This window comes from Perna viridis, chromosome 11 (assembly GCF_037379345.1).
Source record: "Perna viridis isolate PV_CMFRI_1.1 ecotype Kerala chromosome 11, ASM3737934v1, whole genome shotgun sequence".
In the NCBI taxonomy this organism is placed as follows: Eukaryota; Metazoa; Mollusca; class Bivalvia; order Mytilida; family Mytilidae; genus Perna; species Perna viridis.
The window spans coordinates 32,161,458-32,213,806 of record NC_142455.1 but is presented as its reverse complement, the minus strand read 5'-3'; the positions used below and the strand labels follow the sequence as shown (position 1 = coordinate 32,213,806).

The 52,349-nt window shown below is 32.1% G+C and overlaps 1 protein-coding gene across 7 annotated transcripts; it reads left to right on the top strand.

The window, feature by feature from the left end:
• Positions 1-8,202: 8,202 nt before the first annotated feature.
• Positions 8,203-41,067, top strand: LOC148603750 (uncharacterized). 7 transcript variants are annotated; one of them, XM_088554091.1, is made up of 10 exons: positions 8,218-8,448; positions 13,053-13,276; positions 13,880-14,011; positions 16,219-16,239; positions 21,349-21,459; positions 22,584-23,374; positions 29,012-29,264; positions 29,540-29,644; positions 33,598-33,612; positions 34,728-41,067. In XM_088554091.1, exons 2-10 carry the CDS (start codon positions 13,075-13,077, stop codon positions 34,760-34,762), a joined length of 1,665 nt encoding a protein of 554 aa, XP_088410217.1. In that variant the 5' UTR covers positions 8,218-8,448; positions 13,053-13,074; the 3' UTR covers positions 34,763-41,067. The 7 variants fall into 7 exon arrangements, with proteins under 7 accessions (XP_088410218.1, XP_088410220.1, XP_088410217.1 ...); XM_088554087.1 differs by having other exon boundaries at positions 16,219-16,269; XM_088554088.1 differs by lacking the exon at positions 8,218-8,448 and adding an exon at positions 8,495-8,631 and having other exon boundaries at positions 16,219-16,269.
• Positions 41,068-52,349: the final 11,282 nt, after the last annotated feature.

Here is a 52,349-nt window from a genome sequence, read left to right as displayed (position 1 = left end):
GAAATGAAGACCAAAGAAGACCTAATATTAAAATTAAAATAATAATACTTATTCTTAACTTTTTGTATTTGGATATTATTATTTCAGTGCATGTAAATACTTTCCAAGATATATACTTGGTTTTTGTGGGCGCAATTTAAGTATTGCAGCATGAAGACCGAAAATGGTAGAAATGAAGATCATAAGGTAAAATTCCTGAAGTATTTGTTTCTAGTATGCAACTAATTAATTTCATCATTGTATTATTCTGTCTGGTAAAAGAATTGAATCAATATCGGAGTATGAAAACAAAATGGGTAGAAACAGAGACCTATAATTTTATTAGGGTCTATGGTAGAAACGAAGATAAGAAAAAATTTCAAGGCCAATTTGAAAAAAAAATAAATAAAAAACATGTTATGGTGTTTTTAAAAATTATTATTTATGTTGTCAAATTAAAAGTATGATTTTAGTTGTGTTATAGAGTATTTTTAGACATTAGAAATTCTTGTTCGTATGTTCATGTGCATTTCATTTCTAAGGACAATAAAAAAACGAAATTTTCTAAACTGTCAGAAGACCTTAGTGGTGGAAATTCAATGTTTAAAGATACAAGTCTTATAAAAATATTCCTTCTAAATATCTTGATTTATTTTTCTAATATGATTAAGGCCAAACGAAATTATACCTCAATTTCCTGTTTCATGTGAGAATAAAAAATGGGTTGGTAGCTAGGTCGGTATTTTATTTTACTTCATTTACTTATTTTTTTCTTAAATTTCATAGAAAATAACTTATTGACCTCCAGACTTTGTGGAAATCGAAAATTGACTACCATCAGTAAAATTGCGGGTTGTTTGGTGGTACTTTTTGTTTGTCAACTTGAAAATAAATCAGTCAAGGGGTGGGTGCGTGAGAAGGTCGGTTAACTGGAAACAGAGGCAGAATTTTATTTGGCCTAAACACTATCTATAATTGTCATTTTGTATTGATAAACATGTATAAAGGTTACACCAATTCAACCAATGAGCATTTGGAACCTACGCAAAAATAGTCCTACGCAGAAATTACCCCTGTTCCTCATAGTGCTGTGAAAAAAGTTCTCATCTTATTTAAATAATTTAAACAGTTTCTGAAAGGAAAAACATTTCTGTACATTTTATAGGTGATTTTGCTTCTTGTGATGTGAAGCCTGATCTCCATAATGCTTTTTAAATATACACCTATCTTGTGAAAACACTGGGATTTCCCATGCTATTTATAGACCCGTCACTTCCGGTGACCAGTACTGTACTGCAAGTCTGCTAACCCCACATGCCATTCTGAGGATTGTGAGCTGACATATGTAGAATCTTGCTGATATATAGTCCTCTGCAGGTTAAAGTTAAGGTAAAGTCCAGAGAAGCCATTGAATATTGTGAAATTAGCATAGAAGCCTATGGGAAGTGGAATTAGTGGTTTTTAGCCTAAATATAAGTATTTTTTCTCTGAATATGAATCCTTTATTAACTACTAAAATGATGGTTTGTAATAGTTTTCCAATGTGGAAAATGTCAGAAAATTACATGTATATGCACACTTGATGCTGGTCTTATTGATTGGAAAAGAATAGCAGCCACCCTTCCCGAAATTCAAATATGCTTTTACTCTCCCCGATAATCAAATATACTTTCGGAAAATGGCACTGGCAGATGATGACCAGACCAACTTATGTTTTCACTCTTGGTTGGATTAACAGATAATATCAACATTATTATATAAAAGCGTTATCTGCCAACTTATGGGCTGTATTCACAGCTGACTATAATGTATAAGCTTCATGATGAATTTAAACCTTCTCTACCGTCTTTTATCCGACCTTGCTATGTATTGAATGTATTATGATGATATGACGTTACTTTGGATTTAATTTAATATGTGTAAACCTTTTCATGTGTAAATATGTTTTGTTTGTTTGCTTCCTTGAATTAGTTTGAGTTGTATATTCTGATGATACTATAATATGCTCTTCGTGTTAATGGGGGAATAAAAATTAACCAAGCAAGCAAGCAAGCACCTGGTCTTGTTTCAAATTCTCCAGTGATAGTCAATACAACTTGTTGAGGAAATTGAATATTAATGAAGTCTTAGTTACTCTTATTTGAACATCCCCTTTGCCGGAAGAAATGAGATTAGTATTCTGTTTATTTTAAACCTGTGCAAACAATTTGTCTTACCTGATAAAAATCCGCCAGTCAAATTCACTCATAAGGTCAGTTTAGATTGTTTGACTACATTATCGATTTTTAATAATTTAGACTGGAAAGTCGTTTTTTCAATCCGTATAGATTAAGAATATGTGTTTTAGAGTCAGGCTGAATAAAGTTGGAAAAAGGGAAACAACCATTATTTCAATGACCGGTATTCATAAATTAGCCCAGTGTGTTTTTCATTGTAATATTTTGATTTATTTAGTATATTAAATAAAAACGCATTTTCCTACTGTAATATTTTTTAGGCCCAACTAAAAAAACAGTTTTAAAATTCAATCACTCAATAGACAGTTGAAGCCATACGTGTCTTAGAATCGACAATTTGAACATATCAAAGGCTAAATAAGCATGTATTACCACTGTACATGTGGTCTATTTTGTTTAATATTGAAAAATAACATAACAAGTTATCTGACAGTTTAGACAAAAATTTATTTCCCTTGAAAAGCAAAAAATGAACCAGGTGAGCGATTCAGGCTCCTGGGAGCCTCTTGTTCAGATAGTGATGTGAATTTCATTTCTGTTCTAATATCATAGGTAGCTTTTTGTCTACCTGCTATACGTGGTATTACCATTTGAACTTCCTCGTATACTTTAGTAACCGTACTCTAAGAGGTCATTATAGGCATCGATGACATTGAAACATAAATATATGAGTGAATTCTATACTTTTTCTAATGAAACTTTGCAATGTATTTCTACATTGTTTTGGTTGAGGTTAGTCATAACGTATTTTTCGGATGATTGAATGTTGTGCACTTCTAGTTATATATATATTACTGCTTAAAGAGACCTGGATATTTACTATTGAAGGGAGCTACTACAGACGAACAGACTGAAACATGTCTACCCTAAAACATCGTTTGTGGGATATTATATTCACTTATGTAATACTAACATCAAATTTCTAATGTTGTATTTATGGGAAATCTTAAGACAAGACAAGAATCATGCATGTAAAAAACCGCCAAAGTCAGTCTTATTTCTAATTCAGTAACGGTAACAAATCACAAAGCATATTTTATTATGTCATTTGGTTCTTGCCCTTTTTGAGATAAAAATTATATTGTGTATGAAAATTGGCAGTTTGACAGAGTGTCCGTTCTTCATTCGATTTGAATTGTTTGATTTTATATAGAATAATGTATGGTTTTCTCCAAAACACAGACAGCATATGATTACTGATAAACTAGTTTGTTCGGAGTCTTTTTTTTCTTCACCATCGGTCACCTTACATTAGCAGTTGGGAATTTTTCAGACCTTTCTATATGTTTACATATCTTCCCTGTATCAATTTGATCCGATGGAGCAGTGTAGCGAATAGAGTCGTCACATTCTGAGACATTATATGTATGTTGTGTGTGTATATATATATATATATATATTAAAACAGTTAAACTGGTGAGTTCCGACAGACGGATTGTCAATACGACAGACGGATTATATGCATCCAGCACGAACTCGCTTGACCGAACATAGTAAACTCACCATGACGTCAAAGGAAAATGCGTCGCGTGGCCAGCACTAAACTTATTTATTTAAATTGCAAACATCTTGAATACTTCGATATATTGATACATCACCATGATCTAAGTCAACATACATCAAAGAAAACAAATCGATTATCATGCAAAATTAGCATTGAGTAACGGGTCGCATTCCGGGTGTTTGTTGGGGGAAAAATCCAGAAAAAAACTTAATAAAAACATTATCTTTCATCATACAAAACATATTTCAATTGGATGTTCAAATGTATATTTTGAGGTACATGTATAATTGGGTATTCTTGGGTATTTCTATGGTCCGCATATAGACTGGTCATTTACTAACCCCTTAAGCTGCAGACACGAGAACCCCACAATCTACGATGTTTGCATTAGAATTTTTAATTAGTGTTGTTGACATCTTATATATCTTATGAATATAACAACGTTTTGTTCTACCGAACTTTGAAGGCTTTTACCGCGGCTCGACTATAGGTATCAGTTGCTCTATTTTTTATCTACAATGTATCGCGTTTCCTGATATTTTTTGTGCTTTCACAATGTTCAGGACTTATGTTATTGTCTTATTTACTTTAAAGCTAGCATTTGGAATATTTTCGTTATCCCCGCAGTATCAGTTGTTACATATATATACTACTAAGGGGGTTTTTAACGTCCTTGACTACCCTGTCAATCTCGCACGGACAGCCCAATTTGGCGGGCTGTATAATACTTTTATGCACAATATATATCCAATGGATGGGGTGAGCTCCGGTAAATTTAGAGTCCACGTCATGAAGCTCATGGCCAAGTGGTAGTCGTTCGTACCTGAACGCCCTCAGGCTATTACACAAGAGTGTCACGTTTGTTAATTGGGAGATGCGCGTATTACTACATGTAAATGTTAAATGTATCTAGGATTTCACCTCTCAAGAACAAAGTAAAATAATTATTACGTGATTTTTGAAAAACTTATTTCTACATTGATGAATGTCTTAGAAGCATAAAAAGAATTAATTGAAGGCTAATTATAAAGTTTTATAATTTCATATAGTTGAAGAATCTTCTATATACGCATATATCATACATGTAGATTAAAATACACCTTCTTTTTTGTGTATACAAACAAAAATAAATAAATAAATAGAATAACAATAATAAAAATAAACTGCCACGCGATCCTACATGTGTCAATATTTATATTTATAGTCTATAAAACTGCAAGCATTCCAGTGGATTGAGATTGTAGGGGATTACAACAACTTTCTGTCAGTACACCACAACATTGGTCCAAACTTTAGATATATATTTGCTAAATGAACTGCTATTCAAAACACGGAGACAGCTCTAAGAATACAGACTAAGCCTGAAACGTTATTTTGTATTAAGGTTGTACGCCAGTGCATTTGATGCATTCCATCACATCTTTTCTTTTTATAGGGAAATCAGATCTACCAAGTTTACTTTGTGTATATAGATCTGGCTGTGATCGACCTACCATCGTCTGAATATAGCTGAAATATTGCTGCTCGGACGTTAAACCCAAACAAACAAACAAACAAACAAACAGTGAGCGACCTACCAGACAGCATGCCTATATTGGGACAACGTTGGCTGATGGTTGGATCGTTGGCTTTTAGTTGGCGTTAGCAAGACAATGTTGGCCCAATGTTGACCTAATGTAGCAGTCCGTAGTTATGGAAATATCTCTTCTTGATTTATTCTTAAACAAAATGGTTTTTACTTGACAACCAAATGATAACACATGACATTTTGAAAATTTAAATACTTCCATACCATAAAAAGTTTCTACGTTGGCCCAACGTTGGCCCTACTATATTTGAACAAGCATTTCATTCTATGTTTCTCTTTATAAACTTGCTTTAGAAGCGAATTCTGCGTGAGAGTATTGTTAAATTTTGATTTTTAAATCAAAACCATGATTACATGATTTGCATTATTCTACATTTGTTCAACACAGAGCCAACAGTGAGCCAACACTGAACCAACATTGAACCAACGTCGAAACGACTTGGGTAAGAAAAATGTTAAAAAAGACTTAATATTATTCTTGATGCAAAAATCTATGTCGGTCTCAAGAATGTAAAACTAGAAAGCAAATCGGATGTATGAAAGCAAATATTGTGTTGGATCTAAACTGCGATACTACGTTTGGCCAACGTTGGTCAAACGTTGAAACACCAATTATATATTTTACTTCTTTCAAAAAAGTGTTGTTGGCTCTTTTCTCGAGTTCTGTTAACTGCATGTTTAATATTCATGCAACAAGTATTCGCATTTAATATTTAGAACTTAATAACACAAAATAATTATTTCTAATCAATGATAACAACAATGTACATGATTATCTCCCCTTATGCAGCTTGGTAACTAAGAGCATAATACACCTTTTACAAAACAAAAGTAGTCTTTCATTTTGAACAAATGTACACATATTTTCAATGTAATTCATTCTAAACACAAAGCAGTGACAGGTATTATCATATGTCTATTCAATGCAAAAACAATTGCAAATTTTCAATAATTAGTATACCAATGCTCGTAGTATCTGCTAATTTTATAATATACTTTCTCCTTTTAATCTTGTAAACTACAATCATCTTGTCATTAGTATATTCTTACTGTAAAGAATGTATATGTTAAACTGAGGGGAAATGTGAGCGCTTACTCTGAAATAGTGCACAGCATCAGCACTCTGCGAAATGACCAGGAAATACACCATGATATTATGTTCTAATATCTTAAGGAATACAATCGTCTGACCATACGGTTCGGTTAACGTCGTGCTTATGTTAGGCCAACATTGGAGATTCGTTGGGTCAATGTTGCCATTACGTTGGGCCAACGTAAATGACTCCGTTGAACCAACGTTGGCCCAACGTAGGAATGTTGTCTGGGCTACAAGCACTTTAAACTACAATATATATTTACTTTAGTTTTGGTTTTAATACTTATTATTTTCCCAATAGATTTCTGTAAACGCAAAGGCAGTCATCATCATCATCATCATCTTCCGATACGGAAGTAGACTCCGCAAGGAGTGCGGAACCTCCCGGAACTTGCCGTGCTATATATATGAAAATGGGGGTCGGAAATTTAACGTTAAAAGACAGGTTCGCAATTCATTACAATTAATGTTAAAATGTATAACATAAAAGTTAAACATATTTACATTGTGTACAGTGGTTGGGGTTGTTTTATTTTATTATTTAGTTAGATAACGTCCACCAAATGTTAAAGTGGAGATACCACTTTTGAAGGACTCTAGGGAAGGTGACATACAGACAGATTCTTGGAGATTGTTCCAATCTGTTATAGCGTTTGGGTAGAAGGAATACTTATAGAATTCTTTGTTTGTATAAACTTGCCTAAATTTATGTTGGCCTCTAGTCGGTCTTATTGATCAATTTTCTCTTAACCCTTCTCATCATGTGATCCAAACCCGAAGTATAAGTTATTGAAAGCACTTCAATGCATCAATACAGAAATAACAATCAAAGGCAGTCAAACGTATTTATAGCCATTTTTAGGTTTGGTCTCTCTTTGGTCTTCATTTCGCAATACGATATTTTCAGCCATAGAAACCCAAAAATCCGAAATATATGTTATGGAAGTAGTTTTAATGCATCACATTATTGATATTCTACATAAAAAAAGTAAAATAATTATATATTTATATAGCAAAATTTAGGTTTGGTCTTCTTTGGTCTTCTTTTCTACCACATTAATTGGTGCTCATTTCGTAATGTGATATTTTCAGCCATAAAAATATATATTGTGGAAACAACTTAAATGCATCATATTATTGATATTTTACACACAAGAAGTAAACTTACTGTACATTTATAGCAACATTTAGGTTTGGTCTTCTTTGGTCTTCATTTCTACCATTTTGGTCTTCATTTCGCGATGATGTTTTAAGCCAAAGTAACCGAAAACCCGAAATAAAAGTTATGGAAGCAGCTTTAATGCATCACATTATTGATATTCTACATAAAAAGTAAAATAACTATATATTTATTGCAAAATTTAGGTTTGGTCTTCTTTGGTCTTCATTTTGCGATATGATGTTTTCACCCATAGAAACCCAAAACCCGAAATATATGTTATTGAAACAACTTAGATGCATCATTTTAATAGTATTTCACACACACATAAAAAAAAACAAAACAAAAACGCGTGTTTTTAGCTTATGTTAGGTTGGACTTCTTTGGGCTTCTTTAGTCTTCTTTGGACGTTATTTCTACCCATCGAGGCATTTCCCTTCATAGTCACTCGGACGCTTCTCCCTTAGATACTTATTCCGGATAACTTTGTTAGTTAATTTTTTACCGTCAAAGGTTATTCATTTAATCATAAAATCAATAATTATGTTAATCCTGTCATGCGTGATTGAACTAAAACAATACCCAACCAATCATTCCTATTGATATTGGTGTGTCAAAAACACTTAAGTGACTAAGAATGACCTACTTCTCCGCGGATATGGGTGTCGCGATGACCAATTTTTGCCTTATATGATACGCCATCTTTTGGTGGATTGATGTAGTTCCTGTTGACAAAAAAGTTTGGAGACTCTCTTCCGGGTTATTTAAAGTATCGTTTATTTGTTTACAATCAATCAGATGATTCCAGGATGAGGGAAACTGCGAATACAGGACCTTAACATCTCGTTTTGCTGTTCAGTGAACTCTATTGACACATTTCCATTGGTATGAAATCATGTACACAACTGCCATTCAATGAGTGTCCATCTTTTCACAGCTTTTGCAAACTTTCAAACTGATTTAAAAAGATCTTGCACAACGGAAACTGTCTGAAAATTGAGTTTCATGCTGACGAATTCCATGCTGTTTCAAAATCGGTTGCATTTCTGTATTCATGGTTATTTCCTGGTTTGTTTACATTTACTAATATATGTTTATTGTCAGTAAATAACTTTTCCCTGCACTTCAGTAATGCAGATGTGAAGCTAATGCAGAGATCAAAACCTGTTAGGTAATCAGACTATCTAAAATAAATTGTTTAATGTTAATTACAAATTCAGACTTCAGTGAGACAGATTACCATGTGTCATAGTTGCAATTTCTCTTAAAATGGTGCATTGAGTGACTTATGTGCTGCGCCATGTGTGTGCATTAAGTTTCCATCATTGATGTTAGAGTGTTATCCGCTACTTGTGGCAGTTAAAAAGGCATGAACACGTCTTTTAACAAGATTTTTATTAGCGATGTGCGGGTGTCTTGAATACCATGTTTCCAAGGGGATTTGAGGACCAGGGAAAGAAATGATTCTTTGTTGTGATTTGTTGAGATTGCTTATTCTTCATCATTCACACCTTTGAACAATTAATATTGTATTTTTAAAAGAACTTTTAAAATAACACAATAATATCAGAAAAGTATGTACTGATAGTCCCAAATGAAATTGAAAATACCAACTAAGTAATTTTTTAAGCTTGACCCAAAACAAAACAAGTTGTCTTTTGCAAACAAAAGAAAATATTAATTTTTGTAACTATAATCAAACTGCAATTGTTGTAGAAACTTACTTGCCAACTGAACATGAGTCTGAACCCTCCTATTGAAAATACTGATGATGGTGGAGTCATGTCATCCGGTCCTAAAGCTGCACCAAAACATTTCCAAAATAAATGGGCAAAATCTAATTGTAACTAAACAAATAAAATGAAATAGGCTCTCACCTAAACAACTTAGGGATCTGTGGACTATGATAAAGCACTAGACTAAACATAAGTATAAAAACTCAAACAACAGAAAAGGAAAGTGATCTGATGTGACAATTAATTGACGTTGACATATGATACAGTTACTTGTACATGTATATACAATACTGAATAACAAACATTTTAACTCTTAATGAACAAATAGTCTGCAGTGTATATTAAAGTTTGTTTATGCTACATTTGGTCTGTAATATTAACGCATAGCTGGCCATAGTTGCTATTTCAAATTTTGTCCCATGGTTTTTTCAGGATGGCCCATTGAAATTGAAAATGTCCTTTTGAAAAGTAGGGTAAGGGGCCATAGTCCCATTGGCAAAATTTTAATCCCAATCACTGCAGTATAATGGTCCTAGCTAAGCATGTTACCGTAACAATTCTTCTGAATATGCTGAAGTTACTGTAAACCAAGAAATTTTCGTGTGACAAACTTTCACGGTTTTTGTGAGGCTTTGAAAAAAGTTTATAACTGCGAACAAGTTGGGGAAATTGGATTGATCAGGTTTGGTGTCTTTTGTACATTTTTTTCCATTGAATTTTTAACTTCTGGTTGATCAAATACAGTTATCTTACTTTGATTTTAATTTTCATCTTAATACCTGAAAAAACATAAGATAGGTATATAAAATATTTGTTTTTAATTCACAATAAAATAATGTTTTGTAGCATTAAAATTATTCACCCATAAATATCGATAGGCATTTGAAAAGACAAAGTCAATAACGTTAACTAACTATACAATAAATGGTGGTCCCCCGTCATATATGAGGGATATCCATATGAAGACATGACAAGACAAAGAAAGACAACTCATTTTTATTTGTATTTTATTTGACAAGATAGTCGTAGATGCGCGAATATTAATTTTCAGTGATGTCAATATTGCGAAAATTAGTATCCGCAAATCAATCCATTGACAAAATTCGCGAAAGTTTACTAACGCGAATATTAGTTTGTTTACAGTACATAAGTCCATACCCCTGATTCCTCTTGGAGCTTCTGCATGTACGTTAGATTAAATCATAGTCATAGTTTCATTGTGAAGTCATGAAATTGGGAATCACATACTTGAAAACCTTTTTTCCAGCTTCTTGCAGAAATTCTTGTAGATCCGTAGCACATTTGTACTTATCAGAAATTCTACCATCTTTTGATCATCTCCAGTCATGGTGAAATTCATCGGACCGTCGGACATGACAGGTACTTTTAGCCGCCGCTCCGATAAAATTTGTGTGATTTCTGGACCAGATGTCTTGTACGTTTTTTTTATTAGACACCCCTCAACCAGAACTTCCGGTTTAAAGATGGCGTCCAAGTCGAGTAAAAAAGCAATGCAAATTTCTTGTTTTTTTTTTTTTTCAGTCCGGCAGATAATTATTCGGTCCAGCAGATTTTGTTACGTTGCCGGACCAAATGTCCGAAAGGTTGAAAAATGATTTTGCCAGGTCTGCATCTCTCCCATTTAGCTGTTTCCCAGAGCATATTAGCAATAAAAATAATGAGATAAATGTATGTAAACATTGTATAAAAACAAACCTCAACTTTAATCCAATAAAACCTTTATGTAATATTTTATTTTTTTGGAACATTGAATGTACATGTTATTATCAGAAACATGTAAATTAACAGAAAAATAAATGAAGAACTTGTTTAGTGAATCAATAAATACATTATAAGCACCATTGGCAAACCAGTTTATGGGTCACTTCATCTACAATGAAATAGGCAAAATAAAATCTAGCTGTATAATGTAAATGTCCTGCTTAATTTAGTAGTTTATAGTTGGATTAGATACATTAAGTATGAAGTTGATTGGACCCCAACATAACACTTTCAACAGATTTTTCTTCATGTATATTCAGTCAATGACTTATATAGAAGATTAGGTAGGAATCATGTGGGACTTACTGATATACAATAGTAAATGTCATGTGGTTACAGACACAATTATATATATATGTACGATGTACATATCATTTTGTACATTATTCGTGTAGGTTGTCCCTGTAACTTCAAAAAATTTTGCAAGGAATACAATAAACGGCCAATATCAAAAGAAAAACATAATGGAAACATTACTGTATCTGTTTAATTTTATGTACGTGCATCTACCGCCAACTAAATTTTAAGCACGCTCTTCACAGTGGGATCACTCATGTCCTTCAATGTAACTCCACCAAAGTAAAAACCAGGATAAAATTGCTCCATTTCAGTAGTTTTTAATATTTTTAAGTCCTTTACTAAAATATTATTAAACTGCTAGAACCATTAAATATTTGTTGTTGTAAAGACAGTGGAAGTTAATTACAGACAAGTTTTGAAATGATGACTCCACTCTGGAGAGTGGAGAAATTAAAATTTGTGTGGAATGTAGTGTATCTTGAGCTTAGTATGTTGCATACTGGAATTAAGAAATATTTAGTATTTGGTTGAAGTTACTGTCACAGAGCAGTTATTACATACTGTAGTCCACAATCTTTAGCTAGCACGAATGGTTTACACTAGTATAGAAACTGGTTATATGCGATTACATGTACAATGTGCATATTAACAGTTTAATAGGTCTCTTAATAGTAAATTTATGTAGAAGCAGCATATTCAAATTATGCTTAGTAAACTTAATTGTGACAAAGCAGCCAAACTTATGCATCACCTTATGTAATGGTATAATTATTCCAAATTAGATAATTTTATCCTGCTATTTACTGAGCTAATTGAATAATTATATAATCTGGGTGTTGTCCTGGAAAATTGTACTTCTGCTTTGTTCCAGTAGTGAGCTCACCTATTCCATTAAGATAAAGAATAAAAATGCATCTATACAGCTTTGTGAACAATTGATGTTCTTCATTTGGCTAGGCTGACCTTTTAAGTTAATCCCTTTAGTCTTCTGACTGTTCATTTTAATTTATAAACATTACATTCATTTTGATATCAGATGCTCATGCATCTTGTGTGTTGTTGGATAATATTAACTATATTAACATTTTTTTATGGTAAGCAATATACAGTTTATTCAGTATTGATAATATCTTTTTATTTTTATAAGATCTGTGTTTAGATGGATCATTTTGACCATTTTTAGCATTTTTCATTGGACAAAAGAAAAAAAAAACAAAGAAAACTTGTAGATTTACATTTATGTACATGTGTCAATTACAACATGCTTGCATAAAAAAGGTTGAGAGACCAGTTATTATTTCTCATACATGTACATATTCAAAATGTCATAATTAGTTTCTGTACTTTATGTTGTGCAAAAGCACTGTACATTGACATGTACATTGAACATGTACATTCATTGCAATGAAAGTAAAAAGGTTGAATTACTCTGCTTCTACATACTTTTTATTGCTTTGAAATGTTGCATCACTTTGTCTTTATGTTTTTTTCTGTAGAAAGGTCTGCTTACATTTACTGGTATTATTTTTTCTGTCAGATCATAAAGATTTTAATGAATTGATAAAGTATAAGTACGTAGCAAATTATCTGTTTTTTGACCAACTGATATTTTCATGTTAATCTTAGTGAAATATATATACATGTTTTATGAATGATTCTTTCTCTTCACAGACTGAAAGACATTTGATACAAGATGCCCCCACCCCCTCCACCTCCCCCAGCACCACCTGCTGCACCGGGACCACCACCACCGCCATCTGGTGGCAGTAAACCCAAGGCCAGTAAATCATCTGGCTCGACTGACCGTAGTGCTTTACTGGGTCAAATTAACAACTTTAAAGGTGCCAAGTTAAAGAAGGTCCAGACAAATGATAGAAGTGCCCCTGCTTTAGGCAGTAAGTAAAGTTAAGACAAATTCTATTCACTTACATGTACAACATTTTTTGTCATTTGAATCCCTTCAAAATGCCTACAGTACTAAAGTCTTGTTTTATCAGATAATGAATGTCTATTCTCATGATGGTATTTTCGTAGAAAAATTTGCCATATACTTTTTCATTACATATGTAAATGTACATTCAACATGTTCAAAGAAATGCATGTACAGTACCCTTCAACTTATCCAGAGACATTTCAATAAGCATTTGTACTTGTATGTACATGTAGTGCTATTCCTCTACATACAGCATTATAGGTACATGTATATTTGTCCAGGCATCATTACTTAGAAAAGCTGTATTAAGGTGTATTTCAATTTTATAGTAACTAATTTAAAAAAAATATAACATGAAAAAACATAAATTCAGTATAATTCAAGTCACTCACATGCAGCAATACAAGAAAGTAATATTTGAAAGATAAACAGATTTTTTAAACTGGAATGGAATATGAATTTCTAGACTGGACAGGCAAACAGCAGATATATGTCGGAATGGAAGTCAATAGTAATTATAATATGAATTAATAAATATGCAGAGTTTGGTTGTTTCTATTTTTAGGTAATAAACCATCAGGTCCTGGTCCTGGTGGTCCTCCAATGCCTGGTCCAGGAAAGTTTGCAACGGTAGCAGCCAGGACAAGTAACAGTCATTCAGACCTTCCTAACCAATGGAAGGGATCCCAGGATGATGGTAGGCTTATATACATCAGAATTTGAAATTGCATCGACGTAGATATATATACAATGTATATATAGTTGTGTTTTCACTAAGAGATGATAAATGGCTTAATTATAAAATAATGTTTGTTTCCCAAAATTCAGGTCCTAAATTTTTATGTGTCAAAATATTTATCTTTTTTTTTCTGCACTGACATGATATTTTCGGCTCAATTTTAAATGATTAAAGACATTCTTTTTTTCGATTGAAAAATGAATTCTGTAATCACATGTTAATCCCCCTCCAAAAAAAATTAAATCAGAGAACAGTATGCAAACAGCTACTTATTTTCTATCTTAATGCTTGTAGTTTATTATGTTTTGACTTAGTCTTACTTTAGTTCTCTTCAACTTGGTTCTGTTATTTTAGAATTTTTACTTTTTCTTTAATATTGATTTAACTTTTATTCTTAGGGAAGACACTATAGTTACCTAAATAGTCATACATATCATAAACATGTATACTACTGTAAAATGGAAAATTTTCGTGTGATCTTTTTTTGGGGGGGATTTCTATGATCTATCTATTTTGCAAGGTTTGAAATTTTCGATCTTTCCTGGAATTATCGTATAATGTTTTTAAGAAAAATATTCACTATAATTTTATTTTCGCGCTACAGCTCTCATCTCGAAAATAGGAAAAATAAAACTGCTGGGAAAATTGAATGGTTTACAGTATTCTTTACATGTATGTGTATGTGTAGCTTGTCTGTACCTTGTATTGATGTTTAGATCTAGTGTACAATATAGTAGATGTATATATTTATAGATGACTTTAACATTCACTTCCATTCTGCAAAAGTTCTTCAATTATATTGAGGTTATCAGGAGTTAACAGGTGTACGATCAGGAGACATTGCAATCAGAGCCAAGGGAACAGAAACTCGATTTGATTTCTGCAAAGAATGATGCATATTCATTGTATTGTAGAAGCAATTCAGATTTTTTCATGCTTGGATGCATATTTCCACATAAATATTATTGTCTTCAATGTAATATCCTTCCTTTGTCTAGTATAGAATTGTAAACCAGTTTTCACCAGATTAAAGGTAAATGGCTAATGTCAAAGTCATGTATTGAAATAGTCTTTTATTCCTTTTTCTGAAGCAGATCCCATTCATCATCTTGCAGTAAAACATGTAGCAGAAAAAAAATCCTAAATGTACATTTATTACTTCGGCAAAATATCAAACCTTTTTTTGTCCTGAATAGAACTGCATTTTATTAAAGTATCAGTCTATATAAGTGGGAGATAAATGTATGATTTTCTCAAAAGTACAGATCTGAATATGGAAAGTAAAAAAAATAGCATACGTAGACTGAAAAAGCATTGAATGTTTGGTGGGTTTCTCTTCGCCATGAATCACTTTAATATGGAGAGTGTCTGAATTTTATATGGACTGGTACTTGAGCACTTTGTTTTTGTTTGTTTTGTTTTTTCGTTTGTTTTTTTTTGTTTGTTTTTTATTATATACAGAATCTGCTTAGTGATTGCTTGCCTCATTCACTTTATTTCAAGTATTTTTTTTCTGTCAAAACTTGAGAAAACACTTTGACAGATGTAAGGCCATTTGTCCTTTATCCAAAAGTGTTAATAGGAACACATTTTTTTTAAACAATTTTTTTTTATTAAGAGATTTTGTGTGAATACATTTTACTTAATTTAAGCCAAGTTATGGTGCACATATGAAGCAGTAAAATGCTGAAATTGTCACAGAAAATACAGTGTACATGTATAAAGTCCTCATTCCTAGTCCTAAGTACAGTGTACATGTATAAAATCCTCATTCCTAGTCCTAAATACAATGTACATGTATAAAATCCTCATTCCTAGTTTTAAGTACAGTGTACATGTATAAGATCCTCATTCCTAGTCCTAAATACAATGTACATGTATAAAAGCCTCATTCCTAGTCCTAAATCATAGATATACAAAAATGTAATGTGATGTACAGCAGCTCTGCTGAGGTCTGTGTTATGCTCCCCTTTCTTCATGCTTTAATGGATGTTGCTTTCAGGTCCTTCTGTTGAATATAAAAAGGAGAGAAGTAGGAAGATGAGTTTAGAATTTAGAACAATTGCAATGCGCAGGAAAACATTGCATACATCTCGTTCTGTTGATGATTTTCATCGTACTGGTAAAAATATAACTCAATTTTCTTATGGGATTTTTCATTTCAGAAATGCATGAACCAAATACATGTATGGAAAAAGGTTTTGTTGGGGTTGTTGGTAATGGGTTAATTTGTTTTTGTTTTTGTTTTTTTAAATTTTTTTAACAGTTTTATTTCCAGATTTACAGTTTGTTGTTAACAGAGTTAGAAATAACCACTTGTCTGTTTTAAATTAATTTACACTGTACCATATTCATTGTAAACATGTGTAGGGGTGCTGCATTATTCTTCTTAATTTTGTGGGTGACTTCTAAGTACAAAAGTGGGCTGTTAAATTAATACATGTATTACAAATTGAAATGAAATAAAGTAATGAAGAGCGATTCTCTGTTAGGGCAAAGGACAAGGTAAAAATTGGAAAACTATGTCCAATATTGCTGATCTGAACTGTATGAAGTCATCCTGGCATGTAAATGTGGAAAACAATAACAGTTTTTATTTATGTAACCCAGTTGTCATGTTAACTATCAAAGAAATGTCACTTTACTTAGATAAAGGTAATTCCATGCCATTTTCAATTGTTCTGTTTCCATGGAAACCATTAATGACTTTATTGAATAATGATTTTCTGCATTTTGATATTGTATATCTTACACAGTTATTTGTCATAGTTTGGTAAAGAAAAGGTTTGAAATTACCTTTCAAAAATGGCAGTCTTTGCATTATAAGAATTGCAAAGTTTAGTTTTTGCAAAATGTGTCAAGAAGCAATAAATATGTTAAGCATGTTCTTTTTAAAACACTTACCATTAAAAATCTTTATCCTTTCATCAATATTTGATAATTAATAAAAAGGATGTGAAGAGCAGTAATTTAAAAATTGACGGAAAAATTAAAACTGAAAAAAAAAATCTTTTTTTTACTCTTATGTATATCTAGGAAATTATTTTCGCAAGCAGAGTTTATGAATGTAATTGGAAATTGATTTTTGGACAGGTTTAAAAATGTTTTAAAAAGGCGAAATGAAACAAGATTTGTAAATGTATGTGACAAAGGATAAACTATTGATCTAGAGAACATATATCCATACCTGTTAACCTTCCCACATTTGGAGGTAGTCCCTCACAAAATTGTTGAAAAAATGTTCAATCTCCTAACATAAAATATAAGATTTGTGATAGGTTTTTGGTTAAAATTACTATATTTTCTGGACAAATAGGATATAATTAAGTTTTTACATACAAAATTTGCTTTTACTTGAAAATCTTCCATCAGAGACAGTGTTGGTAGGAGAGAATCTCCCACATCAATTGTTCCAAAGGTTAACAGATATGAATATCTCTGAAATTAGTAGTAAAGATTGATATTTAGTTAAAACATTGAAGAAAAAATTGTTCTGTATAATGTGGAAAATACAAATTTATGATTACACTTTACAGTCCTCATCTGTGACGTCATCTTCATCTGTAGACACTTGGTTTTTGTGTGATAACTTTAGTTGTGATTGACTAATTGTTATGAAATTTTGAATGATTTTATATACACTAAAGGAAGGTTCCTATTTAATTTGGAGTTTTTGACCCCTTCCATTTTAGAATAAGGAGCAAAAGGGGTTAAAATAGGTGTAATATTAAAACCCATGCAGAATATTTGTTTTTCTTCCAATTTTGAATTTTTTTTTTTCAATGTGTTAATTCTGGTAATTTAAATGTATTTTTTTTTGGCCCGATTTTAAAATTATTTTCTGTTTTGGATTCCTTATGAAAATTCCTGGCTTGTTGATCAATCAGATTTCAGATATCTTTTAAGATTTACAAGTTTTATTTGAATTTCAAACTTTCTGCAATATAGTGTCCAAACCACATGTTTTGTCCATAATGAATTGTAGGTCACTATGTGTCAAAAACTGATATTGTGTCCACACTTGCCCCAGCTGTTCTGGGTCTTCCCTTTGGGTTATACCATGCTGTGTTAGGGGAAGCTTTTTAATATTTTATTTTCTATACCCCAAAGTTTTGATCTTTAAAATATATTTTTTTTCCATCAAGTGGTACAAATGTTAGTATATAGACAGGATATATTAACATGTATCTGTAAAACAAAACAAATCATGGTGAAAGGAAAGGTCAAGGTCACAAGAAAAATGTAAGTTCATAAAACAAAAAAAATGATGTTTGCCTTCTGAATGACCTTGAAATCAGTAAATTTGCCCTTGAAGTTTAAAATCTTGTTTTTTTTGTATGTTCTTTTGAATTCTTTTACAGTAACTGTTTTAACCTGTTTACTTAAAATAATTCAAGGTATTAATGGAATGCTTTGTTTAAATAACACTTAAGAAGTTGTCATTTTCTAGAAAATACCACGCTGTTACCATTTTTCACTTGGTATTTCTCATCAACGCATCAAACTATCAAAAGCATAAATTTATCATGTCTGCATTAATGGTTTCCATGGTAACAAGGGCATTGAGAACTGCCAAATTTCCATGGCAACTGGTAACGTAAATAGACTTATTCTAGTACTTATTAAGAAATTAAAAGTTTTGATGTGCCCACATGATTTTGATCCACATGTTCATTGTATACAGGGAATGGCTCTTAAAAAATTAAAATATTATACAACTATTAATTATGCAAATTAGCTAAAATACATGCTAAAAGTAAGTTGGGTCATAGTAGAATTTGACAGTTATTATATAGACCTTATAGTAAATAGAATTTGTTATGATTTTGATAAAAAATGTTTCAAACTGCTTGATTTAATTTTTTTTTTGGTATACCAATGCTTAAAAGATCGCTGGCTTTCGTTATTGATAAAGTATAATCTTAAAAAGAGATGATAGAATTCAGTATATCTGTTTTTTTTCGAATAGAGAAAACCTCAAAAGTTTTACAATATACAGTTATATTTATATTTTAACAATAAGAACATGAAAATTGGTAATTGTACTGAACATTGATCTTGTAGTGTAATGTCAACATACTGGTACAAGTACATGTAGTTTTCTTTGACTGATTGAACTTTATTAGCAACCCTTAAATCTGGTTTGCCCTCTGAACTGAAGCCTGTCAGGCAAATAATTAGGCCATAGAAGAAAACATTTAGAAGCCAGTATCATTCAGGCATATCTAATGTATTCATATTAATCTCTAACAATACCATGTACATGTATATACATGTATGTATATGCTAATGATCTAATGATTAAGTTGGTATTTTTACAAGCTGGTATTTTTACATAATTTTTTCACTAACTGGGATCAAAGATGTATGTTTACATGAACATCTCACAAGTTCAGGTAAATTCATTCATATTTCATCAGACAATTTTTGATTTTTGTATGATGAAACCTGTTTCTGTACAATGATATATGTATTTTTAGTTAGTGTTGATTTATTGGTTTAACTTCTTTTTTTTGGTAATTTACATGTTACAGTGTACATGTACATTTTAGACTTTTGATATTTCAAGAATCAAACTATGTCTATTTCATCAAAAAATATAACAGGGACATGTGCAAGTAGATAGTACAAGTTTACATACATGTATATGATAGTACAAATCTAGGCATGTGTAGTACACATTTATATACCTGTATATGATAGTACAAGTCTTATGCAAATATTTCTTTTGAGGATAAGGTCACAACTTTAATTGTTCATGAACAGTAATGATTCATAATAGGGTAATAAAAATGACTAGAAAGTTTTGGAGACAGTGGTCTCCCTTGTTGCTGCGATCTTTTTCCTTGTATAACTTGTTTAGCTATGATTAAGTACATGTATTCATATCATTGAACTGTCCAGGAAATTACTATTTCCTTTTGACCTTGAAGATCACAGCTGATTTTAATGCGCTACTTTGACAAACATCATCAGCTGATCATATTAGACCTTTGCTACTGTAAATCATTTTGTACCAAATAAGGCATTATTAGGTCTCTAGAAGTTTAATCTGGTTTTAAAGTGAAATGCTGTATTGAAAGAAATAATACAGAAAAATAAAACACAAATGTTAAAATTACTTCAGCTAATGAGTGCTAGAATGAGTAGTTTGTGATTGAGTATTGAGGGATCAGTTTTCTCAAATGAGTGAGATATCATTGGGTGATGAGTAGTTGAGTTAAATCCACTGAATGATAGTGTGATTGACTCATTGTGATATACATGTCGGAATTTTTAGGAATTCGAAATAAAAAGCTGAAGATGTAGAACTGAAAAATGATTTCTTTTTTATAATAAACTCAAGTGATTAATGTAATTGGTGATAGAGGAATGAGTGGTATCATGATTGATGTAGTTTCAGCAGTGAGCATTGGGTCATAATTGGCTGAGTAATGAACTTATAACCATGAGTTTTTGAGTGATGAGTCATTGATTAATGGGCAATGATTACAAAATTTGATAGGGAAATGGAGTGATACAGAGACTGTTTTGCACACACGTCTCTCTAACTTTTAACCTTCTTGAGAAATGAAGTAGGTAAATTGGAGGAAATGAAGAAGTACTTGTTGCATCCTCAGTTTCTTTTGTTATTGATGCCAGTGCCAGAAACATTTAAGTCTCCTAGCACTTAAAAAGCTAGTACAATGTACATGTATGCCTGTTTTACATTTATCAAGTGCCACTTTTCAGTTGTATTACTTATTGCTCTTTTCTAAAGTGAAATGTGATGTTTTTTTTGTATGTGTATTTCATTCATAATTAACATCAATTATTTAAGTTTTAAATGAGTCATTATAGATGGCAATCTTTTATGACTCAGTTTTTGGCTGTTAAAGTTAATTGATTACTTTTATCATATTTGCTACAGCCCCCTTTCGTCCATCACTTTAATATTAAGATTTTAAAATTATTTGAAAGGAAAAACTAACGAAAAATTATACTCCACATCTTTTTATTTATTTTTCAGTGATAAAAACTTGACCAATATTTATGAAAATGTAGAATTAAGCACAAAGTGGTGGTAAGGAAAATGGTTTTAATCAGTTACCAGATATCATTGCAATTTATCTTGTGGAGGTAGATGGTTAAATTGTACCATTTGTTAGAGTTAAAATCATGTAATGTATTTATTGTTCAGTTAGGATATCGTTATTTTTTGTTAGAATCATGTTCACTTGTATGTATTTACATGTACATGTGTACAAGGTATTGTTTGATGAAGAATTAACTTTATGTATTTTCTCTTTGTGCAGCTCCAGTAGGGGGTGGTCCACCCATGGGTTTAGGAGGTCTGTTTGCTGGAGGAATACCAAGACTGCCAAATAAAGGTGCTAAATTTAATGTTGGTGGTGGTGCAAATAAAGGTGAGGTTTTAGTACCCATAGGTGTCTTAACATGTTAGGTCTAGTTGTTCAAAACTTATATGGGCTAGAAAATTAATTAGAAGAAAATTATATATAGAATTCAAATTACAGTGTTTTTTCATAATAAAACTTTGAACAACCTGGTATTCTAGTCTTTTTTAAGCCTATAAATGGTACATGCCCTTTTGTGATGGTTGTTTCCCTTGTTTTTTTTTTTAATGTTTGGTCATGGTAAAACTTATTTTTTAGATGAGGCCCTATTTATTGCATTTAGCATTTATGTATTAAGATAGCTGTGATGTTTTTCCTTTGTTTAATGGATAGAACAGCTGAAAGCTTAACAGGCATACACCAGTTCAAAAGGCTTTAGTTAAGTTTAAGGTTTTTCAGGTAGAGGGTCACTTTTACTTAAGTACTGTTTGCATGATTCTTTTAAAGGCTGCATATTGATTTTTCTTGTGTCATATGGAAGAAATTTGAAATTCTTGGGGTTCAAATTAAACATTAAAGGCTGAATTCTTAAATACCAATAATGATAATGGCAGTTTGGTTTCATTATATTATTGTGCATGTCAGTCATTATAAAATACTGTCGGACTGATAGACATGTCGAACAAAAATTTAGTCGGTCAGACAGGAATTTTTTTAATTTTTGACTATTTATGTAGGAAAAAAGGTCAAATTTGTGTTTCAGTCAGACAAGTCAGAAATCTATTTCGTAAAGACTGGCATGTATACATTTAGGTAATTTCTGTTAAAGGAAAAAGCTTTATTTTTTTTTTCACAATTAGAGAAATTGGTTCTAATATTTGATCCTTTAGTTACCTCTTAATTTAAGTTTAAAACTACATGTTTGTGTATAATTGGTAATATACATGTACAGTTCATATTGCGTTTAGTTAATTGACTATTTATGATCACACTTGAATTTATGGAAATGAAAATTGAAGAGCACATTTGACAACTTGAAAGTTGTTAATACCTGTGTATACTACATTTGATATGCAAGTCAGTATCTAGGTTTGTACTTTGTATAAACATGTTACTGATTAACCATTTAAACATTTCATTGGTGATAAATACACTTTTAATAGTATTTAAACTTAATTCTTTATACTACTAAGGTCCACCAAGTGCCATGAAGCCACCAGGAAGACTACCTAATGGACCAACACCGTTCAGGCATGAATCACCAATGTCAAATGGTCCATCATCAAGACCAGGGGGACCGCCACCTCCACCATCAGCATCAACTAAACCAAAAGTCAACTTACATAGGACAAGTAGTAGTGGAGAGAATTTGGATCGTAGTGAATTAGCCCCGCCCCCTCCTCCTCCAAGTAATAAACCATTTCATATGAGTGACAGTAATATACACAGATCCTCGACAGGTGGGGCACCACCACCCCCACCTATGGGCAATAAACCCAGAACTAGTGACATTAGGAGAAATGAAGCAGCGCCTCCACCTCCCCCTAGTGGAAATAAACCTATTGTTGATGGACCTTCATGGAAACATAATGTTGGAGCTCCGTCTCCACCTTCAAGTAGTAATAAACCTAGTATAAATGGACCTTCATCAATAAAACTAGGGGGCGGTCCTCCTCCCCCACCCCCTAATAGTAATAAACCAAACGGGTTTTCAAAACCAGGAGGCGTTGGACCTCCGCCTCCACCACCATTAAAACCACATGCTCAAAATGGAACATCAGAAGAAAGTTTAAAAGACTCTATTAATAGGCCAGTATCAAGTAGTGGTAATCGGCCATCATCAGGAATGGCAGGTGGCATGCCTAGGAATCCACCTCCACCACCTCCTCCAGGGCGACCTCCTTCTACTAGGCCTACTTCAACTTCAAGTACAGGGAGACCATCCAGTATGGTAGGGCGACCATTACCGCCTCCCCCTTCACTGGTAAGATATGTTGAATTAACTTAAGCCAACCTGAAAAAAGGATATCTGCTATCCCTCTGCTGGCCTGTAATTTTTTTTGATAATCTCTGTCTTTGTTGGAAAGTAGTTCCCATTTGGTTTTTCATTCTTTTTTATATTTCATGTTTGAGTTTTTGGATTGGAACACTGAAATAAGTGGAATTAGCTGTCAAGTTTGAATGGTGTGTCCATACTGTGTCCCAACTGTTCAGTAGATGGATTGATATAAGACTTTAAGTCTCTGAATCATGTAATTAATTTGCTATAGTTCATTTTATTTTATTATTTTGACTCAATGTTAAAATGTGTAAATTACTTAATGAATATGTTTAAACTGAACTAACAGTTTAGGGTGTGACCTTTGCAATGGTATTAAGCTGCACCTTGCAAAGTGTTTTATTTGTCTTTTTGGGTAAGCTTTTGATATACATGTAGGTTAGGTCAGCTTTAGATAATGGGCTATGGTTGGTGACTTTTGGCTACATACTTTGACCTCAAGGTGAAACAAATTTGTGTCCAGGCTGTAACTTCTTTGTCTTTTGGTGTATGCTTTTGACATTTCCCATGAAGGTAGATAACCTAAATAGATGTACCATGTTTGTTGAATTTCGACTTTCAACTTTGACATAAAGGTCGAACTAATAATTTACAATGTACATGTATGCATGACAGCTTTATGACTTGGCTGGAATTTTGTTGTTGTTTTGTGTAGGCTTTTTAAAAAATATTTAGTATGAGTGTAGATCATCTCAAGATGATATGTGATGTACACATGTGACATGGTTAGCGACATTTGATCTTGAACTTTACCTCAGTGTTAATGCAGGTTAATGAATTTTGCATTACTGCTTTTTGTCTAGGCTGTAATGAATTTTGCATGATAAATTGAATGTATTGTGCATAGTATTACCACAACAGAAATGAAAAAGATAGATTGATCTCAACTGTACATGTATGTACAATAGAGAGAAGAGACATACACTAGTATACGATGACTAATCACCTTGGTAGTGGTAATTGCCAAAAATTTTAAAATTTAAAGTAGCATTCCAGCAAAGAATCATGCAAAATGTGATTCATGGGTAAAAACTTACATATTTTTATTTTTGATTTGTTGTTTGAATTGCCATAATAAACAGAAATTTACTTTCAGTTTTTCATATAACCCATGTTCTTAGGAGATAAAAATTATATGAATGCACTGTAGATTTCAATATTAAAATGTAGATAACTCTGTAAATGACACTCAAATACAACAGAATCTATCAGATTTTCAATGTTGATTATCTCCTAAGATCAGGCAGATTTGAATGAATAATTACACATTTCATAGTATAGACCCTTAATTACAACTTAATTACAAAAATAAAAATATGTAGCTTTTTTTTGGAGTATAATATTTTTCAAATTTTGCATGATTCTTACAAAGACAGCTTCTTAATGACTTAAATATTTCTAAGATACAATTAAACATTTTTTTGTATTAAAATCAATATGCCCTATCACTCTGAATGCTGTAAAAAATATGAAAATATCTTTTATAGTACCAAAGTAATTCAATGTCCACTGTGATAGTGGTTACTGCTATCACAATCAGTTATTGTCTCTTTCTGTATTGTAGTTTGACTTTGTGGTATACTTTTATGGGGTTTTGTTGTGTTTTAACAAATTACTTCATCATCAAAATTTAAAAAAATGCTTCTTTTATGTACATTTTGTTAAATTCTGTAAACATTGTTGGTGGTTGTTACAAGAACAAACTGAAAGAATTGTGTAATGTAAATATTCATGTACATTGTACATGCATATTATATTATTGGGTTGCTGATATTTTTGGGCAGTTACTGTCACTTGAACACATTTAACTGTCAGAATTTAATGGAAAGGATCAGTACATGTATATATTATTGTTAAAAATGTAGATTTTCTTAACATTTTATACACATTTGATTATTAAACCCCAGAAAATTGAAACCGAGTTTTAGGGGTTGAAAGGACTTACATGTAGATGTACCTTGTCTATCTGTCTCTTAAATGTTTATCTGCCCACATTTTCTGTAAGAGTAACTTCACATAAATTGCTCAAGGGATTTTGATGAATATTATAGGAATGTTTAGCATCATACATGTATGTAGATATGCATAATGGAATATAATTATTGGTTAATGGACTGTAAAGGGAAATTTTCCAAAATAGGGGTTTTATAGTTTACTCCATTCTCTGGGTGAGCTTGATCACTCTATTTCTATTTAATTATTCTTCCCTTTTTGAGAGAAAAATGTTACTATTATTGATGGCAGTTATTTGGCTTGATATCATTTGCTAAAGTGAAACAAAGTCTTAGATATCATACTTTGAACTTTTCCATCATAAAATACTTCATTTAGAAATGACAGAAATGTTCAGAAATAGGAAGTACATGTTGGTATTTTAGGTCTTGATTTTTTTCTTGTAAACAATTTTTGTGTCATAATAGAATAATGATGTATTCATCACAGTAATAAATTTCCTCGTCTTCTAGTATTACAATGTCCTTAAGTGTTTACAATGATCTGATTAAAGTCTTGACAATTATGGTTTTATATTTCTTTAATTACATTACTGTATTTATGTCCTGCATATTGAATTGATCCAGAAGTTTTTAACATGTTTTTAAAGTGAAGATATACATGTACATGTACCATGCATGGAAAGAAGCAGACTGTGTGTATCTGTATCATATTAAGTATGCAATGAACGTTTAGAGCATGTATTTGAATGTATCAATTAAGTTTGATTGTTTTAGCTGAATTCCATTGGATGTTGACATTTAAGGGAAATATTTTATTTAATGGTAAACTGTTTCAACTTCATGGTTAAATCTGATTTATATAGCATTAGATAGAAATACAAAAATGTACACTGTCAACTCATGTTCAGTTCCTATGTGGATCTAAGACTAAGCTCACTGGGTGTTGCACCCTTTTATTTTTTAATCACTTTTCTAATAATGCCCATCAGAGTTGTATATATCTGGTTCATGTTCTTTCACAAGAAGAAAATTTTTGTTCACTTCTGAAAGATGCATGGAGGGAAATTCCTATAAATTGTAGTAAAAGTCTGACTGTATGTACATATGTACATTTGTACATCATATGATTTGATCTGTTGATGGACTTCTTAGTCACATTGTTTTATGGGCCAGATATTGTTTACATTTTATGATGTTATGGTTTATATTAACACAAGAGCACTTGACTTTTGACCTTTATGATCCTCGACTTATTTGATAGTTGAATCAACGATAGATGTAGGTGTTCATTTCTTTTATAGAAATGTAATATTTATTGTCTCACTGTCAATGACTATTTATATAAAGAATTTTCAACTTCATTTATTTGTACTAATAAATATTGAACTTAAGATTTATATGATTTCGATAACTTTGTTCTGGAAAAAATGAATTATTAAGACTTTTTAAGAAATAGTTTTAACCCCAAAAATTAAAATGCTATTTACATATTGCATTTGTACTGGTACCTTTTAGCTTTTTTGCACATGTACTGGTTGCTTTTTGCTTTTTTGCACATGTACTGGTACCCTTTTTTTACTTTTTTGCACATGTACTGGTACCTTTTTGCTTTTTTGCCACAATTACAGCATATGGATATATGCTTGATATTACATTGGATTGGGGATGTTCTATAATACAATGAAACCTGTCCCAGGGTTTTCCCTAATAAGCAACTGGAGGCCTAAGTCCATGGTTCAAGCACACTTTTGGTTTGTTCAAACTGAGTTTTTTCTTTACAACTGTATGCAACATTATTAAGTTTTGACTTTTGCATAGCTGCCTTTGGCCAGTTTCAGCAAAAATTCTGGAAAAAGCTGTCTAGGGTAAACCCCATTTGGACTATAAAATCTGTTCAGTTTAGACAAGTGTTAAGTTTACCAATGTTCAAAATACTATTCAGATTTATATAAAGGGGCTTTAAAAAGTATCTAGTTTGGACAGGTTTTTAGATTATTCTTGGTTCAGTTTTAGAGTAACTCTTTTACCACTCAAGAGCTGTATACTGTTTTGTGTTGAGATTTCTGTTACAACTGTATGCCATCATACAAACGAGTTTGGAATATCTGTTGATATATAGGCAGTCTAGTTGTGAATATATACAAGCAAGAACATATACAATCTAAATTTTAGTTTAAAGTACAATATGTATTTGCACAACCCAATCCTCATGTTTTTTCATTCATTTGTCCATTTGTTTGTCTGTTTTTCCCAATTTAGTTTTTATTTCAACTTCTTGTATACATGTACATACATGTATTTGGCATGCTATGATGAGTGGAATAATGTCTCTTTCATTGAGTATTACTGAACCCTAACTGCCTGTTTGATTGGACTAAAGCTTGGAAAAAAAGAAAGTTTTAGCATATGAATTCTTGTCAGTAAAGTATCTTAGCTTCTCCCTGACAGAATGTTCTCAGATATGTTACTATATCAGTAAAAAGTTAAGTTTTGAATCAATCCAAGCAAAGGCTATGATATTTAAAAAAGTGAGGATAACTTAAATACACTATTGTGTACATCCTTTTATATACTGTCTTTACCTAACTTGTGAAACAATAGACTCCCAAAAAAAATAATTCCTTATTGATGTAAGCTTATCAATACTTGAAGTGGTACCTTGTTTCAAGTAAGTTTTAAGCGTATTGTTATCAAAACAGGTAATCCCTGAAATATTCTTGTAAAAGAGTGGGTAAATGTTATCAGAAAATCATAGAACATGACTGATAGTGCTATACATGTATATGTTAATTGGGTCTGTAGAAGTTTATTACTTATAGTGCATTCATTTTACTGGTATTGCATGTGTTATTACTTACTATTGAAGACATATGCAATTTTCATGATGGGCACTACACTGGTAACCAGTACCTGAGAACAGGGAATAAACTTCATTTGACTATAAAGGAGATACTCATATGATATATTTGGATTGATTAACAATGCATTGATGTGACATAAAACCAGTGTATGGATGAGGCTTAGTACCACAGGAAAATGTGAGGCTGTGCTAAGCATTTTCTCCGGTTTGAGCTAAAATTGTATGTCAATTTTTTTTATCAAGTCTGTGTCATCATCTTTAAGTACAACAAAAAAAAAATTAATGATTTGAAGTGGGGATATCCTGGCAACCTGAAAACAATGAAACATTAGTGACATCACAACATAATGTTATATTCAGTATATTATATGACAGTACATCAGTTGTATATATCCAGTCAATGTATTTTCAGTGCTCTAAAAGACAATTGAAGAATAAACTATTATAAGTCATGACATGTACAGATCATAACTTTCATGACCCCTTTTTTTTTTTTTGGGGGGGGGGGTCATTTCCTAAGAATAATGGATCTTTAAACAGTTGGCATTGTAACTTGGTAAAGGGCAGTACAGGTAATAGATTTATTGATTCAAGGGAAAAACTTACTAAATAATAACTTCAAAAGTAACTCAGAGGTACTGATAACTGAAGTCAGTTAATGGTTAGAACTATTCTCTGACCCGCAGTGAGAAGTACCGGTATTTATGTAAAACATTAAACATTTATATATATATTTCTGTATTCCAGGCACCTGCTGCACCTTCATCAAGGCCACCTCCACCTCCAACAAGAGGACCACAATCAACAGCTCCCCCTTCAAGAGTTAATGCCCCTCCTCCTCCACCCCCTCCCACAAGGACAACATCAGCATCACCTGGTCAGTCAAGGGGCCCACCAGGGTTAAGACCTCCCCCTCCTCCAATGAGGGGGGGTTCAACAAATGGACATGCTCCACCCCCACCTCAGAGGAGGTCGGGACACTATTCTGGAGGATCAGATGGTTAGTCTATGTTTATATTGTCAAGTATGTCCAGAAAATTTGTTTAACTGAGAAAAAACGAATGTATTTAAAAAATAGTTACAGAAAGTAGAATACAGTCATTAAGGTAGCAATTGTACAACATGAAACAAAAAAAAAAACACTAGGGGTTTGAGACTAGAGTCTGTGTGGTGATGATATAATTACATGTATGTAAAACATAAATAAAATCCACTAATTCTGTAGGTTCAAATTTGTTATTCGTAATCATATTTCTTGCTATTTTGCTTTTAAAGATTTTGTAAACCGATTCCGATTCCATGCGGCGAATGAATTACCGCCACCAGAACCATTTGGTCGCTGTAACAAAACCTACCCAAGTCGTAACCCCAGAAATCCTAGTAAGTAATTGTTTACTACATGTGATTTTGAAATTGCTTCTTCGATGTGGAGGGCAATAGCTTTTAGATATACCATATAATTGATGCTTAAGTTAAATCACTTTCCTTGATGGGTGGAATGTTGTAGAAATGAAATTGGGTAAATGTCTTATGTTGTAAATATAAACATTATTTCTGGTATGAATTTTAAATCAAACTCAGATTGTTAAATTTGCATTAATGTACTTTTGATTTAATGTTTATTTACACATTTTGATAAAGCTATGTAAACTTAAATGGTAGATTTTCACCTTCACAACAAAATTTTTTTTTCTTGCCAGATGTTTGCTAGCCTATTATGAGCTATTTGAAGTATAGATATGTTCTAAATCCATCTATAGCCACATCAGTTTCAGAGAAGAAACATCATTTTAGTCACAAAGAAATGAAAGATTTGTGTGTTATAGTCCCTCATAAGTAGAAAATGATGCAAAAAATTCTGATTTTGAGATTCCCAAGATGAAAATCTACTAATTAATTTTATTTGGCTTAAGTGTTCATGGCTTTGTTGCTGGAAAACTGTAGGATACAATTTATTTCAATTTTGTGATTTCTAAATTCATCCATATTTGTGTGTTCTAGGTGATGAGTTTGAGATAATATACAAAACAAAGGGTAAAAAATCCAAAAAGAACAAATTTTTCTATTTCTAAGGTTTGGTTAATTTCTTTGTAGTGCATGTCAAGGCATTATTGAAATTAAAATTTGTGGTAAAATGTTTGGTTCAGGAAGGATTAACTAAGTTAACTTATGGCACAAGGAAGAAATACATTGCATTAAAGTTATAAGATCATGAAGATATGAAACTACACGGGGAAATCATCCCTATTGGATAAGGGTTCTTCACAGGCACTCTTGTGAGAATAAATTTTTGTACTTCACAGTAATTTGCACATTGTTGGCTGGATCCAGGTGTGTTAGGAACTAACCTGCATTCATTATTGAAAACATCACATGAACAAATTTTCAGCAGAACTTTTATATACCTAACTCTTTTAAAGCTAAATAGAGGCTTCCAAGATTAATGCTTTAAATTCAAGACATCCTGGGGCCAAATTTTAAATTTGAAGCTTCCTGATTGTACCACTTTAATTCAAGGCTTTCAGAAGCCATGCCTTACTTCCAGCACTTCCTGGGTCCATGCCTATTTTATGCACAGGACTTTTTTTTCAACAGTATAGATAAGTCTGCAAAAAATGGTCCCTCATTAAGGTTTGTTTTTTCAACTTCTTATCGTTATTATATATATTTCTTATGAATACATAAAAATTGTAAACATATAAAATTGGCGATTTTAAAAGTTTCATTCCAGTTTTCTTTCTTTTCACACATTATGTTATTTATAGCTTACATGTAGCATTACAGAACACCTAAAAGAAAGCTTCATCATACATGTATGTACTGTTATGTATTACATGTAATACTTTGTGGAGAAGATATAGTACTAATACTGTGTAGACAAGGAAATATTTTGAAAGCTTATGACTTGTCAAAAATTAGGTTTCCAAAACTTTTCCTGGTAGTGGAACACCTATCTGATTAAAATCGTCTGACAGCATTTTTTACCTTTGCACAAAATCATTTATTGCAGATTTATCTATATTGGAGATGTTAAAGACAGTATATTATGCACCCTTAAGTTTAAAATTAGTTGAAGATAGTTAACAGGAGATATTTGACACTAATTGGTTACATTTCAGGGCTGACTAGTATGAGTACAATGAGTTTTATGTAGAAGTAAGGGAGATAACTCTTGTTGTTTTCAGAAATTATTCTGACTTGCACATGCAACTTCTTTCGAAACTTTTTATCATAAGATTCTGTGTTCATCTACAGGATCAAGTTGACCTAAATTGAGCTCCATGAAAAATATTATTACTAGTTATTTATTACTAGCATATCAGAAAATAGATTTATACTGGGGGTAGATTTTTACTTAAAGTTATAATTGGTTAATATTTTGTGATGTGCAAGTAAGTACAGTTTCTGAAAAAAAAAAAACATGAGAATTGAGAACTGTTCATACATTTAGGCAAACATGACAAGCTCCTAAATTTCCTTTCCAAAATAAAATAAAATAAAATAAAATCCCTTTCCAAAAAAAAAAAAAATAAAATAAAATAAAATTTTATTAGGTTACAGGTACAAGCAAATGCTCTGAGACATTCATCTGTTAGAAGGTTTTTTCTTATTCGCCCCAAAAACACAGTTTAGGGGGTATATAGGGATCATTTTTTCAAGTCATGTTTGTTTTAATTTTGTTCCTAAATGCATGTACATTTAAAGACTTCAGGGGACCTGTCCTGTAGTTACTGAGGTATTAATTGAAGCATAATCTTTACAACATGAAAACTACATTTACTGGTACGTGAAGTTACATAATTATAACCACTTTTCTATAACTTTAAATTTGGGGTTAGTAATGTAAATATAAGTTAGCCTTATTTTGTTTTTTACTTCAATAAAAAAAGTTATTTTCAAATTATGATTATTAAGATTCTACTGTTTTCTGTTTTTATTGTTTCACCATTGACATCCTCAGTAATTACTTGTATACATTATATATTTCAATTGTTTATGTCATGAATGTTCTGTATATTACTTGTCCTCTTTAAATATTAGTTGTTTGGAGACCTTAGAAGGACAACCCTTGGGTAAACAGTCAGGATTTTAATATTCTACCTTAAATAACCATTAGACTCCTTTAGCCTGGTGTTACAGGTTAATATATGGTAACAGAAAACATAAACTAGTGTTTAAGTCATAGCTCAAGCTTCAGTGAAGCCGCAGCGAGAGTGAAGAGCTGTACGGCAACATGCATGTGCAAGTTAGTGGGACGCAGAATGATAGGAATGAAAAAAAAGTAATATGTTGCAAAGAGATAAGTGTCCCCTAAATTGATGTATTTAATGTCTAAAAATTCAAATTGAATAACAAAAGATGATTGGATGTACGTGCAATGTTTACCTTTTAATTTGAAATAACTGTCCCAATACAATATTTAATTGATATAATCTTAGGTGAATGAACAAACGCATATGTGGTTCAAAACAAACATACATATTTTAATAATATTTCATATATTCAAATGATAATTTAATTTCAAATAAGTTAACATTCTCTACCAACATAATATATATTGCTCATGCATGTGCCTACAATTCATTTATATCTGCATTTACAGTGAAACACATTACTGGTCAAAAAGAAATACTGTGGTTGCTTATAGTCAATGCCTACTCAATATTGAATTAAGATTTATTGTATAGGCCCTTAGTTTCATAGTTAAATCTATCTGTACATCTTATTGTTTTGTCGTTGAAGGATATCATTTGGATTTTGCTACTATTTATTTTTGCAACAAACACCCTTTTTTTGTTTTTTTGTTTGTTTGTTTTTTTTGGGGGGGATTTAAGTTTTAATAACTTGCAAAAATTTGTTAGTTTGCAGTAGAGTTATGCACACATATGCATATTAGCGTAATCGAACTATGTTAGGCATTAAATAGTCGACACAATGTTGTAAGGTTCTGGATATAAATTTTGTTGCGGTCAAGGATACCTTACTTTTTTGGGGGTAAATGACCTAACTATTAAATTTGAAAAGTTGTTTTTATGATAGAATTCATCAATATTTTGTTCCCTATTTCCAGTTTATCATATGGTAGCAATTCTTGTCCCCAGTTTAAGCCATTTGCAGTCACACCTGGCTGTACCATGGGGTGAAAGTGAAATGAGATACCTCTCAATTGAAGATTGTTTACTATCTGTATTTATTTACTTTTAGGATTACATGAGTATAGTGTTTTAAAGAGTATATGCAATTGATTAAAATGATTAACAATAATTCTGTCTTCATTGACTTACATATATCAATTAGAATAGCAAGATAATAGACATTCTTAACATTTAAAGGCAGAGCTGACATGGGTAAGATATTTATCCCAAATACAGCTAGCTTTCCTCTTATTTTATTGCCATAAACATGCTTTAGCTTCACATTGGCTTCCAGATATTTTTATACACATCTCAAATAGACGAGAAAGAAATCAAGTCTAGTATTAACAGAAGTTGTCTATTTTTCAAAGTAACATGTATTTAAGCAGACAGGACGTTGTTGATGTTTTGCATGATAATGAACTAAGAAGATGAAATATAAACTGCTTGATGGCCCTTATCAACTGTTGTTGATATGGACAGCTTTACTTATACTGAATTTCTGAAGCCTCAAGAACATATGTTACCCACAATGCACCAGCAGATTAAAATAAAAGCAGTTTAATTTGATGTCTGCCATAGCAAGTGAAGCGGTATAGATTTTATAATTGTTCCCATCATAGTATTATGCTGGGGCATATGATTATCTACTTATAAAACTAATTTATGACTTGATGAATAATTGCAGGGTAGGGGCTCCATTATTAATTTGACACATGATTCTGTTACCTTTGGGAACTTGATATGTCAGTTAGGTTAAGTTGTGGTGCATGGACTAAATTCTTTGTCCATGGCAAGGCTTTTTCCACTTAGAAAGATTCTACATATATATAGATTTCCTCCGTATTCAAATTGACTATGGACATGTTTTTTTCTTTTCTTTTATGTATCAGTTATGATATTAATATAAAACTAATGCATGTATGTATTGATTTATGAGTTAACTGTCTAATTATTTAAGATATTTGCCTAAGCAGGATTCGGATATTTGAGAAATACTCAAATTTATATATTGTTTATGATTTTAATTTTCTAAAAAAAAAAAAATAAACCACAATTTTCTGAAGTAATGGAAACTAAAAAATGTTTTAGTAATATACAGTCTATAAAATCTTTATACTACTTTTATTAATTATGTTTCAAGTTACACAAAGAATCAGAAGCAACACAAAATTATTTCAAATTTCTATTTATATTTCATGCTTACAACATCATTTTGATATATATATGCTCCCTCATTTTCATATCTTTATTACATGTACTGGAAAATGCCTGCATGGTTTTAAATATAGTTCCTTGCCTTAAAATAGTACCTTCTCTATTTATAGATCGAAGAGCACCACCTCCTCCACCACCTAAATGATGATTTCGTGACATGGAGGATGATAACTTAGAAAGTGCAATTCATGTGGAATATTCCTGTTCATTCAAACCTACCTGTGATCTGCTTATCTAATCATTGAGAAGCTTGAAAGACAAAATGTGCAGTAAGCTGGTTATACTGACTTCAAACAAAAGTTGTCCAACCAATTCTGAATCAAGTGGAGAAGAACGATTCCATTTTTTTGTCAACTGTGAACTCCGTGAGGAGATGTTCTTGGTACAGATTAACTGTGTTCATAATGTGATATTTTAGTCATGTGACTTAATATTGACATTGAGTCTATCTTTTAGTCATGTGACTTAAATGTGAAAATGAGGCTGTCATATTGTTAAGCCTTTATGTTCATATTATTAGAAGATCTTTATCCAGTTTAAGGCATTTTAGTGGTGCTTTTTAATACTTTTATCAAAATGTTGTACATTTTGGATATTTGTTATCAGGATTACTGCTTTGTGTCCAGAAACACATAAAATGAACATAATAAAATATATCTTATCATGATACAAATGTAGCTATTCAGTACATAGCATTTAAATGATATATTCTTAATAATGAAAAGTATTGTGAACATGTTTCGGAATAGGCTTTCTAATCACATGTATTATTTAAAATTCCAATGATTAAGAAACAAAGATTCTAACACAATTTTTTCTGTGGAATGCGAAGTTTACATAATTTCAATTAGAATATATTACAAAATGGTAATGAAAATTGGTTACTTGTTTAAAGATCATGAACAGTTATTAATTTTTGCTCATAACTTTCACAATCATTTGGTGATGTTATTAATCATTATAATATGCAAAGTAAGAGATGTAGAATGCATTGTATCACCTTTATATAATGGCAATCATTTTGTGTGGAATTTGTTGCCTTGTTGTGTTACATTATGACTAACTTGGAACTTTTTCTAACATATTTATTTTGATTCTTATTTTTTCATCTGAGAATCATTGCAGAATATTATTTTCATTCTAACCCATTATACATTATAGCATGTTATCTCATGGGGTGCTTATTTTGGTTATTTTAGCGGTCTGTCTTGAAACACCAGAATAAAATCTGAGAAATATTACACTCTGAGCTTAAGTTCTTTATGCTCCACTTAGCATCTGCCAAAATTAGAAATGGCAAAAACTTTGCTCAAAATTGCCAAATTTAACACCTATTAAAGTAATTTGTGATGTGGTTATTAGCCCTGATTTAAAGATTTCAGGTGTACCTTTTCTTGTTAAGAAGAACAACAAATATATAATCTTCCTTGCTATTATGGAAAATAAGGGGACTTGCTGGCGAGTATGATATGTTTTCTGGCTTAGAAGTTTTAATTAATTTCTTCTAAGGAACTAAGTTATTAATGAAAAATATTACGTATTGTGATAGGTACAAATTGTTCATGACAAAAATGTAGTGCTTTAGTATCTTGAAAAGTTTTTAACATTAGATAATTAAATTTAATTTCAGCTTTGGTTTTTATCTTCTAAACTATTTGAAAGTTAGATCTAATTTGAAAAACAGTTGATTTAACAGATTCACTGATGCATTGTGCATTGTGTAGGAAACAAAGGTTTGATCCGGACACAATAAGAACACCTATGATAAATAACAAGGTTTTATTTGAATTTTTAATTATTTTTGATTTAAGATAATAAGTAAAAATAATTATTTATGAAACTTACCCTACTTAGGGAGTTATTCATGCCACCATGACTACGGAGGTTAGTAAGTTTTTTTTGCCTTTTGTTAAACAACTGACATTAATTTAAAATGGTTTTTAAGGATCTACTTTAGCATGAAAGCATAACCTGTGTATATGCAGTAAAATGTGCTTATTAATATTTTCATGTATTTTAGTTTTTAGCTGTAAAACATACTGCCTCCTTTTCATTTTTTATTTATTTCATTAGTTTTAGTGTAGTGACTTATGGATTAATATACATTTAAAAGAAAGTGGTTGTTTTATCTGGAAATATTTTCTGGGATAGGTTCAACAATGCTGATTTTGATTGATTTTCTAATGTTAAAAACCAATCATGATGTTTTCTGTGGATGATATGCTAATTTATTCTTCCAGAATTTTAAATTTATATTTTTTGTACATTTCTAATGTTTATAACTTCTGTTCACTTGTTGTTTCTGCACCATATTTATGTATATTATATCTTGTAGAATACAAACACATTTTATTCATATTGAAAATCTTGAAAACTTCCAAAGTGGGTATAATATTCTTGGCTAAATGATAATTAGGATATTTTCCTTTATATACAAACCAGTGGATGAAGCTCAGATGTTCAAAACTATTGTTATGTGTATCAGTCTTTTACTGACATAACTGTCAATTTGATGTTATGTTGTCATTTGAAATTGTATTTTTTAAATATTGAGTCAGTAGCTTAAGATAGAAAATATCAGGCACTAAGAACAATTGTAAAAGTAACTGAAAATATTTAGTTGTGAATTTTTTTTTATTTTAAATTATATGCCCTGGTTATTGGCTCTATATTTGTCAGTGTTATCCATGTACTTTATAATAGGTAAAATTGTTGAAAAGTCTGTAACATTTCCAATGTAAACATAATCTTATTGTGTGCCCAGAACACCTAAATGGATGTGTCATTCACGTGTTCAGTTTTAAATTTCAAATATACTTCAGATTTTATAAACCCTTTGGTTTTCCTGACTGTCAAAATATAAAGAGTCTTCTCCCAAAGAAAATTCTTGGAAAAGTGAATAAATTATTTGATTTGTAACAAGCTTTCTGATTGGTTGTTTCTCCTTAAGCAATTCAAGTTCTTTTGTTTAAGTTACTTTGGTACTGTGATGTTATTAATGTAAATTGGTCCCCACTCCATATTAAATTAATCTCAAAACAAAATAAATGTTTTAACAACACCAAAACTTAATATTTGGATTACACTCCATTAGAAATTAAATTATAAGGAATGTTTCTAACTGTTTAAAAGACAGTACATGCAATTAAGCTGATTTCGACCTTAATAAGTGTGAACTGCTGCAAACCAGGTTATTTTGTATAAACTGTTGAAAAATAGAAGCATCTCTTAGAACTACACTTTAGGAATATAAATGCAATACTGTGAGGTAAATTAGGTTTGCAGCTCTTGGGTAAGTGTTTCTCTAAATGTCCGATCATTGTACAAGAATGATTGAATTTAACATATATTTTACTACTTAATCTGACTCAGTATTGTGACATAATGTTCAGTTTTATAGTTTTACTGAGGCATCTCTGTTTCATTGCAGTGCCATATCCTTAGCCATTCCTTAATACACTATTATTGAGAATCATGATAAAATAAGTATTTTATTTTTTAACTACTCTAAATATAATGAAATTAAGACAAGAAAATATTAATTTGAATGTTGTAATATGAAGTTAAATAAGTCATAATGATATAAAGGAACATTTTTTGGCAAACCAAAATGATAGTTTATTCGAAAATGAAATAGTTTTTTTGGCAAAGTAGCAAGTACCCCTGTGTGTCAAATTTGTCTAAACTGGTTTTCAGGAATCGGGTACACTTTAAGGATTAGAAGGAAGTAAGGAAACCTAAAAAATCCATTATTCTGCTGTGTATAGTGACATCGTCTCCATAATCATATCATTCCACCATATAATCTGTCTCTATAGCTGCATGTTTTGTGTTTTGTTTATTTGTTGAATATTTTTGGATCTGTTATGTTTTTGTCAATTGTTAAGTTTATTTTCTGTATGTAAAAGTAAGGGTTCTTTCTTTCTAACCTATACTACTGTCAACATGAATTTAGATTTTTTTCACTCTCCACATCTGAGATGGAGTTAATGAAGTCACATGGTGTCCACCAAATACAAAATCTGTCCCTTCCATTCAACTATTATTCTACTAACATTTGTACTGGATTTTATATTGTTAATATGGAAACCAACTCGGATATTTTTGGTTTCAGAAAACATTTGGATTTACAACCAAAATTATGTCAATACAATCTTAAGCTTTATTTATTGATAATTGTAGCCGAATCAACCATAAGGATATCAGTGTTTTTAATTTTTTATATGTTATCATACAGCTTTTTTATTTCGGCTTAAAGAGATCAAATACTGTTAAAAATGGCTTATATGTATCATAAAGTCAATGTATTATTTATATTTATATGTGCTGTGACTAACTTTTGGTCAGTTTAGTGTTAATGATGATTTAAATGTTGTTTTGAGATAAGATGGCACTGGGTGTCAGAAATCAGCATTTCTAATTGTAGAGGTTGACTTAGTTTTCTTGCGGTTATCTCCCTTATATATTAGCCTAACCAGTATGAAGGATATCATAATCAAAAAGATTAGTATCATATTAATTAATACCATATGTTATTCCAAAAGGCTTTTAATTTTTAGTTATCATCTTGAATTTATGTACGTTTCTGACACTCCTGACACCCTCCTCATCTTTTCATTATCTTGAAAAGTTCATATTAATAATTTTGCTTATATCTAGTCTTGTTTGTGAGTTCGACGGTAGTGTTTGGTATTGAGAACTAGTGGAATTCATATTGAATGATCTGTTAAAAAATCATATGTATTTTTCTCTTCATCTTATTACACTTCTTTCTTCACTGTTTAAAAGATTGATAACTATTTACAGCTAGTAAGACAGTAAATGTCAGGGAATAGAGTTGGTTTTCCCATGACATAATGACCATTTACTGATGAAAGGTTTTAGATTTTTGACTGGACAGCTAATAAGGAGATTTAAACGGTTTTATTTCATAGGTTTGATGGTTTATATCTCCTTATTAGTTATCAGGTTAACTTCCTAAGAATGTTGATCAGGTAATTATTATTTTTTTAAGGGTAGACCAGCTATATTCCTTGTATACTATGTCACTTGCTCTAACATTGTTTGTTTTACAACCAAAAAGATGTTATATGACAAAAGCTGTTATGAGTAAGTGTACAAAGGCATTATCATGATAAATTCCCTGCCCAAGGGACAATGGCATTGCCTGAAACGTTGGTAGTGCCTTAAACCGCAGGCAGGATGTTACCAATGACAACAGAAATATCACTTCCTAAGAGCAGTTAATTTATTGGTAATTCCCAAAAGCAGCATTTGTGTTTTATTTCATTGAAGAACCTAAAGCACAATATCACATGACAAATCTTTAACAGCCAGAATTTCTCATTCTTTGATGTGAAATGATGCAGAATAGCATCTCTTAATGATCTGATTACCTCTGCTTTGTTTAACCTAAATTAGTTCCTGTTTCTGTTGAACTGACTGTCATTATAAGAAGAAATGATGAGGAACCAGTGCCATCAAATGGTATCTTCTCACTTTGGATTGTATAGTACATGTTCAATATTGAAAAGAAACCACACGAATGGGTGTCGGTATACAAGTTACAGAATGATACTTAACCCTTTCTCAAGTTGCTCAAGGGTCTTTACTTTCCTGAATATAAAATGGTTTTGTGATTCAATGCAGATTCATAGCATATATTTGAAAAAAGTTATTTACTTTTTTTTTTATCTTTTTCTATTTAGTTAAACCAGTACACGGCCGCATCTAAAGTTGTTTGGGTTTATTGAAACGTTCCGTTTTCTAAAAAATAATAGTTATAAAATTGGATTATTCAAAACTTTAATTACATCATAGTACTTCATTAAGTCAAACAATAGGTTTTTTTGTTGTCTACATGTACATGTATTTCAAATTTATTCCGCTTTTTTGGCTCTGAAACAAATACTATGAAGAATTATTGTATTAAACTGGTTACTTGATACTCGAGTACAGTTTTTTGGTTTTTAATATTGCTTGCGTATTAAGTTGTGTTCAAAAACAGACCGTTTGATGAGATAGCCTATTTCTAAACTTGAATTAATGAATTAAACTAAAGTAAGTGGTATATCGGTGTATAACGAAAGTGATTGAGAGATGTGATAAGACATTGAGATTCGTATTGACATTGAAATCGGTATGTTAATATAAGTACAAATTTCCTGACGATTATGCTATGTAACATTATTTATATCATTAGGAGCTGGTAGTTGACGCCATCAGGTAAACGATAAATTAAACATTTAATGTACTCCTTTTTTTTTGGTCATGACTGTTATTTATATGTGTGGATATGGTATGATAAATATGGTATATTATGTATATAAATTTAACATATCCACAAATCTTCCATTGTAAAATGTAAATAAAGAAAACTATGATACAAAATTTGTATTGTACATTTACTGACTGTAATATTATAACCATAACAATAAATCATACAATTTCTATTAGTTTCTTTATGCCATAAAATATAACTTGTAAAGTTGGAAATCTATTACCCCAAGAATTTGTAAAACTTCAAAGCTAGTAATGTCAATCAGTAACATATATATGCAAGGCTCTGTCTCTCCGTAAATATGGTTCAAATCATAAGAGTCATAGTGAACTTTAGACGTACATAGAATGTTTTTTTTCAAGTTTTAGTTGTTTTTATACGACTGAAAAAAAAATTGGGATCATACAATGGTACAGTGTCGTCTGTGTCGTCACCCTAATACATTTGGGTTCGTGCGATTACTCCGATAAAAGTTTGTGGACCATAAAAAAGTTTTATAAAACAAAAGAAAGGTTGGTGTATGTTTTAGGGGCTATGAACCCAACCATTAGGAATTCGAGTCAAGCATCTCATAAAGTAAAAACTAAAACTCAGGCATGTCTATATGAAACTTCATAAAATTGTACCACACTATTTAATTTTAGGGGTTATTACCTAAAATATTTAGGAATTGTTGGCTGAAAAGGGGTATTTTCTCGTTCCTACGTAACAGCATTTGCAAAAATATTTGGAATTCTATTGAATTGTTTAACACATATTCGTCTTAGTAGATTGGACGTTTTATGATGTGCCGGTGTCCGTCCGCCGTTATTCCACAATAATGCTTACACAATATTTGCGAACTTTTGGTGAATTGCTTTTAATATAAACTTAAAATGTTCAAATATTGGAAAGAAGATAGAGACTGAAAATTAAATTCAGTTAATTAATAAACGAACGAAGAAGCCGCCCATGCCTGCACCTTGCTCCAGTACCAAGCCAATGGTAAGCGTATCCCAAGAAAACGCAAATACCGAGAGATCGACTACACACTGACAACACTAAAGATTCGTCTACAGAACCAGGAACTCACATCAGTCGTTTGCTGACGCTGCTTCTCATCTTTTGCATTTAGAGTAGACTTGTGAACTTTTCATTAGTGCTTGAACTGTTCTGCTTTGTATGTTTTATTTATGCATTTATTGTATGATTCTTTTAAACAAATCATGTGTACTTTAACTTTATTTACTGCTTTTTCATTTACAATGTTATCAGTGCTTGAATATTAAGTGCGTATTATCAATGACTTATTGTCACATGAATATTGAATATTTAATAAAATTGTGAAAAAAAATCTCATTTTTTTATTTGTTAAAAAAAAACTTTAAATGACACCTAAACACTTGCAAGTCTAAAATTCATAAGATCCCAAATAAAATTTCATACATACAGCAAAAATGTGACAGGTAACTCCAACACATTTAGAATTCCAATTAAAGTTTTATTTTTACAGTATACACAAACTTAATCCCTTGTTTATACAACCGTTCTGGCTATTCCTACATGGATTTTATAATTTTTACCTACAAATTTTAGAATGTTGGAATAGCCAGAATAAACCTGTCATGTATTGCTTTGAACTCGTATAACTTTTTAAAATTGTTCGAAGTATCACAGAATATGTACGATACCTGTCAATCAGCGGTAATAATTAAATAATGTTTTTTTTTTTAATTGTAAGGGGAATGAAGCAAATAGATATCCCCCACCTCCCCCCCCCCCAAAAAAAAAAGAGAAGTCCCACAGATTATCGATTTTCATAGACAAAAGTGTTCAGTAGTGTCATTTTTGCAGAAGGTTGAATCTGTTGCAGGTTTTCTTAGTTGCTTTAAATTATTTAATAACTAATAGACTATAATGAAAGACTACAATTTGTTTGAGGTAATATTAATATTGATAGCAATTGTACGTTAAGAAAGAATCAATGATTGAACCACCTAAACAGGGGTTGGCCCCGTGCAGGTCCGGGCGATAAAAGAATAGACCTGCAGCAGCGCTAAGCTTGTCGCAAAAGGCGACTAAATAGTGCTCAGAAACCTAGCCGGGGGCTAGGCGCTCTGCCCACAGAGCAACTGGGATGTGTGCCCCAGGTGGTGGAATTGGGTACCCCTGGCGTGTTACATGCTGGGGTTGTCAGGCTATAATATGGAAAACCTGACCGCAAACCATAGTGGTGCACCGTGTTGGGAAAGATGCCACGTTCCTCGCACGTTAAAGAACCCTGCTGTGGTATTCGATAGGAGTAGGAACCTTTGCGCTCCGCCACAGGAGGCTAAATTGCCCGACCTTACCCATCCCTCCCTTTTTCTAGTGGCAATCAAAATTTGTAGACCCTACTGTCCTTGTGTCCCATCCCGTTTTTCATTTCATCATCATTTCATGTTCATTTTATCATCCGTTTCATGTTCATCGTCTGAATATAGCTGAAATATTGCTGCTCGGACGTTAAACCCCAACAATCAATCAATCAATTTCATGTTCATCGTCTGAATATAGCTGAAATATTGCTGCTCGGACGTTAAACCCCAACAAATAAACAAAACAAACAAAGCAAATTTCACTAACCGGTCTCGCGAACATGCAGAAAAGCTTAGGTCCTAATACAGAGCCCTGTGGTACACCGAAACAAAGTTTAGCGTCATCCGATTGCCCCGATCCAATGGAAACGCACTGGGCTCTGTAAAAGCTCAAATGCCGGAGAGGAATGAAATAAATATGCCACAGCAGTTGAAAAGAAATAAACTGCCAGCATATATTTAAAACAATGATTTCTGTGCAACATTATATGACAACATTGTGAGAGGATGAACATATACATTTCGGCATTTATGTCAACATAAAACTACACATTCAAAAGCGCTAAATTACAAGGAAAAAGTATGATACAAAACTTCTAATGAGCTTTTAAGAAGGTAAAACCAAAACAAAAGAAAATATATCAATGTTTCTAGTGACATCAGCCCATAACACTGAATCAGAAACTGTTCTTTGTTTTGATGCTGACTTTGGTGTATTATCTGAAGGGTACGACGTTCGATGATCCATTTTTCTACTTGGATGGGTTTGTCCGAAATACGTGTGTGGAGGTCTTGTTACATATCTGATACTCGAGGAGTGCGCATAAAGTTGGTTTTCTGTATAGTGTGCTCTTTTTGGAGCTTTAATTCTCTGCCTTCCTAATGCTTTAGTCTCACTTGAAGAATGGAAAGACTTTTTTTTCGTTTTGTTTGCTCTTTGGGTTTATTACATAGTCTAGTACAGTTCTTACATTTTAATAATTTAGTAACATTTTTGCTACATGATCCAATCCATCTTGGAGACTTGCAATGAAATAGTGAAGTAATGGACATGTTTAAAATTATAACAACACCACTAACTAGTATAGTCCACCATAACAAAAATAAAAAAATAAATGATGTATGCGATTACACTTGCAAATATATGTTTTTATCGTGTTGTATATCGGTTATATATAGGTGAATACCTGTGTTAAAATACATATGAATTATTTCATATTTTGGAACCTGGTTTTATTTTTCCTGATAAGTGTTGGTTTTCTAGAGTAATCAAGGGAAGCAAGGTTATAGCCGTAATCAAAAGAATGCAATCCAGGGACAAAGGCCAGGCATGGAAAACAGACATACACAACAAAGAACACAAAGTAACTAAAATCATACACACAAAGCAACAAAAGCAAATGAGCTACTCGGACTCCACTAAAAAACTGGGAGCATGGGCCAGGTGCACCGGTAGGGTAAGCGTCCTCTGTTTTTTTTTTTTCGAGAAACACCCGCCGAGTTGCTCATAAAAAGACAAGTCCGAGGTAGACGAAAGAGGAAAGGGAAACTATGACTCGTTGAACAAGTCAGATTTTATGGCGCAGATGGATACACCTGTATCACAAAACATGTAGAGATCATGACACTCATTATCATAGAAACAAATATATATAAGTCTAAAAGATTGTACAGCGATACCGATAAAGATGTTATAAGAAAATATAAACGAGCAAATATTTCAGCCATACTAAGGCCATCGTCAGAACTAGACATAAATTGAACGTGTAGGGTGGTATATAAAGCGAACCTAATTAACTCACTTCATCATCAACTGAATACCTGTGACGTGTTAAGATTATTTCCGAAAGTAAAATATTGAAACATAAATTTGAGATGATCTTGAACTTGGTGAGAAATTCAACTAGAAACATAAACACACACTGTAAAAAAAATATACAAGCATGGACGAACTTATTTTTTTTTATCTATTCCGTGTGGGTGTTCTTTTATCCGAGACCATTTCTGCTTCAACCTCTGTGGATCGCTCCAGATCGTATTCTGTTCTAGGATTGGATTTTGCACTTTGTTGAAATCCTCGAAATCGTGGTTTGGTAGTCTGAAATGTTGACTTATTTAAAGTAAGGACTTTTTTGTTAGGGCGCTTCTGTGTATTTGAAGTCACAGACGTGACAGCGAAGTAAGTAAATCGCATTTGCACTCTTTTAGTGCACGCTAAAAATATTTTGTAACATTTCCCCGTGACCGTGCTAGTAAATGGTGACGACCGGGCTCTGTCACCACGGGATCGACTTTCATCTGCAGTTAAGCTGGGCTTAGATATTTCTGCCTGCACGTACAGATTACGCAAATTGTCAGGCTATCTGCAAGCGACCATAGATAGCTCAGGAAGGATTTTGGATAGTGTGGAATTTTTTTTGACAGTTTTCCAGTGGTCACGAATGGTAGAATGGCTGTTATTTAGAAAAAAGTGGTGTGTATGGACACATGGAGTTCTTTTACATTTTTCTTTGCCTTATACTTTAATAGGCTACCCCTAGAGATGCTATGATTTTTTTCTATTAAACATTCTTTTATAGTGCTATTATTATACCCCCTTCATCTTAAATTGATTTTTAGTTGATCCAAACGTCTCTTTAAAGATTCATCGTTGGAACAAAAGTGCTTTAGCCTAAGAGTTTGTCTAAATGACAAAGATAAGTGGAGAATCTCTCTCTTTTATAGTACAAGCATATTTGGATTCATTTATATACATACTTGTATACTCATAAAAATTAATTGGCAGTAACGAAATTTTGACATTCTTTTAAACTTATTGGGAGTATGCACAGCGAATTAAAAATGACATATAAGCCGACTTTTAGGGAGTTTTCAGCCGTTGCCAGATTAACCGACTCATAGAGAGTGCAATTAAGTTTACACACACTGTCAAAAACAACAGCATGATTGAGCGTATTTGTTGTACTACATTTGTAAACAAAGTAGTCAACATAAGCACAGAGTGTTAATGTTAACATCGGTGACTTGTATGATTCCATATACATTTTAATGTACGGTTGAACAATATTTCACAGTACCTATCCCAATTTCTGATACATCGCAGTGACGCTTTCCTGTGTTCACTAAAGAATAACTTTAAGTTCAGAGCGAGCGTCTAGAAAACAATTTCTCCAAGGCAAATAAAAACAAAGTTTTTTTTACATTCAAGAAATTCATTTCAGGTATACTGCCATGGCATAGAAATGAAAATGTGAGTAAAGCATCCCTCTTTGGTCAAAATTGTTAAAATTAACATGTCGATTAAGGAGTCTTTTGACAATTCAAGTTATAGAACAGTTGTTTCAGATACATATTACAACATCTTTTTATATCGATTTGATACCACGTTTGATAAATTTATATGTTATTGTTATGGCATATGCCCTTTTGTGCTCAATAATTTGTATAATGGTTCCCTGGGGCCCGGGTAAATAATGATGACTTGGCATATTTTCACCTTTTAGGGGTCAGTTTTAGTTTATTTATGGCTTAAGCCGGTTGGTAAATGAGTATATAGAAAGATTGGAGGAAATAGCCGAATCGTATGAGTAGGATATGTCTGTTTTTGTAAAGAATAAAAACGATGTTAATTGTGTGTGATATTAGCGAGCCTGAAATTATTTGATTGGTTGCATATATTGTTACTGTTTATTGACACGCAAAATATTTAATACTGAGTTAATTTCGATCATCGACTTCGTGTCTCAAATTTTAACAAGATTTTATTCAGACAACACCAGAACTTATTAAATTTATATGACCAAACGTCCTTTGAACACGCTACGATATGAAATTCAGAAGCCATTACTTGCGTCTGTCATCCTGCGATCATCGAAATGGAGATTGATGTGGGCCAATTCTGTTGTGACTTCGGTAAAATTGTGTAAACTTTACATATAACTTAAGAAACATGATGCTTTAATGCGAATTTAAAGAAAACAAAAACCATGGTATTTAATAATAAAAGCGTTAAAATGATGGATTGTTCTTTAACATTAAATTGTGTTCATTGAAAATATACAGAGCTATAAATACCTTGGTCTACTTTTTTTTGGGATTAGTATCTTTAAGTAAGGCTCAAAATGATTTATATCAAAGGGCTCTAAAAGATTTTTTCAAATTAAAAAAATGTTTTTGGTAATATTGTACCTAAAATCGACACAAGCTTTCATATTATTGATAAGAAATTATGACGAAAACCATTGAATGCACCAAGCGTTACAAAAAGTATAGATTTACACAAAATGATATTCAGTATACTCGTGTCGAATGTGTCTGATATGTCTATGATACGCACGTCACTAAAATTTAACGAGACTTACAATTTGTGTAAAGGAGTTATAATTATTCATGATCGGTCTGCCTAAAAATGGCAACACCACGACTAAAACCGGAAAGTTAGAAACCACCGCAATGACTCTGGCTTGATACATGCATTTTCGATAGATATGCTGGATAAAACCAGATTTTGCATCGCGCTAAAGCCCCCCCTTCCATTACGGTTAACTGTTTCCAGTATGTATAGCATCACAAACAGGCAGCATAAAATTAAATTGCTACCGAGTGAAATTATTAAAATCAATAGTTGATTGAAATAGCAATTACCTCGAGTTATTGAAATAATTGTATTTGATCATAAAATTGCTCCTAAACAACAATGCATTCCTTTGAACATTTATGTTCTTTGTTGTGTATGTTGTGTATATCTGTTTTCAATTTCTGGTCTTTGTCCCTGGACAACAGTCTTTTGATTACCGCTATAACTTTGATTACTCTTTGAACCATTTAAGCTCACACAGGAGATTGACCGATATATAAAACCAAAATTCTGATTGGACAGGTCGTTTTAGTATTTTTGCTAATTTGTGGGATGACATTTGTATAAATTTGCCAACGTGAATAACACAATGAACGGTTTGAAACATTTATTCAATACTACCTTATTCATAAGACTATTTCAAACTTCTGACCATGAATATCAAAACACGTTGCTTCAGATATTGAAAAATCAAAGTTAGCTGTTTACTCTGGTTCGTCTTTAAAAGACTTTTTTTTTCCTTTTACATATTTTTCGCCGCAATGGTTTAATCTTAAGATGTGGAGCATATTATACAACTAACAGCATATATTATAGCGTAAGAACCAAGGCACCCAGTGAACAAAATATTATTTAGACTTATAGCCTAAGGACACGATGACTGGCATTTTGTCTCTTTATCATCTGAATAGCCAGGGTGACTTTAAATGTACATTTTTTTCAATTTGAAATATATGTGTTGACAACATTTGCACTTCTTGTCATCAGATTTGCAATAATGACATTTGCTTATTATGATGTGTATAGCTATCAAGATACCACTAATAAGTACAGTACACCATATCAATGTTCCAAATAATGCGTTGTGTTTTGAACCAAAGGGTATATTCTCGTTAAATATTTCAACTACAATGCCATTTGCCAAAAACGAAAAAGTTGCTAAAAGCATTCTTTCGTCACTTTCTGGTGGTAATAGAAACGTGAAGCCGTCGATTGTAGCCAAAGACAGATATGGTACTAAACTATTCCAAATGTAAAATTCGTATCTTCTTTTTAGAAATATTTGTATCACGATTCCTGTGTTGGCAGTGTTTTTCTCAGGGGAAGATTTATGTGTCAAGTATTGAAAATCCCACTCACCGTTTTCTTCATTTTTCTTTTTTTTTTATAATCATCGTCCGGTAAATACAGGCAGGCCCCGTATTCACTAAAGATACGATACAACATGTCGTATCTTTAAAATGTGTCGTAAATTTACGATAGAAATAAGACTTGTCGTAATTTGTATTCACGAACGTTGTTATAGCGGTGTTGTAAAATTATCGTTGTTGCTAGCGTTGTAAATATATAGAACAATCCTTTTACGTAATAAAAGCGATTAAAGACATTGCCCAGCAAGTGACGGATTCACCTATTAGATCGTGATTTTGCAAGGGACAGTCATGTCAATAATATTGATGTCTTTTTTAGTATATCGAGAAGAATATAACATAGCACACCGATCAAGATTGATGTGCATTTTTAGATCATGCATTGTTTCTAAGTCGGATATCTAACTGTGTTTGTTTAGCACTTCCCTAGATATATAAGTACCACTTGATTGCATTAACACAACAAAATGTGTAATCCGTATCCGTACGTGTACTATAACACATCATAACATTCAACTACAAAAAGCATGCATTGGTTCGGTACGTGTATGACAAAGTCCATGTTTGCATTCATCAACTTCAATTCAGCGTTTATACTTTATAGAGGAGTTGCGGGTTAGTCGAAGTCCATGTTTCACATGAGTTAATTCCAAAAGTATTGCAGATGGAAATAGGTGCGCAATGGCATCATGTAATAAAGAATTTTGTATTTAATCAAATTCTATTCAGTGGTTTTAGAATAGAAGAGCTACAGATTAGACAGTTCGCCTTTAGTCTGTTAGACAGCTAGTCCATATTTGAATCAAGAATCCCCAAAAGTCGTTCAGATCGAAAATAAAATAAGAGATGCATCACGGCATCTAGATTCTTTATATACACACAACATACATCTATTACCACTACATTGAGGTACAATACTCAACAAACTCAAACCGCAATAACACGTCTGAATACTAATATTTAATATGAATGCATGTCCATATACAACGTTCTAATCAATAGAAGACTGGTATTGAAGCACTAGCTAAAAATATATTGTCCAACCATGAATATTTTCAATCCTTTTCAAAACGGATGAGTAGGTATGAAAGATTAACCTTTTTGCTTTTGAAATCTCACAATTGTGAAACGTTATTCACTGACGACAGGGCGTTTGCCATTTAATTTTGGCACGAGACTACGGGGGACTTCATCATTACGCCATACTAAACTCGTAACGTCAGTTTACGCATTAGAAAGGGAAGATGACAACGAACAGTAAGGAAACAAATATATAGAATTTGAAAGCTAGCAGCCCATATATGTGTATTTCATGGGGCAATTAAGGCATAGGGTGGCTACTGAAAAAAAAAGATGTTTAAAAAGGTATCCCCTTTTTCATCCTTAGTTTACGGACAGGAACGCCGCGCATGACATGGCGGTTTTTATTTCAAAATTTAAAAGCTATATCGGTGTTTTTTTAACAACATTGTGTTTGATTAGAGAAATTTCACCCGGATCTTTTTTTAGATTTTAGTGGAAGTGATGACTCCCCCCCATACGGAAATAGCATTGTAAATAATTGTGCTCTTGTATCCTATTACAACTAAACCTTTATGAAAATCGGGGACGCGGAAAACAGGGGAGCGCAATTACAAATTCAACGAAATAATCTGCACTATCTTCACAGCAATGGTCAAATATGGAAGCGCTGAGAGTCGGTGATCATCAGATATGATTCGAATAGTGTACTTGTGTTCACATATCACACATGTACCTAAATCAAATAAAAGAAATACTGGTAAAATGCGTATTTTCATAAAACCAAAACTATACGGCGTCAGTAATATGAAGACAACTTAGGCCAAAACATGTTCTTTGAATCCATGTATAAACTCTGAGCGTTACGTTAACTAAAAATGTTATAATAATTAGGCATGCAAACTAAACAGGTTCATAATAACGAAAGCTTATTCGACAATATTATCATTTTAAAAACACTCACATCCTAAAAAATGTCAATTTAAAAAATATATATATCATACCGATTTGTTTTTAAGGTAAATTGTTATAGATTTTTTTTATAGAATACATATTCTAAAAGTGAAGCTGTGTGCTACGAAGATACAATGAAGTTGAAAAGTGAGCGTCTTTTTGGAAAAGTTCTATGTTGGGTGTGGTTTTGGAATTCTCATGCGAACCGAATTATTTTGGTCGCCCGTCTTCGCGCTGCACTGTCAAATTTTGTTCATCATACTTAATGCTTTAATATATTTAATATTTTCTAATCGAAAAAATGTAAGTTATTGTTTTTTCTTCATTTTTTTCTTCTACCAAAAACATGATCAGTTAAATGTTTCAAGTAAATCAATATGAATAACACGTTTAACGGTACGGATACCAAGTTCCTATTTTTTGTTTACTGGTCAACTAGACCATCTACTTACCTAACAACGGTCCATTTGTGATTTCTCCTTCCTCAAACTGCCTATGCAATTGGGATGTATATCAAATGAACATGAGTCATGTGTGCTGCTTGGCCATTTGATCACAGCGTTTATGATACGAAATTTGGCATCACAAACGCATTGCACGATTATCGAATGAAAATTCTTTCTTTTTACATATTGGTACTCTATTTCATTTGGGGCCATGGAATATGCGTGCCGTCAGTTGCTCCAATCACGTTAGGGAAATTGACAAAACTGCAAAAATCTTTTACTGCTCTTCGCCTGTCAACGTCTGGAAATTGTATGAATTGGTTAATTCTTCTAACCAATGCTTCCGTGACATCGTTTATGCATCTACTTGCACTTGGCTGGCTTAAACCAATAACATCTCCAATCACATATTGGAAGGTCCTACTGGCATACAATCGTAAAGCTGCCAAAACCTGACGCTCTACGGGAATACTGTGCGATGTGAGTATGTTTTTCAAAATCTGGCCTCAGAAGATTACATAGTTCAATCATTTTTGTATCTAAGAAATCTGTTAGTTCTTATCAGTAAGTCGTCTGGTCTTTCCAACGGATTTGTTCTGTCCGAAAACAATTTTCCCCTCCTAATGAAGCCATGATTCTCCCTCCCTTATTTACAACTTACGACGCTTAAATAGCTGTCGTAACTTCGCAACAATATTTACAGCATACGACATCGTATAAACGGCAGTGAATTCAAATTACAACTTACAACATTGTAAACATTACCTTACGAAGTGTCTATTATGCATATTGTTTTAAGAATAAAGTAAAACAACCATGTGACATCACCATTCGATGTAAGCATTACCTGGTTGTTGTTATTTATCGATTTGATAAAGATGTCATTTGTATTTTCGGAGTGCATCTTGTCTCCACATAGAGCTTATTGGTAAGTATGTCTTGTTTATTCCGCGTATTCTGAATGGTTCC

Excerpts from the sequence above, each read along its gene's own strand:
- LOC148603750 (XM_088554087.1), top strand. The coding sequence starts at position 13,075 with ATGCCCCCACCCCCTCCACCTCCCCCAGCACCACCTGCTGCACCGGGA. Across the intron at positions 14,012-16,218 it reads GAAGGGATCCCAGGATGATG|AAATGCATGAACCAAATACA; the intron begins GTAGGCTTATAT and ends TTTTCATTTCAG. Across the intron at positions 29,265-29,539 it reads CTATTCTGGAGGATCAGATG|ATTTTGTAAACCGATTCCGA; the intron begins GTTAGTCTATGT and ends TTGCTTTTAAAG.